Raw genomic sequence first — 72,089 nt, forward strand, 5'->3', positions numbered from 1 at the left:
TGAGTCATGCTTGGGTAGCTCATATGGTTGAGCACTTACCTGCAGAAGACAAAGGTCCCGAGTTGGAGTCTCGGTCTGGCACACAATCTACCAGGAAGTTTGATTGACGATATATTAGCCTACTGTCGTGTGGTCCTCTCAGTCCAACAGTCGAACACTGAATGATTTTTTCCGCCATTTCGTTCTGGGAAGGGTGAGGAGGGAAGGGACGACAAGTGGGGTATCCTCTGGTGGTGGTATTCTTAATCGTTTAAATACATAAATAAACAGGGTGAAACTGCTTAAATAAATACTGTATTGATCCTAATAGTCCAGCAGCTCAACACAGAATGAGCGAGTTTGCTACCATGATGATGGGGGTAGTGGGGGAGGCACATAGCGAGGGGTAGGGGGAAGGGATATCCTTGAAGAGAGATGGGTGAAGGGACTCACATGCTGGCTGGAGCAAACCCTTGACGTCATCGGGAGGAGGTTGACGTAATTAATTCATCAATTTAATTAATTTGCATAATTAATTTGATATTACTTTGATAATAAAAGGGCACCAGAAATGGCTTTGTCCTACTACTTCGCAGTTTCTACGTTGTGTGAATTACCTGGAGTACCCCCACGTTAGGTACAAACTATGCATACAGCTATTTAAAAGACATTAAAAAAATTTGCCTGTATAAATGTTTCTTTGACAGAAGCAGAGGAGTAAGTCGTTTGTCACCCATACAAAGGATATGAGATGAACGTTAACAAAAGAAAAAAGAGGATAGTTAAATATAGTCGAATTAAATCAGATGATGCTGAGGGAATAAGATTAGGAAATGAGGCATATTAAATAGTAAACGAGTTTTTCTATTTTTGCTATTTGGGAAGCAAAATAATTGATGATGGTCGAAGTAGGGAGGAAATAAAATGTAGATAAGCGGCGGCAAGAAAAGCATTTCCGATGAAGAGAAATTTGTTAGCATCGAATGTAATGTATGCGTCATTAAGTCCTTTTTGAAAGAATTTTGTATGGAGTGTTGCCAGGTACAGAAGTGAAACATGGACGATAAAAATATCAGATAAGAAGAGAATAAATGCTTTTGAAAAGTCGTGCTACAAAAGAATGCTGAAGATTAGATAGTTATATCACGTAACTAATGAACAGGTACTGAATAGAATTGGGGAGAAGAGAAATTTGTCGTACAACCTGATTAAAGGAAGTTGATCAGTTGGTAGGACACGTTCTGAGGCATCAAGAGATCACCAGTTTAGTACTGAAGGGAAGCGTAGAGAGAGACTAAGATATGAATGCAGTAAGTAGATTCATTAGTTACAGTAGTTACTCGGAGATGAAAAAGCTTGCATAGGATAGAGTAGCATGGAGAGCTGCATAAGACCAGTCTTTCGACTGGAGGCCACAACAATAATATACTGAGCAAGCAGTAAAGGAAACGGACGACCACTTCAGGAAAAAGAATTAAATTTCAGGGAGAAGAAATTAGAACTTTGAGGTTTGCCGATGACACTGCAATTCTGTAAAGACATCAAAGGTCTCAGAAGATGAAACGAATGAATAATTTCCCGAGAACATGTCTCAAGATGAATATCACAAGCGACAGAATACAGTCGAAAAAATTCAGCTGATGCCAAGGTAATTACATTACGAATTGAATCACTAATAGTGCTAGATGGATTTAACTACTTGACAGCAAAAGAACTGACAGTAGCAGAATTACTGAAGAGCCGATATAAGACGGTAATAACAAGGAAACCTCTTCAGATAAAGTTTTCAGAGCTGTATATCTTCCGCAGTAAATTATCATATACACAAATATGATTGACGCCTGAACAGGACCATCAAGGCAATAAATTTACGTTTCGCACTCTGCAAATATTGTTTGAGTGCCCCTCTTGTTACTCGACAAACGTCTAAGCGATAGTCAGGTTCGATCAATACCTTGTGCAGGAAAATCGTGTCCGTAGATATCTCAGCAGCACTGATGAATTCTCTGAGGTGTTCAGGGTTCTCGGCAATGCCGGTAAGTAAACATGATGGTTTATGCACTCTCAAAGGAAAAAGTCACAAGGCGTTAGGTAAGGCGACTTGGGGTGCCAAGGGAACAGAGCCACAACATCTTTGCCACTACGCCCAATCTAGGTTTAAATAGCGACGATGATCGATGCTCCAATAGGAGGAATCCCGTCTTGTTGTGAGATGAAATTCTCGGAATCAGCACTCTCTTGTGGAAACAACCACAACCGCAACATATCAAACTAAGAGATATCCGTTACCGACTTCCCACAGAAGAAACGTGGCCCATACAGCTTCGTCTGCGAGACGGCACAGAAGGCACCAACCTTCGACGAATCTCGTTGAGGCACACCAGCCGTTGTGGCCGAGCGGTTCTAGGCGCTGCAGTCCGGAACCACGCTACTGCTACGGACGCAGGTTCGAATCCTACCTCGGGCATGGATGTGTGTGATGTCCTTAGGTTAGTTAGGTTTAAGTAGTTCTAAGTCTAGCGGACTGATGATCTCAGATATTAAGTCTCATAGTGCTTAGGGCCATTTGAACCATTCGTTGAGGCGCCACAATTTAATGAGTATGTTCAGAACTCCACACCCTCACATTCTGGCGAGTACCCTTTCCAGGTAAACAGAAGGTTCTTCGTCGCTGAATATCAACTTGAAGACGAAATGTTCATCCTCAAAAGCTCCAGACATTATGATGCAAAATTGAAGGTACCGGCCATAATCTTAGGGTTTTAAATATTGCACAAGTTCGAGACGATACGGTTTGAAATGTAATCATCGTCGCAGGATCTTCCACACGGTTTGCTGCAGTATTCTAGGTACTTGGGTTGTCAGGTCACTGAGTTCTTTGGACTGCGCACGAATCATCCCTCACCCTCTCCATGGTTGCATATGGAACGCTTGGTCGACCGGTATAGTTCGGATTACAAATACAATCAGTGTCCCTACATTGTCGATACCCACACAAAGTGCTCTGTTCATATCCATAATTCCTTTCGAATGCATGCTGCATTGTTGTACCATAAAATCTAGCACATTACTGCACACAAAAGCTCTTCCCTTACGTTGTCGCCATTTTGTTGAGGCACTTCACTCGTAACGCCTACAGGTATGCACAAAGCAAACTCAGTGAATTTACGATTGTATTCGTGTATCAGTCATATTTGCACACGTAATACTTTGCAGAATTTTGAACACGAATGAATAATTTGTCGTGGCCATATATTTGCCTGGATGTAGCCTTTTACACCAGTTAAAACATGGACCTTAGTTTCTTTCGAAATTTGGTGCTACGGGTTAAAAGTGAAGATTAGGTGGGTAGCTTTAATAACTTATGAAGAGATAGTGAATCGCGCTGCGGAGAAAATAAATTTATGGCGCAACTTTGATGAAGTAAGGGAAGTGGTTGATGTGACTCATCCAGAGATATCAAGGAGTCGTCAGTTTGGAATGGGACGGAAGTGTCTGAGTGTGTGTGTGTGTGTGTGTGTGTGTGTGTGTGTGTGTGTGTGTGTGTGTGTCTGTGCGCGCGCGTGTCTGCTGGGGAGTCGGGGGGGGGGGGGGGGGAATGGAGAGGGAGAGAAGACTTTTGACTACAGCAAACAGGTTCAAGAGCATGAAGGTTGCTGTAGTTATGCAGATATGAAGAGGCTTGCATAGTGCTAACTTTTGTGGATGGCTGCAACAAACCCGTCTTCGGGCTAAAGAACAGGACAACAACAAAATGGTGAGAAATATATCAACCTGACCCAACATCCTTCGTCTATTAAGATCAACGAAATGATCTAAAAGGGACATCTCGCTAGTACGAAGACTGTGGAGCATGTATGGGCATAGAGAGATGCTTCGCAAGAAGTGTAGAATAAGGCCTTTTGCCGGCGAATGGTGTACTTTCGGCTGTAAATCCGAGACATAGGTTTCATTTTTGCACACTTTATTTCGAAGAGTGATTCAGCGATCTTCTTCAGGTGTTGCGAGCTGTGTTATGCGCACTATCTGGCTCGACTCCAACCACACTGAGACTTCCGAAACCACGACCTAGGTTCGCTGCCAGGAAACCTGGAGCGCTGCAGGTTTATTAGTGTATTATCTCGGTCCCGTATTCGGTGATATAAAGTCTTCCTTATACATCCATGAGTCAAAACATTATGACCATATGTTTAATAGGATATTGGTCCACTATGCAAACACAGAACAGCAGTGATTCTGGTTGGTATGGATTCTACAAGTCCTTCACAGGGTCAAGAAGTATGTTACACCAGATGTCTACCCACAGGTCAAGCAATTCCTGGAAATTAATGGTGGTTTACGGGCAAACAGATAGCGTCCGATACGTGTTACGGTGTGTATAGATCAGGCAGATTTGTTGTCCAAGACATAAATACGAGTTCAGCATAATGCCCCTGAAACCACTGTTGCCCTTCTGACCTTACAAAATGACGCTGGAAGATGTCATCGCCTCAGGGGGAGACCAAGCATAAAGCGATGCTGGTGGTACCCAAAAATGTTCACGTAGTTCATTGTTGTCATGTCGCCACCGATTACCACCACAGAGCCCATGGTAGCCCAACTCAGTGCACCACATAGCATAATTCTGCTGTCACTGGCCTGCATCTGTGGCGCGACGCATGTTTCGTGCAACATTCGCCTGTTTGATGGCGAGTAAGGAACAACAATCGACCTGGTGCAACAAGAAATTGAGATTCATTCGACAGGTAACACGTTTCTATTGATCCCCACCAGCACTGTACTCCGTCGCCGGATCTACCAGAGATCACTGCCTACCCTGAATTACACAGTGAGGGATCGTCCGACCTCTGCGTTTTGTGATGAGATGTAGTCGTGCATACCACACGGCCTACTCGTTATCCTTCAGCCACATTTCATACGTACTTATGACAGTAGAACGCCAATTCGCCGTTTCAGAGATTCTCTTTTCCAGGCGCAGCACTACAACATTGTATCCTTTGTCAAAACCGCCTTTATCAGTGACTCTCCGCATTTGCAGCCCATGTCTTCACTATAATGACTGTCCATTCGTTTCTCTTCCGCTTACATTCGTTCCTTACTGCGTCACGTACCCGCAACACCGCCATGAGGCATTCAACCTTGCACTGGGCAGTGGTCGAAATGTTTTGGATCATCAGATTATATTAGCTTTGTTACCTGAAATATGTGAAACTGTATGTTTGTATGTAAATGTTGTAAACGTGTTATTTGTGTTGTTCAGCGCTATACCAAGAGAGATTAATATCTGTGTTAAATGAAAGGAAAGAACAGTTGAAAAACAGTAAGTAGAGGGAGGGAGACAGAGAGAGAGAAAGGGAGAGAGAGAGAGAGAGAGAGAGAGAGAGAGAGAGAGAGAGAGAGAGATAGACGGAGTAACGAGATAACGAGATTTTTCTGGACACTGAATTATGAAAATGAGGATTTAAACGATTGAAGGACTAGCAGTAAAAAAGCTGTATAAGGTGGAGTATTGAAGATGCTATTCAAGTGATTAATGTTGACATGCTGCAAGCGATGTCTCGGCATACAGGAGCAGATTTGCGAGCTGTAAATGAAGGACAAAGTGGCTTTTTGCTTAATTACCATGAGGAGTTACGAGGCAATACTTTTTATTAGGGCATAGCACATCTGATTGCCTTATGTCTTTTTTGTTTAATAAAGGATGGCGCCCCGACATTTATATATTGGACGTTGCGGTCAAAAATGACTGAAACCGATGATAGTAAATTGAAAATATTACTCCCACCTTAACATTCCTTCATGTATTGCTAGGAGTTTTTTTATGTGTACTTTTCAGAAAACACGTTTGATTTAAGTCATAAGTCACATCTACATCTATATCTACATCGATTCTCTCCAAAACACCAGACGGTGCGAGACGGCGTGACCCCGTACCACTTCTTGTCATTTACTTTCCTGTTCCACTCGCAAATGAACCCTAATTTGTTGTGTCTTATCTTCATAATCCCTACGCGAAATGTATCTTGGCGGCAGTAGAATCCTTTGGCAGTCCGCTTCAAATACCGGCTCTCTAAATTTTCTCGATAGTGTTTCTCGGAAAGAACGTTGTCTACCCTCCGGAATTCCCGTTTGAGATCCCGAAGCATCTCCGTAACAATTAAGTGTTGTTCGAACCTATCTATAACAAATGTAACAGCCCACCTCTCAATTGCTTCGATGTCTTCCTTCAATCCGACCTGGTACGTATCCCAAACTCTCGAGTAGTGCTCAAGAATAGCTCGCACCAGCGTCCTATATGTGGTCTCCTTTAAAGGTGAACCACTCTCTTCTAAAATTCTCCCAGTAACCGAAGTCCACCATTTGCCTTTCCTGTCACAGTTCTCACATGATCTTTCCACCTCATACCACCTTGCAACGTTATGCCCAGACGTTTAAACGACTTGACTGTGTCAAGCAGGGCACTAGTAATACTTTATTCGAACATCACAGGTTTGATCTTCCTACTCATCCGCATTAACTTACATTTTTCCACATTTAGTGCTAGATTCCATTCATCACACCAACTGGAAGTCAGAGGATGTCAAATGAAACACCTATCAGCCGTCAAATTTCCAACCTTATTTTATTTGGCAACCAGTTTCAGCGTTTTACTACGTAACTTTCAGGCCCATGACCGATGTGTAAGAAGAATCTACCTCGGTTGTGATCAAAAGAGGGACCAGTAATATTGGTATTAGTAGACTTTTACTGACCCGATCTACCTCAACCAATCACTGCAGTGAAGTACACATTCTGTTCTCCGGAAAAACAGCACACGATGCCTGGAGGTCCTGCAGCCAAGCGCTGGCGCATTTCACAAGATGAGGGACGCTTCTTAGTGAAAACTAGCTCCATGTCGTCCATAAAACGATTCAGTGGCCGCCGTTTCGGCTGAGCGCAGCGGCATCTAAGAAACGCGACATCTGGAAGTACGCTGTTCTTGTAATAAACGCATTAGCCGGGCGCCACCCAAACGCTCCTTTACTTGGACCCGCACACAAAATAAGGTGACCAGACTCCCACACCACGTCCACTTGCTAATAAAGCAGTTAGGCCGGCGCCAGGAAGCCCAGCGCCGCCAGTTTCTAAAGAGGTGTCGTTTCGTTTTCAGCCACAGCGTTCCCACCCTCTTGCTTGGCCGCTAGCGGAACAAGGTAGGCCCGCCAGAATGGCAGCCCATAAACCACTGCCCTGTTAGGCCCACAGCCTGTTTTGGTGACTCCAAAGGAGTCCGTAAACTGGCTTGCTCTCGGGGAAAGTTCTGAAGCTGCCCCTAATGCAATGGTCACCTCCAACATCACAATATCTGTCTCTATAGCCGAGTTTAATTCTACTACTGCTACTCAAGTCATGCAAGTACCTTGACATCAGTCAGTGGTTTAGCCAACCCTAATGGTCCATCAAATTAACATCAATCAGAGAAAATTTTGATAGACCAAAGGCGAATGAAATTGTATGACAATCACTAAAACAAAATGAAAGGAGAGGCGTTTGACAGGTATTAACACAGCAGTGGCCTGTCTGGAAGGCACCGCCATCTTTCACATGTTGTGTCTGACACAGATAGCCTTGCAAAGAAAGTGAGACATTTACAATCCATGTTGAAAGACAACGGATTTTCTCCACGTCAGACTAACATAGCTACAAGGAAGAAGAAATGTGATCATTCAGAAGATCAAGTGTAGAAGGAGCAGTCCTGCCATATGTTGGCCCTATATCGTCGAAATTAGGCAGAATCCTATTAAAACATTATGTTAAGTAATATTCCGGCCACCTACAAAGACCTTTCTCGGTTCGATAAAGGATGACATGAGTTTACAGAAGGCTGGAATCCGCAAAATACCTTACCAATTTGTCAAAGCCTACATAAGTCAGGCCACTTTCAGAGTACGTGAATGGCATATGAAACATAATTGTCACAGTCGCCCTCCGCAGCAGAGTATTCAACCATAGGCAAACACTGTACCTCCACAAGATATTCTATGCTACTGCTGGGTATGTGATTTATTTAATGTATTCAGAAAGAAAATATTTTACCCTCAACGACATCTCTAGTGATGGTTAATTTTAGTTGGTGAGACCAGAATTTTAAGCCCGTTGGCCTGCGATATGAGAGAACGAGCATGAACTACGGCCATCACGAATGCGTCTGTGCGTCGCAGATAGAGCAATATTCAAAGAGTACGCTACACTCTACAGATGGTGCTCGTACAGCGGTAACCTGTATGCATGCGCCTACGAAACTGTTTAGCGACTTGCTCCTGGAGCCTACAAAGTGAAACATTCACCTAATGATGTCTGAATGTTTGTGAACTGAAATATTTCGAAATCTGGCTTCAAGCCCGAAATCTCACGGAAAAATAAAATAATTTATTTCGAAACAACCTGGCAGGCAAAAGTAACAACACAGTTATTTGGGTTGTACTGGACCAGAGGTGTTTTTTGAAAAGTTACACTGATAATTCATAACATTGGAACCAATATTTAACCATCTAACGGCAAGCAAATTTACAACTTTAGTCAAAAGAAACTCTCATATTTAGTAAAGTGTATACAATATGTGATCAAAAGTATCCAGACACGTGGCTGAAAATGACTTACAAGTTCTTGGCGTCTTTCATCGGTAATACTGGAATACAATACGGTGTTGGCCCACCCTTAGCGCTGGTGACAACTTCCACTCTCGTAGGCATACATTCACTCAGGTGCTGGAAGGTTTCTTGGGAAATGGCAGCCCAATCTTCAGGGAGTGCTGTAATGAGGAGAGGTATCGGTGTCGATCGGTGAGGCCTGGCTCGAAGTCAGCGTTCCAAAACAACCCAGAGGTGTTCTGTAGGATTCAAGTCAATGTGCAGGCCAGTCCATTACAGGGATGTTATTGTCATGTAACCACTACACCAGAGACCGTGCAATATGAACAGGTGCTCGATTGTGTTGAAAGATGCAGTCGCCATCCCCGAATTGCTCTTCAACAGTGGGAAGCTAGAAGGTGCTTAAAATATCAATATAGGCCCGTGCTGTGATAGTGCCTCGCGAAACAACAACGGGTGCAAGCCCCCTCCATGAAAAAGACTACCGCACAACAACACCACGCCCAAGAATTTTACTGTTGGTACTACACATGCTGGCAGGTAACGTTCACCGGACATTCGCCATACCCACACGCTGCCATCGGATCGCCACATAGTGTACCGTGATTCGTCACTCCACACAACGTTTTTCCACTGTTCAAGCGTCTAATCTTTACGCTCCTTACAACAAGCGAGGAGTCGATTGACATTTACCGGCGTGATGTGTGAATTATGAGCAGCTGCTCTACCATGAAATCCAAGTTTTCTCACCTGCCACCTAACTGTCATAGTACTTGTAGTGGATTTTGATGCAGTCTGGAATTCCTGTGTGGTGGTCTGTCGGCGTTATCTATCAGTAAACAGACGAGGTCGGCCTGTACGCTTTTGTTCTGTACGTGTCCCTTCACGTTTCCACTTCACTATTACACCGGAAACATTGGACCTAAGGATGTTTAGGAGTGTGGAAATCTCGCGTACAGACGTATGACACAAGTGAAACCCAATCACCTGACCACGTTCAAAGTCCGTGAGTTCCACGGAAAGCTCCCATTCTGCTCTCTCATAATGAGGTCGCTGATAGGGAGTACCTGGCGGTAGGTGGCACCACAATGCACCTAATATGAAAAACGTTTGTTTTTGGGGGTGCCCGGATACTTTTCATTACATAATGTAGGTGTCCACTGTGGTGTATAAACTTGAGTCTCATATGAGGGTTTTGGATACAGTTTTGGCTCCGAAGTAGAGGGAGAACATCAGTAAGGGAAAAAAAAGTAAAAAAGAAATACCGATATAGTTATAAGGGCAGTATGCGTGCGTTTTCTATACTCGCAGTGGCGCAGGGATCCATCTGTACTTCTTAATTCCCCTATAAAATGTCGGACAATTTGTCAATAATGGCCAGTTTTGTATTTTATTTGGCATTGTGCGGATTTCTTTTCACTTGTCTCTCAAACACAAAATGTATCTGAGAGAAATTTTGGTTGACGATCAGTTCGACAAGATAGCGGGCGTTGTCTGTGTTGATGTATCTCCACGCATGTTTAGTGAGAAAGAGGTTTCTTTAACAGTGTGTCTCACTGTACCTCGAGTTTCCGTAGTTGTGGAAACTATGGTCAAGGGTAAAACAACAGAGCAGTAGCAATTATCGAAGTAGTAAAGGTGTCGCATCTTTCCCAATCACATATTGCGATGGAAGAGGTTAAGAAGAAAATGAATATTCTACGCACACCATACAAGCGGGACCGCATTAAAATGAATATATCGAAGCTCTCTGCTTCTTCTATGGACGATGTGACACTACGTTCCCACGCTGTGATGTTTTAATGAAAATTGTTTAGATTTTCTTTGGTACTGTATATCTTATCCCCCAGATCCAACCATTCACTGGATCAGCGTCTTGTTATCTGTCTTCTTTATACATAGTGCAAAAGTCAATGCAAGAAACGCTTTGTCTGCATTGGTAGCCATTCCCAATAGTGTCACTGTACTTCACTAGAACGACAGCTGATCAACAATGAGGTTAAATTTGACGAACTTTACAGGTAGGTCCGTGCGTTTGTTGACAAAACCATGTGTAGGAAAAAGCGTATTTGACAAACAAGTTTGATTGTTACCAGGGGCCTTAATTAAGTTTCAAATGTTCGAGGAACTCGTCAAGTAGTTCCGAAGAATGGAAAGTCGTGTTTGTTGATGGCCAGTAATCTGAACAAATGTGGAACGCAGTTTTTGTGTGGTGTCATTATAACTAATGTAGCTAAAAGCTTGCATACGCATCACTCATCTGAAAGGGCGCACGTCACGGTGACAGGCAGGGTATTCCCGGAGGCGGCCGTGACCGCCGCGGAGGCGCCCCTGATACGGCAGAGGCGGATCTGCCCTCAGGGCGGTGAGGGTGGAGGGGGGGTGGGGGGGAGGGCTGACCCAGAAAGCTGCGGCCGCGGCCGCTCACCCGCGCCGCCACGGCACTCCTCCGGAGACAGCACAACGGCGCCGCGCACCGCTGACGTCTTCCACGGATGTGACTGAGCAGCTGCGCCACCCCGCCTCCTGTCACCGGTACTGTGCGCGCCGCCGCTCGGGAGTACAGTTACGACGTCAAAGAGCGCCGCATCTCCTTCCAGTTTGGAGCGACCGCCACAACTCGCCTGCTGTGTGGCCGTTAGCTACGACTTACTCCACCATACAGAAGTAAGGTAATGACGGCTTTTTAGGAATATACGCGAAGAGCTTGCTAATTTTCAGAGTGAATTTTTCAGTCTGCAGAGGAATGTGAGCTAATATGAAACTTACTGGCAAGATCAAACTTATGTTGTCGTACTGCCAATATACTTGTGTTTTGGATAAATTGCAGCATCGGTGGTGAACATTGAAATATTTAATGTTACAGATCGATTCCGGTCACTGTGCGACCATCTTCAGTACTAAAATTACAATAGATTTCTAGCACTGAAGATGGACGCACAGTGACCGAAATCGATCTGTAAAATAAACGATTTTAAACTTTACGACCGATGCTGCCATTTATCCAATATATTTGTCAAAGTTATGTGGCGGACCAGGACTCCAACATGGGACATTTGCTTTTCGCGTGTGAGTGCTCTATGAACTGAGCTACCGAAGAACATCGCACAGCGGTGCTTCGACCAGTACCTTACCTCCTACTCTCTATATTTCTCAGAGGTTCTCTTGCGAAACTTTCAACATTAGCACACCTGGAGGGAAGGATATTGTGAAGACAAGTTGCTAGTCCCGTTAATTTCGCGGGAGAACTTCTGTGACCTTCGGAAGGTAGGAAAGAGGTAGTGCCGGAAGTTAAGCTGTGAGGACGGATCATGGATCGAGGGTAGCTCAGTTGGTAGAGCACTTAACCAAGAAAGATAAAGGCCACGGGTTCTAATCCGGGTCCAGCACATGCTTTTAATCTGCCAGGACATATCACCTTGCTAATTGTCGACATGTGCTATTCCTCTTATCGGTATTGCTGGTATTTTCAGCGAGGCGAAAGGATAAAAGAACAGATTCGTTCTCTTTTATCTCTGTTTGAAGCGACGGAAACCTGTCTGCTACTTTTGGTTGATTTTTCATTAGTATTGCAGTATATTTTCAGACATAGTGAAAACAGGTTTGTATATTATTGCTCGATATGACTTTAACAGACTTTTTCTCGTCATTGTCGTTGTTGCTGTGGACTTTAGTCTGAAGACTGGTTTTACTTAGCTCTCTTCGCAAGTATTTACTGTGCTAGCCTCTTTATCTCTACATAACTACTGAAACCTACATAAATTTGAATCTTCTTACTGTATTCATACCTTGCTCTCCCTCCCCAATATACATTTCCCTCTCTATCTCCCTTTATCAAATCGATGATTCCTTGATGTCTCAAGATGTGTCCTGACATCAGATCCCTACTTTTAATCAAGTTGTGGCACAAATTTCTTTTTTCCTAGATCTTCTCATTAGTTATTCGAGCTAAGTACCTAATTTGTAACATTCTTCTGCAGGACCACATTTCATAACCTTTGTTCTTTTCGTGTCTGAACTGCTTATCGTCCAAATTTCATTTCAGTAAACGACCACAATCAACTTGAGAAAAGACTTCCTAACTCTTAAATCTGTAGTGGATATTACCAAATTTCTCTTTTTCGGAAGTGCTTTTCTTGCTATTGCCACTCGGTGTATTACAGCCCCTCTACTTCGGCCGTCATCAGTTACTTTGTTGCTCAAATAGCAAAACTCATCAACTACTCGTTTGTACCTCATTCCCAAATCCAACACCTTCGGCATAGTCTAATTTAGTTCTACTACATTCAATTTCTAATGTTTTATTTTTGTTGATGTACATCTTTATCCTCTTTTCAGGACACAATCCGTTCCGTTCAGCTATTCTTCTAAGCCCTTTACGCTCCGTCACAGAATTACAAAAAAATGGTTCAACTGGCTCTGAGCACTATGGGACTTAACTTCTGAGCTCATCAGTCCCCCCCCCCCCCTCCCTCCCCTATAACAGAATTACAATGACATCGGCAAACATCAGAGTTTTCATTTCTTCTCTCTGAACCTCAGCTCCCTCTCCACATTTCTCCCTAGTTTCCTTACTACATGCCCAGCATGAAGATTAAATAACATCGGACATATGCCATAGCTCTGTCTCATTGTCTTCCGAAACATGGCTTCGTTTTCATGTCCGTCGACGCTTATAAGGGCAGCTTGGTTACTGTTCAAGTTCCAAATAATCAGTTTTTCCCTTTATTATAACTTTTTCACCCTTAATTTTACCCTGCTAGCTTCAGAAGTTCATAGAATGTAATCGAGCACTGTCAAGAGCTTTCGCTATATTTACTATGGCTATAAACGTAGATGTGCCTTTTTAACCTCTCTCCTAAGGTAAGTCGTTACTTCAGTACTTCTTCATCGTTACTGTCGTCTAATTAGCTTGAAACGCAACGAAGAGACATATACTTCGCGCCATCAACATATTACACACTTTATGTGTGAGACGGTTGCTTTCCTGCACTCTGTGGTTTTGATGTAGTTAGTCTGTAGTGTTGCTCTACGTACACGTTGTTATGGATCGACACTTGAGGATGGTTTCTTGTTTGATCGAAACTGGTCGTGCAGTTATTGTGCACATCATGACTATTCACAAATGTAATAAACACTGTAATAAATCACAATGCTATCGTTGATTTCAGACCTGGGCTCTTCTTCAGGTAGAGATATACATGTCTTGTGTACCTTACGTATTTTTTTCTCATGAAGAGAAACTGTGCATCTCCTAAAACAATACCACAGCTATTCGTCTTATCACCTTGCGGCCTGTTCAGTGTGCGAAGTAATAATGAATGCATTCGTTTCCTTTTATGTTTCTTTTAAACTTTGGAAACCAATGTCTTGTTCTCCCTGGAGTTTTTAGTACCACTCCACGGTATTTTAAGGCACTATGTACCATATTTTGTAATTACTGCGTGATTCTTAAAAAATAGAAATAAATTCTGCAGTACGTCACAATTCAGTCTAATGAATGGTTCATTTCAGATCTGAGCTGAACTTCAAACGGCGCACACATTTCTTTGCAAATTACGTACTTTACGTGGAGAGAAATCATGAGTTTCCTAAAACAATACAGAAATCCTTAATTTTTGTATGTTTCAAGGAATCCTTTGAGATCTCTGACAGTATTACGAAACTTTTTCAGTTTCAGTCACGTACATTATCTAATATTTATTGTCATGACGCGTTTCGGCATCATGCTATCTTCGTCAGGTACCTGTTACAACTGACGTTTAAGTAACAGTAATTGTTGCAGCCGATGCATAAATAACAATAAGGCGCCTTATAATAGCGAAATGCTGCCGAAACGCACGCTGTCAGGAAATATTGGAAAATAAACTTTACTAAGGCTGCGAAAATATTGTTTTATAGGTACAAAAAGCATTCCAAACTCCACAATGACTTGCGGACAGTCTCAGAAGGTAATTCTAAAAAAGAAATGTATGTCGCTGTCTGAAAATCGGTGCTGCGAAACTAAATACCAGTAAATTCAGGGTGGCAATTATTGAACTACATGAAATAAAATTGTCATAATTTACGAATGGTTTGAGTTAGGACGTTCAAACTGCACGGTTGGCCGCGGGAATTAGTAAGCACATTCACATTAGCGACGAAGCCCACTTTCATTCGGATGGGTTCGCCGAAAAGACAAATTGGCGCGTTTGGGGGCTGACAATCCGCATTTCGCGATCGAGAAGTCTCTTCACCCTCAACCGTGACTGTGTGGTGTGCAATGCCCAGTCACGGAATAATCGATGCGATATTTCTTGTTGGCACGGTGCCTACTGACCGGTACGTGAAGGTCTTGAGAGATGATTTCATCCCCATTATCCAAAGTGACCCTGATTCGGACAATATGTGGTTCATGCGAGACGGAGCTCAACCCCATCGAAGCAGGAGAGTATTTGCTGTATGGGAGGAGCCCTTTGGTGATCACATTCTGGCTCTGAGGTACCCAGAGGCCGTTGGCATGGGTCTCGATTGGCCGCCATATTCTCCGGGTCTGAATAATGCGAATTCTTTTTGTGGAGCTGTATTAAAGACGAAGTGTACACCAATAACCCCAAAGCCACTGATGAGATGAAAACACTCAAGTCATCGAAGGCATCGATGTTCCCACACTCCAGCGGGTCTCGTAGAATCTCGCTATTCGTCTGCGCCACATCATCGCCAATAATGGCAGGCATATCGAATATGTCATAACCTAAATCTGAATATCAGTAGTGATGTTTCCTTGTCGAATAAAGTATGTGCACGCCGTAGTTTGTAACTAATTTATATTTTTTCATGTAGTTCAATAATTGTCACCCTGTAAGTAGTTTATTTAACAAAATTCCTGTTGATTGCCGTTTAATTGTTGTCATTATAATTGCAAAGAGCTGTGGAGTTCTCCAGTCATCATGGATGTAAAGCTTAAAAGAATACATTCCTTTTTCATCTCACGAACATCCACCACTTCCAACATACTGTTTTCCAGATGTTCAAATGTGTGTGAATTCCTAAGGGACCAAACTTCTGAGGTCATCAGTCGCTAGACTTGCACACTACTTACACTAACTTAAACTAACTTATACTAAGAACAGCACAGACACCCATGCCCAAGGGAAGTCTCCGACGGACGGGGCTGCGCAGTCATTGCATTGCGCCTCAAACCGAGCGGCCAGTCCACGCGGCTACTTTTTTCCATTCGTATTTCTGTGGTGTTACCGAATTACTGAACGAAACATTTCAACCTTGAGTATAAATAAGTAGAGGACCAGTCGACTTCAAAACGCCACAGATAGTGCCCTCAATAATTACGTCCTCAGCTACGTCTGATTTCCAATGCCACAGTTCCGTGTGTACCGATATTAGCGTATCTAAGCCCACTTACAGCTGAATGCATGTTTGTGGTTGAAAAAATAAAACGAACATGATGGAGCAGCTCGTATTGTGTCACTCGAAAGTTTGGCTCTAGGTATTCAGCTGACGGCAGTTTATCTTTGTGCACCCTATACTTTGTAAATCATTGAATATACTCATGACATAGTCTCATCCTTTCTAGATATATATCCAGTAATCAGATGTAGCTTTTCCTAGTTGTTCTAATACAATACCTTTTGGTGGACATTTAGTACCACTCTAGAAGAATATTTCAAGCTGGCGCATTGGGCGACACAGTAAGTGGTTCAAACAGTGGACTAGTTTTCTGATTAAATGAATTTCAGGTACCCTTCCAGCCACAGTGATTTTGATTTTCCGTCGTTTCCCTAAATACCCTCAAGAGAATATCGGAATATACTGTTTCTTTTCTCCATTTTCTTTCATTTCCTGAAGGAATAATTCGCAGGGAAAATTTGAACGAGTCGTACTTCATGTCCGCTATACAGTTACTCATTGGGTCCAAGTAACTTTTTGGTGATAAACGTAAATTAATATCAAACGAACAGTAGAGACACTCTAAACATGCTCTATATTCGTTAAAGTGTCCGAATGAGTCTTAAATATCATGTTTAGGTGTGAGGTGAATGACATCCTATTCGCCAACACATCGAAAATGGTAAACTCTCACCAGAGATGCCGGATGTCCAGTCGTTTCTGACTTGCGATTACCGGAGAGAGATGTGGCTCATATTTATGTGAATTAATCGTAATGAGTATATAAGGATGATTTTCCTATTCTGGGGCCGGCCGAAGTGGCCGTGCGGTTAAAGGCGCTGCAGTCTGGAACCGCAAGACCGCTCCGGTCCCAGGTTCGAATCCTGCCTCGGGCATGGATGTTTGTGATGTCCTTAGGTTAGTTAGGTTTAACTAGTTCTAAGTTCTAGGGGACTAATGACCTCAGCAGTTGAGTCCCATAGTGCTCAGAGCCATTTTTTCCTATTCTGGGTATATCCCTCTCTCCTATGTATACGAATGAGCCGAAGCATTATAAACACCACCCATCACGAGATTAATGTTACCTTGTGACGTCGTCGGCACGTGACATGGTAAGAAAAGTATATAAGTGAAACAGACACAAAAGAGGGATCGTTAGAGAGACAATATGGGCCGCAAATGGGGAAAACGACTGGCATAAGCGATTTTGACAAAGAGGTCCGTTGCATGGGAGCAAGCATCTAGATGATTGACCGTATGCATGCTACTCGTTAGAAACCGTGGAAAGTACTTGAATAATAATAACAAAACCAGCGGCTGTATTTGAACCTTCGTTTTTTATTCTTTTCAATACAAGTTACCAGATGTTGTCATCTTCAGGTCCCAAGCATAATGTACCATCCACAACCGTTTTCATATGCAGTGAACGGAATCGTATGCAGTGGGCCACAATTAACTGGATTGTGTACCTTCCGTGGCAACAATAAGCCCGCCATGGTCAGACAACACTTAGAGTTGTTATTTTTCCACAGAATGTACACAATTCAGTTAATTTTGGGCTGCTGCATACGACTCCGTTCACTGCATATGAAAACGGTTGTGGATGGCACATTATGCTTGGGACCTGAAGATGGCAACATTTGATATCGAAACTGGTAACATGTATTGAAAAGCATAAAAAACGAAGATTAAAATACAACCGCTGGTTTTGTTATCATTATTCAAGTAATTCGTATCCGGCTGCAGTCCCACTTACCTTGATGGATTACCAGGAGCTATATGGAAAGTGGTTGAAGAACGCTGAAACCGCGAATAAGAGGCAAAGTGTCGGACATCCACGAACAGTCACAGAACGTGGAACTCCCCCTAGCTGCATGTTCCTCGCTATGTAAAGTAAGATAGGCAGCGTTCTAGAGCAGAGTGGTAGAATATGGACGTAGAGCACAAAGCTAGTTGAGGCACGAGTGTTTCGGAGCACACCGTTGAGGGCATATGCTGAACGTGTGGTTCCACATTAGACGACACCTATTTGTTCGCATGTTAATTACGTTTGGGTGAGCACCGAATTATCGAGATCGTTCAGTGAATGATTAGAAACGTGAGGTGTGAATGGATGAATCCAATCTTGTTGCGCCAGGTAGATGGTGCGGAAACACCGTTATCTAGGCGAACGGATGTTTGAAACATGCAAGCCGGCGTGGGCAGTATTATGCTATTGTGTACTTTCATGTGGACTGCCACGGGATCGCTACTGGAAATCAAAATGCTATGACAGGTGCGGACTACGTGAACATTATTGTGGATCTTCTGCATACCTTCATGCCTGGTGCCTTCTCTGGCGTCACAAGGCCAGAATCGTACGACAGTTGTTTGAGCAGGGTGACAGTGACCTCGCTTTGATATCTTGGCAAGAAATTCGCTGATTTGAACTCGACGGAAACCATTTGGAAAACGACTGATCGCTAGCTCCATGTCCACGGACTACCAACCTATGGTTCATTTTATGACACAAAGAACAATCTGCAAAAAAAAAAAAAAATTACGAATCCCTTTGGCAACAGAACTCTTAAGCCGCTAGAAAAGAGAAGTTCAAACTTAACTGAATCCACCCTGACAAGCGAAAACATTTTTTTCCTTTTTTTTTAAAAAAAAGGAAGGAAAGAAAGAGAAGCCTTAACTGCAGATAAATGAAGAGTATTCAGTGGTTTCTAAATCCGGATTTTATGTATCGAATTATTAAAATAACTTTTGATATAACATAAATTCAGTCAGTGGAATGCCATCTGTCCATGCATTCGTCGAATATGCTGGCAACTAAATAGAAGGTGATAAAATCATGAATTCAGCAGCTACTTTCGAACGTCGAACAGATACGAACTTATATAGTGAAGGGATAACTGAGGACGAAACCGAATCTGCTCTGGCCACTCGGAAGAAGAAAGGCGCTGGATGTGACGAAATATATGCTAGATTCTGCAGAGAATATGAGAAAGAATTGACCGCACTTCTGGGAAGTTATCGCAAGCTGCTGGTGCAAGGAAGTGCACCCCCAGTGACTGGACAATGTCGCAGGAGAGATGCGCAGAACTGTATCCTTATGTGACTGATACGTATACATTGTAGAACTATGGAACCAATTTTGGTGTCACAAATGATGTCTCTTGAGCGGACCGAAGAACTTCTCTGTAAGAAACAATAGCGTTTCAGGAAGCACTAGTGGTCCAAAATCCAACTTTCTCTGAACGTTCGTGATATCCGGAAGCTTGCAGATTACGAGGCTCAGGTACACTAGGTGATCAAAAGTATCCGGACACCTGGCTGAAAATGACTTACAAGTCCGTGGCGCCCTCCATCGGTAATGCTGGAATCCAATATGCTGTTGGCCCATCCTTAGCCTTGATGACACATTCCACTCTCGTAGGCATACGTTCAGTCAGGTGCTGGAATGTTTCTTGGGGAATGGCAACCCGTTCTTAAAAGAGTATTGCACTGAGGAGAGGTATCGATATCCGTCGGTGAGGCCTGGCACGAATTCGGTGTTCCAAAACAACCCACTGGATTCGAATGAGGACTCTGTGCAGGTCATTCCATTACAGGGATGTTATTGTCGTGTAACCACTCCGCCACAGGCCGTGTTATGAACAGATGCTCCATCGTGTTGAAAGGTGCAATCGCCATCCCCGAATTGCTCTTCAACAGTGGGAAGGAATAAGGTGCTTAAGTCATCAATGTAGGCCTGTGCTGTGATAGTGCCACGCAAAACAACAAAGGGTGCAAGCCCCTTCCATGATAAACACGATCACACCATAGCACTACAGCCTCCGAATTTAGCTTATGGCACTACACACGCTATCAGATGACGTTCACCGGGTATTCGCCATACCCACGCCTTGCCATCGGATCGCTACATAGTGTACCGTGATTCGTCACTCCACATAATGTTTTTCCGCTGTTCAGTCGTTCAGTGCTAACGCTCCTTACATCAAGCGAGGGGTCGTTTGTCATTTACTGGCGTAATGTGTGGCTTATGAGAAGCTGCTCGACCATGAAATCCAAGTTTTCTCACTTCCCTCCTAACTATCATAGTACTTGCAGTGGACTCTGATGCAGTCTGGAATTCCTGTGTGATGGTTTGGATAGAAGTCTGCTTATTACACATTACGACCCTCTTAAACTGTCGGCGGTCTCTGTCAGTCAACAGACGAATTGAACCTGTACGTTTTTGTGCTGTACGTGTCTCTTCTCGTATTCACTTCACTCTCACATTGTAAACAGTGGACCTAGGGAAGTTTAGGAGTTCGGCAATCTCGCGTACAGACGTAAGACACAAGTGACACCCAATCACCTGACCACGTTCGAAGTCTGTGAGTTTCGTGGAGCGCTCCATTCTGCTCTCTCACGATGTCTAATGACTACTGAGATCGCTGATATGAAGTACCTGGCAGTAGATGGCAGCACAATGCACCTAATATGAAAAACGTATGTTTTTGGGGGTGTCCGGATACTTTCGATCTCATAGTGTATATGCCATGTCTCCTCATTTACAGGTAGCCTTTGACAAATGGCTGTACCTATCTCTTTCCTAGCACCCATGTCGTCTTACAGGATCCGTCATTTCATGATATGACAACTCTTTTTTAGCTTCATGGCCAGATACGACTTCCGTCGCCACAGCCGTGAATTGTCCTAACGGAAAGAAGCCGATTGCGTGAACTTGCATATTAACTATATATGCTCTATTCTGTGTTATCGTATGGTATCTGTTTGTATATCGTGTTCTGCTGGACATCAAAACTGTGATAATAGGTATGCGGGTGCATGGTTTGTTTGTAGGTGGTTTGGTGCTATACAAAATTGCTTCCTTCAGCTGCAGTTACAGTTCTAACCCGATTGGGCATCGAGTCATGCTTATAGTGGATGACAGGTTAAAGTTTATCAATATCTGAGATTGCAGGCCTCATGAGCACCAAAAGGAATCTGTCAATCTCCGGTTACACGATCAGTCAAACAAATATAAAGGGTGTAAATTCAGATAAATAGTTAGGGATTACAATTACGATTAATTTTAGTTGGAACGAACACGAGGATAATGTCGGGAAAACAGCAAACCAAAAACTACTATTTATTGGCAGAACACTAAGAAATGCAATACGTCACCTAAAGAGACTGTGCACACTTCGCTTGTGCCTCCTCTTCTGGAGTATTGCTGTGCGATGTGGGAGCTACATTATATAGGATCGACGGAGACCATCGAAGAAGTTCAAAGAAGGGCAGCTCATTTTGTACTATCGTGAAATGGGGGAGAGAGCTCTACGAATATGATACGCGAATTGAAGTGATAATCCTCAAAACAAAGGCGGTTTTCGTCGCGGCAGGCTCTTCTCATGAACTTTATGTCGCCAAGGTTTTCTTCAGAGTGTGAAAATATTTTGTTACGCCCACCTATATAGGAAGGAATGATCTCCATAATAAAATAAGAGAGATCAGAGCTCGCGCGGGAAGATTTAAGTTTTCGTTTCTCCCGGGCGTTGTTCGAGAGTGGAACGATAGAGAAATAGCTCAAGGTGGTACAATGAACCTTCTGCGAGACACTAAATTGTGAATTGTGGAGTAATCGTGTGGATGTACACATAGATATAGATAGGGAATTAACCGTAACAAGTCAAGAACGCTGCTGTCCAAATTATCAGCTATGGGAACCAGAGATGTTTTCGTTACGTACCCAACGGCACCCAACATCAATGGCATCTTGCCAAGCGCTTGGCCCACTTGACGGAGACAAATGCCATCTCGCAACGCTCATTCTGCTCGGCCGCTTCCACAAGTCCATGGGAATGCTGTATGCACAGCCACAACTCGTCTGGAAAGACGGCTTGGCGCCTCTCTGCTGTCCACTGCTGTCGTTGGGCGTATCATCGTCGGCGTTCCTCCCTCTGCGCTGCCTTAAGAGAAGCCGAGAGTCCGTGTAGCTCCAGACATAGTCTCAATGTCCTTGTGGATACTTTTTTGCTGTAAACAAGCCCCCATATCCCCAAAGTAAGTGATATGGCTGTACGGCCAGCATGGCCGATCAAGATGTATGTCTACCTCTCGTGCGCTAGTCGCGTGCGTCCGTTGAGGTTCTGCATGCTGTCCAGTACGGCCTTCTTGGTCCCATCGATTCTATACTCGAATGATCCCGAAAATTGCAAGCAACAATATCGAGGAGCGATAAACCGATATCTCGTATGTCTTGATCCTGCCGCAGTCGAATTCTGACATGTGTGGTAGACGTTCCTAAAACGACCTTCTCACACACATTCAAATATCATATATAAACGAAAAATCCGCTGTATGCGTTAATCCAGTCTACTTCGTGTGCTTGGGCTGAAATACTGAAATAATCAACATTTGCATATCTAAGCATATGGTACGGTTCAAGTTAATTTGGTTGCAATTTTTTTTTCTTTGAGTCATCAGGCTTCTGACTGGTTTGATGCGACCCGCCACGAATTCCTCTCCTATGCCAGCCCTGAAAGTAGTACTTGCAATCTACGTCCTCGTTTTTCTGCAGGATATATTCCAGTCTCTGTCCTCGTATACAGTTTTTACGCTCTACAGCTCCCTCTAGTACGATGGAAGCTATTCCCTGAAGTCTTAACAGATACCCTATCATATTGTCTCTCCTTCTTGTCAGTTTCCCTTATATTCCGTTCCTCACCTATTCTGCGGATACCTCGTCATTCCCTACCTTACCAGTACACTTAAGTTTCAATATTCTAATGTAGCACCAACTCTCAAATACTTCGATTCTCTCCTGCTCCGGTTTTCCCACAGTCCGTGTATCACTAACATGCAGTGATGTACTCCAAACGTACATTCTCAGGAATTTCTTCCTCAAATTGAGGTCTATGTTTGATACTAGTAGACTTCTTTTGGCCAGGAAAGCTTTTTTCGTCTGTGCTAGTCTGCTTTTAAGTCCTCTTTATTCCGTCTACCATAGATTATTTTGCTGCCTAGATAGCAGAATTCCTTAACTTCATTTGCTTCGCGATCACCAATCCTGATGTTAAGTCTCTCACTGGTCTCATCTCTACTACTTCCCATTACTATCGTCATTCTTCGATTTACTCCCAGTCCATATACTGTACTCATCAGGCTGTTAATTACATTCAGCGTGTCCAGTAAGTCTTCTTCGTTTTCACTACTGAGTATGGCAATCTCACCAGTGAGTCTTATCACTGATATCCTTTCACCTTGAGTTTTAGATCCTTTCACCTTGTGTTCTAGTTCTATTTTTGACACTTTCTTCTATTTCCGCCATTGCTGCTTCTGTGTATAGGCTGAACAGTGAGGCGAAAGAGCACATCCCTGTCTTACACCCTCTTTAATACGAGCACTTCGTTCTTGGTCTTTCACTACTATTTGTCTTTATTGCCCATTGGTCAGAGTAGGTTAGTGCTAAGGAAGGAAGATAAGAAAATTGGAGTTTAATGTCTCGTTGACATCGAGTAACGTCTTGAGGATGAGGAAGGGACCATCTGGGCATTTGCCTGGAGCGATTTAAGGAAACCGTGATAAACCTAGATCTGGTTGGCCGGACTCGGATTTGAACCATCGTCCTCCCGAATACGAGTACATTGTGCTACTCACTGTACAAACTCGCTCTGCGGGCTAGCGCGTACAGTATACTATTTAGTGGTGATAGAAATTTGTGAAGGTTTTTCCGTTCTGACACGAACGAAGTCTGACATTGTACCATTTTACAAACATAATCTGTTTTCCGTAATTAATGTCCACCGATAGCCCCCGGCCCTCAGGAGCGGATACATGAAGTGCTGTGTTAGTGTGGTTGCAAAATATTAATCTCCTATCTGTCCGTCTGATCCTTCAAATGTCCCCTTGGTCGATTTTTGAGTGAGGCAATTCTAACAATATTTTATCGATCTCCGAGACCGGATTCATTCCGCATATGAGGCGTGCTGCACACCACTATTCGAAACAGTTAACAGCAACTGAAGGAAGCGTAATAAAACCTAAACATTACCTTTGTAATTACCTGAATGAAGACGATTAGGTAACGAAGCAGTTACCACGGAATAATGGCCAATTTTCTACTCCTCGAGTGTAGCCTGTCCCTACAGGTTGCAAGGAACTGCACTTTCCAACACTGATTCCGTGAGCGGCTGCACGCAAACAGTTTCTCTAAACATTTTTCTTCCCATTCCGTTGTTATGCTACTACACAGTTTCGGACGATAACGGACGCTCTACTTCGCACACTGCAGTGACGACTGCTCAAAGCGGATGTTTATGACGAACACAATAAAAATATCTCCTGTCAGACTTTCTCTGACAATTCTCGACGCACGCCGGTACAATAGTAACAGCAGGACTGTGTGAGCCGTAAACTGTAGTTTTCCATTCTCGAAGATCTTTGGCTGAAAAGCAGTATGTCAGCAGAATCATGCGGCTCATTCATTCATTTCTTTAGGTTTTCATTCCATCCGTGTGCTATTTGAAGCGGAGACTAGTATTGTTTCCATAGCGAAGCCTGATACCAGGACGTCTGTAGTTACCTTTCGAAAAGAGATGCTTGCTTGAATACCGTATTGCCGAAGACTAAGCAGTAGAAAAGGTACCTTCATACAAAATATCACATGTCGGAAAATATTGAAAGCTGGTTGAGCCAAGTCGCCATCTCAGTAGTGATTGTGGCCTACCTAAGTCAGGCAAGGGTGGGGACCAACCCCTTCATCTCTGAGTAGCATTTGCACTCAAAGTAATGAATTATTCGTTGTATATATTTTAATCTCTGTCTTCCTCTGCCTTTTTCGCTCTCTACAACTGTCTGTATAGTACCAAGGAAGTTGTTCCCTGACGTCTTAATGCATGTGCGATCACCCTGTTTGTTTTACTTGTCAGTTTACTATGTATGGTCATTTGCTCACTGATTCTGTTGAGACCCTACTCATTTCTTATCTTATCAGTCCACCTAATTTTCAACTCTCGCCTGTAGAATCACATCTCAAATGCTTCGATTTCCACAGTCCATGATTCACTACCACACGATATTCAGCTGCAAACGCACAATCTCAGAAAGTTGTACCTCAAATTAAGGTCGATGTTAAATACTAGTAAACGTCTTTTGCCCAGGAGCATTCTTTTTTTCCTGCGCTAGTGCTTTGTATGCGCTCCTTGCTCCGTCCGTCATGCGTTATTTTTCTTGAAAAGTAGCAGAACTCATTCCCTTCATCTATTTCATAGTCACAATTTTTCATATTAAGAGTGTCGCTAATCTCATTTCTGCTACTGCTCATTAATTTTGTCTTTTTTCGGTTAACTGTCAGTCCATATTACGTTTCCATTAGCCTGTTTTGTTTATTCAATAACTTCTTCAATTCTTCTTAACTTTCACCAAGAACAGAAACGTGGTCAGTGAATCTGATCATTGATGCCATTTCACCCTGAATTCTAATCCCACTTCTGAAACTTGCTTTATTTCCGTCATTGCTTCTTCAGTGTATAGATTGAACAGTAGGGGTGAATGATTGCATCACTGTCTTACCCCTTTCTAAATCCTAGCAATTCGTTCTTGGTCTTCCACTTTTTAAAATTTTATTTCTAATTTTTTACCGTATAGAGTTATTTAAATGACCATTGTCCCGACACTCAACTGTGTTGAATCAAAAAGCTCCCAAATACTTCTGCACCACTGTGTCCGATGTATCGAGTGTGAGAAAACCACAGATTCAAAAACTGAAGCATTACAGTGCAGGCCCAGCGATACGTTAGGTCCCCGGGAAGCGTAGACAACAACGTGCTAGAAGTAAGTTCAAGACCAGACACTGGCTCTACCTTGCGACAGTAAAATGCTTTTCATGTTAACGGTGCACCAGAACTCTCTGACTGAACGCACTAGTCTCTCTGTTGGAGATATTTTCTTTGTTTCAATGAAGACCGAGTCAATTCAGATTTCTCCTTTAACGTATCGTTATGCAGTAGGGCCTACATCTCATAGGCAAGGGGAACAACAGATAGTTCCAGCCCTTTGATTGTGTTTTGTAGTTCCTATTCTTTGCTGGTCACATTTTTTTTTCTCAAGTTACTGAATACGTCCACACCGACTCACCATGAGTTCTGGCAGTATATTTCTCCCATACTCGTTGCAACACACATGGAACCAGAACTATTTCATCCACATCTCATTTATAATCCTTTCAATTCTTTCAAAGATTATGGAGCTGATTGCCACACTCATTAATGCAGCTTTACACACGTAGAACAAAATTTACATAAAGATGAGCGGGTGATGTTCATTATTAGTGGATTCTGCTACCGACGAGATATTTCTGCTGTAAAGCAACAAGATAGATCCTAATATCGTCCGTTAGGGCGAATAGAAGACGGCTTGTTCTGTCCGTATTCTTTTTCAGTTTCCAATTGCTTGCAGTGAGAATGTTTTTCTGTACTACAAATTTGTAAATTCGTTCAAATGGATCAAATGGCTCTCAGCACTATGGGGCTTAACTGCTGAGGTCATCAGTCCCATAGGACTTAGAACTACTTAAATCTAACTAACCTAAGGACATCACACACATCCATGCCCGAGGCAGGATTTTAACCTGCGACCGTAGCGGTCGCGCGGCTCCAGACTGTAGCGCCTAGAACCACTCGGTCATTCCGGCCGGCTGTAAATTCGTTTCCACATGATCTTACCAACACATTTTGAGCGTTGATAACAATGATTTGGGTTAGTAATTCTTTACCATGTCATCTTCCATTGTATGAATAGTCCAAACTTCGCTTTTGAGGCAAGGTTCATTACAGAAGTGACTTAATATATAAGTGCTGTACAAATATATCGAAACACTACAAACAGAGCACTTCACCAGAAATGGTGCCATTTACTTGAATGTCTGCATGAGCGTATGTTGATGACGATACCAGCCATTCGAAATTAACTCGAAATAAATTAGCTGAATACGAATAACTTCGCCTCAGTGATGTTAGGTAGAAACTTACCGTGAGATGGATCTGATCAGCAACAGTGGTCACATAATCCTTCGCAATAATGCGACCTTGCAGAGTAATCATATGGCTCCTGGAATTCCATGATATGGTTACCCAAATCATCACCGAACACCCGCCATGTTTCAGTACTGGGACGTAAACTCCTCCAGAAGTTGGAAACGGTGTAAAACAAGACTCATCCGAGCAAACTGCATTCTTCCGCTGCGCCAAAGTCCACGTTTTATAGCTTCGGCACGTTTTCATGTTACGGGCGTTTGCATCACTGACGAGCGGTTTTGTAGTTCCAGCTCGCCGGACAGTTCCCTGCTTCTGTAGCTCCCTTCGTGTTGTTTAGGTGCTGACTCGGTTCGCGAGTGACATCGCTTTCTGCAGTGACTTTTGCAGCTGTCATCCTCGTATTTTTTGTCACAGTCCTTTTCAATGACGGTCTGTCACGACCACTAAAAGCACACTCGTCCGCGCTGTGATTTAGCGGACGATGTTTTTCCGCATTTATTGTGTAAGTGCCCCCTGAAACACCAAACAGTTCGGCTTCCTTGTTAACGGAAGCACCCACCACATGAGCGTCAACAATTTGCGCACGTTTGAATTCACTTACCTCCGACATAATACACTTAATACTATGCAGAACACAGTTCTGACGACTGACAGATGCAACGTATTGAGACCGTTATACAAGTGCTGTTAGTAGTGGAATACAACAGCTCAACTTGTAGGCTTGGTTATAACCTGCATTTGTGTTCAAGTATGCAGTTATCGTAGAGTTTCCATTTCTGTGTCCAATTCCTGTAAGTTCACGTGAAGCAACATGTCATTAATTTACTGAAGATTTCATAGTATACACTCGAACTTGACAACCGACGATATTAAAATCTTGCTGTGGGAATGTGGAATGTAGAAGAAATTGATCGATCCTGCTTTATAAAGTGTGAATCATTTAAGGAACTGTTCAATTCTAAATTATAATCTACTTAAAGAAAGCGGATATTAAACGTCTTTGTAACCTTGGTGCCATATGTAGCCTGCTAAAGAAAATAAGTTAGGTCGCAGGTTCCAATCCTGCCTCGGGCATGGATGTGTGTGGTGTCCTTGGGTTAGTTAGGTTTAATTAGTTCTAAGTCTAGGGGACTGATGACTCAGATGTTAAGTCCCATACTGCTTATTAGAGCCATTTGAACCATTTGACATACAAGTAATTTTGTGTGAAAATGTGACGTGGTAATTATTACTCATATTATTCAGAGTGATTCCTTGATGATGTTACAAACTTTCAGGGATGATGAGGAAAGGGAAATGCATCAATCTGAGGTAAGGGACCCTAGGACAGAAACGACCGAATTGAAAGGTATAAGCGAAAATGTATTCAAGTTCGGGCTCAGTATCGCGCAGTACTCAAACTAAGGTCGCCAACTTCCGAACCCTGAACATGGTGTACAGAATACCTGCCGAATACTCCCCAGTACCCTCAGAAAAATTCCCTTGTTGACGAACTAGCAATGGCTCACGTAACTTGGAGTGAGATGGACCAAAAGCACCAAGTCTACTGTACGGTAATGACGAATTCTATTTGTCTTTGCAAGTTTCATAAGCTACCCACTGGCAACAGTTGTTTAAAATGGCGTCTCGTTTTGAAAGATGCAATCGCCATTCCCGAATTGTTCTTCAACAGTGGGAAGCAAGAAGGTGCTTAAAACCAATGTAGGCCTATGCAGTGATAGTCCCACACAAAACAATAAGGGGTAGCCTGCTCCATAGCCGGCCGAAGTGGCCGTGCGGTTAAAGGCGCTGCAGTCTGGAACCGCAGGACCGCTACGGTCGCAGGTTCGAATCCTGCCTCGGGCATGGATGTTTGTGATGTCCTTAGGTTAGTTAGGTTTAACTAGTTCTAAGTTCTAGGGGACTAATGACCTCAGCAGTTGAGTCCCATAGTGCTCAGAGCCATTTTTGAGCCAGCCTGCTCCATGAAAAATACGACCACCCCATAACACCACCGCCTCCGAATTTTACTGTTGACACTACACACGTTGGCAGATGACGTTCACCGGGCAGTTGCCATATGCATACCCTGCCATCGGATAGCCACATTGTGTACCGTGATTCGTCACTCTACACAACGTTTTTCCACTGTTCAATCGACCAATGTTTAGGCTCCTTACACCAAGCGAGGGGTCGTTTGGTATTTACCGGCTTGATGTGTGGCTTATGATCAGCCGCTCGACTATGATATCCAAGTAGTATCAGTTCCCGCTTAACTGTGATAGTACTTGCAGTGGATCCTGATGCAGTTTAGAATTCTTGTGTGATGGGCCTGATAGGTGTCTGCCTATTACACTTTACTACTGTCTTCAACTCTCGGCGGTCTGTGTCAGTCAACAGACGGGGTCGGCCTGTACGCTTTTGTGCTGTGCATGTCCCTTCATATTTACACTTCACTATCGCATTGGAATCAGAGGGCGTACGGATGTTTAGGGGTGTGGAAATCTCGCGTACAGATGTATGACACAAGTGACACCCAAACACCTGACCACGTTCCAAGTCCATGAGTTCCGCGGGGCACCTCATTCTACTCTCTCACGAAGTCGAATGACTACTGCGGTCCCTGATATGGAGTACCTGGCAGTAGGGAGCAGCACAATGCACCTTATATGAAATACGTATATTTTTGGGGGTGTCCTGATACTTTTGATCACATAGTGTGTGTCACATATTTTGATACTTGGCCGGCCGCGGTGACCGAGCGGTTCTAGGCGCTTCAGTCCGGAACCGTGCGACTGCTACGGTCGCAGGTTCGAATCCTGCCTCGGGCATGGATGTTTGTGATGTCCTTAGGTTAGTTAGGTTTAACTAGTTCTAAGTTCTAGGGGACTAATGACCTCAGCAGTTGAGTCCCATAGTGCTCAGAGCCATTTGAACCATTTGAACCATTCGAATCCTGCCTCGGGCATGGATGTGTGTGATGTCCTTAGGTTAGTTAGGTTTAAATAGTTTTAAGTTCTAGGGGACTGATGACCTCAGATGTTAAGTCCCATAGTGTTTAGAGCTATTTGAAACATTTGATATTCGCAAAGTCAGTCACTGAAACCTATGTGGCACTTACACTTGATCTGGAATCATGAAATCTGGCAAGAAGAAAGGTTTCGTAGCACATCTAAAGGAAAAGAATCAGAATATTGTTTATTTGCAATTTCTCGAACGAAAAAAATGTTTCTTTTGTTGTTTGTTGTCCGACTTGAAAACTTGAAAGTGAAACATTCTCGACAGTGTTACAATCCCAAGGACCGATATCGTGCCAGTATCGCTGTTGATAACATGCAAAAATCGTCGAGATCCTCCATTTCTGGATAGACGAACTGTCTGTTTACATAATTGAGTTTGTACGGAATCCTCAGTGTGTCAGTCTTAATCGCACCTGGCTAATTATTCTTTTTTTCATCATTTTCCTCTGTTTACGCCGGCCAGTAGTTATAGATTTTACCATTTTGTAGTACTGGTGGAAGAGGCATTTGGTCTTAGAGGCATTTTACTGTAAAACTGGAGCAGTCCCCTCGCAGATTTCGCGCAGGATGAATCCTCCGAACGGCACAAAGAACCGTTGTGTACCTCTTGAGTGGACACGAACACAGCCGTTAAGAGAGAGAGGGAGGGAGAGAGAGAGAGAGAGAGAGAGAGAGAGAGAGCACTGGGGCACAAAAGAAGCCAGTCACGTGTTGCGGAGCGCGGTCAGTGAGTCGCTCTGTCACGGCCAATGCCGCGGCGGCGGCCTCGCTACTCTAGTCGCACACTTCCGCGAACCTTTCGCGCCTCTCCAGACGGCGAGCATTCTGCTGCGGGCGCGCCGACCTCGAAACCGGTTGACGACCTCCACGCTGACCTCCCTGCCTGCTGTGCTGCTACCGGCACGGCACCTGTCTGTGCTCGACGTGTGCTGCAACTGTTTACAACCCGCAATTCGCACACCATGTTCGCCTTTGTGAAGAATCGTCTCCTACCCTTAGGGTATCGCGCCACAGTCGGTAAAAATGGAACCCTTCCACAATCACTTTGTTGTCCGTCTGTCTGTCTGTCTTTCCAACTGTTAACGAGATGACCTACCAGTTTGAAAATTAACTCACACACTAAGGCCTATGGGACCTTGCCGGTGAAAAAAATCGAAGTTTCTATGTCAGTGCATTCATAACGTAGGCTATTTATGTCACGTATTTTGATATTCGCAAACTCACTCAACAAAACTATACAGTATTTCCTGTTGATCTACAATCATGAAATTTGGCAAGTAATGAGGTTTACAGTACAAGCAACAGAAAAAATTCGAAAATTGTTAATTTGTCGTTACATCAAACGAAAATAATATTTTTTGTCTTTTGTTATTCGACGTCACATTTGACATTAAAACATTCTCGAAAATCTTGGAATCTTTGGAACCGACATCTTGCTAGTATCAATGTCGATAAGAGCAAAAATAGCCGACGTTCTAGATTTCCGGAATGGATGGACTGTCTGCATACAAAATTGTCTCCTTTTGTTATTCATTTCTACGATAGCAAATTTTAACCCATATGAGTTGTGTATAGGCTGCATAAGGAACGACAGAACACCACTGCAGGGTAATAATTTAATTGTTCAAGCTGCTAGTGTCTATGGTGACTGGTTGGTGAGGTCACTTTAAGGTTACGTCAGCAATAACGATGTTGCTAATTGCTCTAAAGCAAAGAGACGCAGCGCTCGTACAAGTCTCCTGCCAATTTTGGCCTCACCTATCCATCGTAAAGTTTTCCATGAGAATGAAAAATTTTCTACCAGTGACGGTGCAAATTACAGTAATGGAAGGTCTGTTCGGAAGGCAACAGTAAGCAGAGAAGTGCAGCGCCAAGAAAAAAGTTCGTTTGAGAGTCGGAAGACAGTTAATATACACATGGATTGTTTACTCACCAAGAAGCAAGACGACGTTATGTTAAACTTATTTTCAAGGCGAGAATGGCGTCCGGAGACACGGGTGCAACTTCGGTTTAAATGCAAAGTGCGATCAGTTTCAATTGCGTACTAAGGAAGAGAATGCGGAAAGGACCACTGGAGGGTCACATTTGAGATTTGTCAGGAGGACACCACTTTGTGACAATAGCTCAACAATGTTTCCTGTGGAAAACGTTGAAAAGTGGGAACTTTAGGGGGAAAACCTGCCTTACTTAACATTTCTAACATCAACTTTTCCTACTGAGCCAGACAGTTTTCTTTACATACGAACTACATACGAATTTACACAGAATTTGTAGAGTACATTAAATTTCATATGTGTTGTTGTGGTCTTCAGTCCTGAATCTGGTTTGATGCAGCTCTCCTTGCTACCCTATCATGTGCAAGTTTCTTCATCTCCCAGTACCTATTGCAACCTACATCCTTCTGAATCTGCTTAGTGAATTCATCTCTTGGTCTCCCTCTACGATTTTTACCCTCCACGCTGCCCTCCAATGCTAAATGCCCCTCGACTATTATAACTGCCATCTGGTTTCTGTACAAATTGTAAATAGCCTTTCGCTCCCTGTATTTTACCCCTGCCACCCTTAGAATTTGAAAGAGAGTATTCCTGTCAACATTGTCAAAAGCTTTCTCTAAGTCTACAAATGCTAGAAACGTAGGTTTGCCTTTCCTTAATCTTTCTCCTAAGATAAGTCGTAAGGTCAGTATTGCCTCACGTGTTCCAATATTTCTAAGGAATCCAAATTGATCTACCCCGGGGTCGGCTTCTACCAGTTTTTCCATTTGTCTTACAGACGAATTCGCGTTAGTATTTTGCAGCTGTGACTTATTAAACTGATTGTTCGGCAATTTTCACATCTGTCAACACCTGCTTTCTTTGGCATTGGAATTATTATATTCTTCTTGAAGTCTGAGGGTACTTCGCCTCTCTCATACATCTTGCTCACCAGATGGTAGAGTTTTGTCAGGACTGGCTCTCCCAAGGCCGTCAGTAGTTCTACTGGAATGTTGTCTACTCCCGGGGCCTTGTTTCGGCTCAGGTCTTTCAGTGCTCTGTCAAACTCTTCACGCTGTATCGTATATCCCATTTCATCTTCATCTACATTCTCTTCCATTTCTATAATATTGTCCTCAAGTAGATCTGCTTTCCCTTCTTTGGTTAGGACTGGGTTTCCATCTGAGCTCTTGATATTCATACAAGTGGTTCTCTTTTCTCCAAACGTCTCTTTAATTTTCCTGTAGGCAGTATCTATCTTGCCCCTAGTAAGATAAGCCTCTACATCCTTACATTTGTCCTCTAGCCATCCCTGCTTAGCCATTATGCTCTTCCTGTCGATCTCATTTTTGAGACGTTTGTATTCCTTTTTGCCTGATTCATTTACTGCGTTTTTATGTTTCCTCCTTTCATCAATTAAATTCAGTATTTCTTCTGTTACCCAAGGATTTCTACTAGCCCTCGTCTTTTTACCTACTTGATCCTCTGCTGCCTTCACTACTTCATCCCTCAGAGCTACCCATTCTTCTTCTACTGCACTTCTTTCCCCCACTGCTGTCAATTGTTCACTTATGCTCCTCCTTAAACTCTGCACGACCTCTGGTTTAGTCAGTTTATCCAGGTCCCATCTCCTTAAATTCCCACCTTTAACCAATAGATTGTGGTCAGAGTCCGCATCTGCCCCTGGAAATGTCTTAAAATTTAAAACCTCGTTCCTAAATCTCTGTCTTACCATTACATAATCTATCTGATACCTTTTAGTATCTCCGTGATTCTTCCATGTATACAACCTTCTTTTATGATTCTTGAACCAAGTGTTAGCTATGATTAAGTTATGCTCTGTGCAAAATTCTACCAGACGGCTTCCCCTTTCATTTCTTACCCCCAATGCATATTCACATACTATGTTTCCTTCTCTCCCTTTTCGTACACTGAATTCCAGTCACCCATGACTATTAAATTTTCTTCTCCCTTCACTATCTGAATAATTTCTTTTATCTCATCATACATTTCACCAATTTCTTCATCATCTGGAGAACTAGTTGGCATTAAACTTGTACTACTGTAGTAGGCGTGGGCTTCGTGTCTATCTTGGCCACAATAATGCGTTCACTATGCCGTTTGTAATAGCTTACCCGCCCTTCCATTTTTTTATTCATTATTAAACCTACTCCTGCATTACCCCTATTTGATTTTGTATTTATAACCCTGTATTCACCTGACCAAAAGTCTTGTTCTTCCTGCCACCGAACTTCACTAATTCCCACTATATCTAACTTTAACCTATCCATTTCCCTTTTTAAATTTTCTAACCTACCTGCTCGATTAAGGGATCTGACATTTCGCGCTCCGATCCGTAGAACGCCAGTTTTCTTTCTCCTGATAACAACGTCCTCTTGAGTAGTCCCCGCCCGGAGATCCAAATAGGGGACTATTTTACCTCCGGAATATTTTACCCAAGAGGACGCCATCATCATTTAACCATACAGTAAAGCTGCATGCCCTCGGGAAAAATTACGCCTGTAGTTTCTCCCTGCTTTCAGCCGTTCGCAGTACCAGCACAGCAAGGCCGTTTTGGTTATTGTTACAAGGCCAGATCAGTCAGTCATCCAGACTGTTGCCCTGCAACTACTGAAAAGGCTGCTGCCGCTCTTCAGGAACTACACGTTTGTCTGGCCTCTCAAGAGATACCCCTCCGTTGTGGTTGCACCTACGGTACGCCCATCTTTTATCGCTGAGGCACGCAAGCCTCCCCACCAGCGGCAAGGTCCATGGTTCATGGGGGGAAATTTCATATACACTTACGTATGAAATAAAAATATATTTCATATACACTTAAAACATATAAAATAAAAATATATTTAGACAGTTATCACTACTTAAGTCACGTATGATTAAAAAACGTATAGAGAAAATATTCGTATCAAATTTACCAATGTTGTGAGGCACACCACATGGGGAAGTGCAATATGTCCATACACACACGTTTATTGTAGTTACACTAAGTGATCAAAAGTATGCGGTCATCTGGCTGAAAATGACTTAAAGTTCGCGGCTCCCTCCATCGGTAATTCTGGGATTCAGTACAGTGTTGGCCCACCCTCTTCCACTCTCGCAGGCGTACATTCAATCAGGTGCTGGAATGTTTCTTGGGATATGGCAGCCCATTCCTCACGGATTGCTGCACTGAGAACACGTATCGTTGTCGGTCGGTGAGGCGTGGTGCGGAGTCGGCGTTCCAAAACATCCCAAAGGTGTTCCACAGGATTCACGTCATATGAGCAGTCGCTCGACCTCCCGCCTAACTGTCATAGTACTTGCAGTGGATCCTGATGCAGTTTGGAATTCCTGTGTGATGGTCCGGATAGATGTCTGCCTATTACACAGTGACTGGAAATGGTTAATAACTTGGAGACCATTTGCGGCCATTCTGGGAACTAATGTTACAAAACGACGGAATTGTTGTGGATGTCAGTGCGTCATTTCACGGACCCACGAATGTTCGCGATTTGTTTAAAGAACATTCTTGGCAGTTCGAGCGAATGGTATGGCCACGAGATGACCCGACATGAATCCCATAGAACATTTATGAGACAATCGAGAGGTCAATTCGCCGGCCGCGGCGGCCAAGCGGTTAAAGGCGCTACAGTCTGGAACCGCGCGGGCGCTACGGTCGCAGGTTCGAATCCTGCCTCGGGCATGGATGTGTGTGATGTCCTTAGGTTAGTTAGGTTTAAGTAGTTCTAAGTTCTAGTGGACTGATGACCTTAGAAGTTAAGTCCCATAGTGCTCAGAGCCATTTTTTTTAGAGGTCAATTCGTGCACAAAATCCTGCTTCGGCAACACTTTCGCAATTATAGACGGGTGTAGAGGCAGCATAGATCATTATTTCTGCAGAGGACTTCCAAAGATTTTCTGAGTCCGCACCGTATCGAGTAGCTGCACAACGCCGGTCAAAATGAGGTCTGACACTGTTTTCGGAGGTATCTCATGACTTCTGTCACCTCGGTTTATGGTTGAGAGATATTTGATTCTTCTTGTATTCGTTTCTTTGTTGCTTTTGAGGAGAGTACAAAGCTTGCTGATTTAAGAAGAAGTCTTCAGATATTAAGGAACAAGCGGGACCAGGTGTTCATCCTATGGTCTGGTTTGACGACAGGAGGTCAGCCACAATGAGTCTAGGGGAGGGAAGTGGGTTCCTAGAGCACCACAGTTCGCGGAAGCGGTTGTAATTATCCCCTGCTCCACCATTTGGCGACCAGTACACTTTTCTCCTTTGAAGGCTAGAAGCCGCTAAGCCACTGTATACCCCTAGGAGATACCTGTGCGTGATGAACTCACCTCCCTGTATACAGATTTAAGCACAGTCTGCCACGGCGCTGCTTGTGTTTCGTGAGAAAATTCGTTGCCTTTCCCTTCATATCTTGTTATTCTGTCAACTGAGTCCTTCCTGCCACTGTCATTAAGCGTGAAGGCCTCTACCAATGAGTGTAGCATGGTTAGCAGCCGATACCAACCTCTTGCATGTTGAGATACGTTCTGTAAGCCAAGTATCGGAAATTTCTGCAGGGTTCAATGTAGTGACGAAGATAAAAAGCAAAATTCTCGCTGGTCGCTGCAGTAATTGTTGGATGTCCTCCCCTCCATGTGGAGTTTGTGAAGACGTCGTCGTCGGCCGGAGTGCCCGAGCGGTTCTAGGCGCTATAGTCTGAAACCGCACGGCCGCTACGGTCGCAGGTTCGAATCCTGCGTTGGGCATGGATATGTGTGATGTCCTTAGGTTAGTTAGGTTTGAGTAGTTCCAGGGGACTGATGACCTCAGAAGTTGTCCCATAGTGTTTTTTTTTTAAGAGAAGTTTGGACACTTCTCGTGGGGTAGCCGTTTCTGGCACTGGCCGTCCTGCTGCAGAGAGAGAGGGACTTCTGGCCCTGGCGCCAATTGGGACTTAGATTTGCCACGATTTGAATAAGTGGCGCATGTCACATTAGTGCTGCCCTTTCTCTGAGCAGCTGACAATTTGCGGGATTTCCCGTGCAACTTGTGTTACCTGATTAATTATTTTGTTTCATGGACCATGGTATTTTGCATTTGCGAAGGGCACAGATTAGAACTTTTGCGTTTCCCAAGCAGTCTTCCATGTAGATTAGGTACCTCCCTACAGTGTTAGCGGGACATTCATAATTAAATATGGTGTTAGCGGGACATTCATAATTAAATGGGCTTCTAAAGAGGTTTGTGCTTCAGTGTTTTAGGTGGCTGTATGCTCATTGTATTGGAGCAGTCTCTGGGTCAACGTTACGAAACTTTACGTTCATTTCATTGGAGAGTTATTCTCAGTCATATTAGCGTAGTATGAATCGAGATCTCAGAGTAAGTAAATAACTTATAAAATTCAGACTATAACTGATCCTGTCCCTTTAAAAACCAATGTAACCTCTGCATTCCTAACTTTTTCTCACTTTCACGGTGCTACGTTGTTAAGCAGCGGCCAACTCCTTTGTTTAAATATTAGATACGAGCGTAATTTGACAAGTGATTATGACTTATGATGTATGAGCATTGCACTAAGGTGGTTATACGAGGGTAAAACCAAAAGTACGGTCTCGTATTTTTTTATAAGTACATAGACCTGTTTATTTCTACAATTGCTCACATCAGCTTGAACATTTAGCTATTTTTCGACATAATCGCAATTTCTGTCGATACATTTTTGTGGACGCTGTGACAGTTTTTGTATGCCCATGTCATACCAGCTCGCCGCCATGTTGTTCAGAAATTTATGAACCTCGTCTTTCACCTCGTCGTCGGAGCTGAATCGATTTCCGGCCAAATGTTCTTTTAACCTAGGCAACAGGTGGTAGTCACTGGGCGCCAAGTCAGGACTACAGGGTGGGTGGGTAATTATGTTCCACTGAAAATGTTGCAGGAGAGCAACGGTTTGCCGAGCGATGTGTGGGCAAGCATTGTCATGGAGAATGTGTACGCCCTTGCACAACATACTTCTCTCCGGTTCTGAATTGCCCGTTTGAGTTTTTTCAGAGTCTCACAGTACAGCGTTAATTGTGGTCCCAGTGGGCATAAAGTCGATCAATAATACCCCTTTTCGATCCCAAAAAACAGTTGTTATGACTTTACCGGCAGACTGTTTGTATGAATTCCCGCAACTTTGGCGAAGAAGGATGCCGCCACTGGTGCGATTGTTGCTTGGTCTCAGGTGTAAAGTGGTATGCCCAGGTTTCGTCGCCCGTGACAACTGAGTCCAGAAAGTTGTCCTGTTCGGCTGCAAGCCGGTGAGGGAACACGCGGGAAGCATCAACTCGTTGCTGCATGTGGTCCTCAGTCAGCATGCGTGGCACCCATCTTGCGCACACCTTCCGGTAGTTCAATGTTTCCGCTAAAATTACGTGAGCGGTGCTTCGGGAAACCACGGGAACCAACGAACAGAAATCATCCAGGATGATCCTCCGATCTTCACGCGTGCTTTGCTCAACACTGTCTCCTCAGAAATTGGTCTCCCGCTGCTTTGTTCGTCGTGAATTTCGGTCCGACCAGCTGCAAACACTCTACACCACTTACGAACATTTTTGATATCCATGCACGACTCACCATACACTTCCGTCAATTGGCTATCGTTTTCAATCGGCGCAATGCCCTTTGCGTTCAAAAACCGAATAACTGCGCGCAGTTCGCATTTGGCGGTAACATCCAAAGGGAGCTCCATTCTCAACGGCTGCCAACCCAAGACTGAGCGCCTCAGCGCGGCGTGCGCATGTTTACTCACAGCACTCTTCATAACAGTGTGACCAACTGCCACACCAACAGAGTTCTGTACTTATAAAAAAATAGGAGACCTTACTTTTGGTATTACCCTCGTACATCTGCTAAAGCCACGTCGTAGAGAGAATAAAGCAAGACAGGAGTGCAGTTTCAGTTTATATCGACGCCAGTCCGGGAGAATCATAGCTTGTTCAGTTCAATGTTTTTCCTTTGTATCAAGAAACATAATTGCAGGACGTGATTGGAGCGTCACCCCTAAGCGGTACTACCAAAGGAGCCGGTGAACCTACAGGCTAATTCTTTCTCTGTTGGCAGATGAGAGGCTACGGAGCTGCTGGGGTGTTGGCACCTTTGCTGGTGTTGACGGTGATGCTGTCAGCCGTGCAGGGCCAGGTGCCAGCGCTGGGGGCCTGTCCAGACATGCAGACGGTGCCCGGCTTCGACATGGCCAGGGTGAGTAGGATCTTATAATCTTCTCTCATCTCACAGTAGCGCCGACAGTGGTATCTCGTGAAACAACTTGTTTCCTTTTGGAGAAACTTACCAACACACTTTTTTAATTCGTGTCAGAAGCGTCAGATTACAAATTGAAAGGAAAGAAGGAAGTACATGTGGTCCGCGAGACTGCACTGAGTGGGGCAGTTAAGGCAAGAACACATGTGTTGTGCGTCTTGACCACACCACATCTGCGGAGGTTAGACACCTACATGTATACTCCGCAAGCCCCTTAACACCGCAAGGCGGTGGACACATTGTACTAGTATGAAATTTTCACTCTACAGCGGAGTGTGCGCTGATATGAAACTTCCTGGCAGATTAAAACTGTGTGCCGGGCCGAGACTCTCCGCTGTAGAGTGAAAATTTCATTCTAGAAACATCCCCTAGGCTGTGGCTGAGCCATGTCTCCGCAGTATCCCTTCTTCCAGGAGTGCTAGTTCTGCAAGGTTCGCAGGAGAGCTTCTGTGAAATTTGGAAGGTAGGAGACGAGGTACTGGCGGAAATAAGGCTGTGAGGATGGGACGTGAGTCGTGCTTGGGTAGCTCAGTTGGTAGAGCATTGGCCCGCGAAAGGCAAAGGTCCCGAGTTCGTGTCTCGGCCCGGCACACAGTTTTAATCTGCCAGGAAGTTTCACATTGTACTAGTGTTGTCAGTTTTCTAGTCTATTCCTGTTCAATAATGGGTGAGAAAATATTATTTATACGACTCAGTTTGAACTCTGATCCCTCCTCTCTTATTTCCATGACCCCTACGTGAGAAAGACAGTTATGGCAGCGCGATGATTGCATCTACGGACTGGGTGTTCCCCTTTTGTGAGATCTGATTTGGATCTTCTGGTCCCTGCCTGCCGTCTTTTAAGGTATTTCATGACTCTTTTGTTGGTTCCATCCAGCGATGATCTTTTTCAGTCAAGTTCATCTTCATTTTAGGCTGAGTTTAGTGTTCACAGTCCTCAGCCGCTCAGAGAAAGCTACTCCTTGATTTCAGCTTTTTGGCAGCCTCTCAAATGCCTGATAGGGGCTGCTGTACATATGTGCAGGACTTCATTCTCTCTACGTAGGCAGTTGCCTCCAGTCGAATTGTCGGTGGGATAGTTTAATCAGTTGGTACATTTTATTTGCGTGAGAGAGTTTCAAGCAGTGGGTGACGAGTCTTTAGATCCGATGCAGTGTGTCGTAAACTCGTTTAGACTGGGCGGATTTGTACCCGACGAGGCAGGCGCATTCGCCAGCGGAATGGGAAACTTTCTGTGCTGTTGTTATTACCAATTTCGGCTTAGCATCCCCGTTTGAACCTATAACTTTTCTAAGGTATTGGTTTAATGTCAAGAAACTCAGACATTCTTCTCCATGTAACGTGGAGTTCTCAGGTTGCTTGTCTTTTGTGGAGATAAAAAGCGCAAATCTGAGTTTTTGTGGAATTACGCTTAAGTTGGTAATTTATTAATTAAGAAATATAGGTGAAATTTTTTGCGTCCGTTCAGAATAAGCTACAATTTTCGTAGACCATACCAGCACGAACTGACTGAAACTGAGATCTTCCCGTGCGTTGTCACACTTCAGTAGTCGCCTCTGTGAATGTGTACTTACTTTTCTAGACTCTCTCTGTATATGCGTGTATAAGCTACGTCTTCATTTTTTTTTTTTTTTTTTTTTTGTCAAATGTTTGGGCGGAACGACAACAAGTCTCCATGAAAACTATACGATGGATTTTTGTCCGAATTCAGAATTTTCACAATCAAACGAAGAGTGGAAAATGGACAAATAGGGTATGAAATTGACCAGCGTGAGGTCGTTTTGCAAAAAGATTTAATTGCTTGAAATTAACCAGTCCATAGCGTTCAGTTCGTAAGAAAGCAGCTGCGAGCAGTTTGTCCCGAGTGTCCGAGAGTGTATTTGTCGAATTCTCCGTTATGATTTAAAACAGATCGTTCAACAACTGAAGCAGAAATATTATCAGTTGCGATTAGAATTCTGACAGCAAATTATGACATACAGAAACGAGTACAATGGATTTCTGGACAAGCTGTGGATGTCAGATAAGGCCATTTTCATTTCACAGATTACGTGAATAACGGAACTACCGTTACTGAGCGGACAGCACCTCTAACGACGTTTATGAACGGCCTTTTATACGACAGCAAGGTGACAGTATCGTGTGCAGTTTCGTCACACGGAGTCACCGGACCGTACTTTTCCGCATATGAAGAGCGATTCCCAGCGATTGTCACTTCGGATCGGTATGTCGAGATGTTACAATCTTTTGTCATGCCTGCATTGAACAGTATTCCACCGATGTGGCCGAGCGGTTCTAGGCGCTTCAGTCTGGAACCGCGCGACCGCTACGGCCGCAGGTTCGAATCCTGCCTCGGGCATGGATGTGTGTGATGTCCTTAGGTTATTTAGGTTTAAGTAGTTCTAAGTTCTAGGGGACTGATGACCTCAGATGTTAAGTCCCATAGTGCTCAGAGCCACAACTGTATGAAACCTGGTTTGAATAGGGTGGTGCGACATCCCACACTATAAAGTAATCAATCACAGCTGTGCGAGTATTGGTCGGTAACCGTGGCACCTCAACATTCGGTGTCGTTCACTAGCCTCCCTGACCACCAGATTTGTAAGTTTGTGATTTGTTCTTGAGGGGCTACCTTAAGAGTCAGATATACACGAGACGGTCGCGAAGACAGGATAAATTAAAGGAGAGAATTCATGACGACATTCATGGTATACTAGCAGATATACTGCAACACTCAATGAGAAATCCCAAGAGCAGATTGGAAGAATGCATACGTACAGAAGGATGCTTGCTGTATGCAAGACATATCTTCTAATCATTGGTGATTTTGATTACTGTCTCTTAAAAGACAAATTTTAGTGGCTCAATTGCTGTCAACATGTTTTTGCTGCATTTTTAACGTTTTTATTGGCTGTTTCAAAAGTTCCCTTTTTTGTGTCGCCCTGCACACGCACAGGGGAAAAAATAGGAAAACGCTGTGCATACTAGGGGAACAAAGAGCTGCGTGTATCTGTAAAATTCACGCCGCGTCGTACTAACAGTGTTTTTTTTATTTTGAGTTTATCAATCTGCCACTGTTTAAACAGTTAGCTGTTTTATTCTCCACTTCTGCCGCAACCTTAAACCACGGCCTCAGTTCCTTTGTGTTTGAACAGTATATTTGAACCTGGATAAATTATTTAATACCAACTAAAAACGCCGTCTCAAAGCATTTTTCAAGGTAAGGATGATATGTAGAAAAATGAACGACTGCAGTGTTTTACAACTGTCAGACATACTTTAACTGGCTCTGCAGAGAGTAGTATTTTTTCTAGATTTCGTATAAGCAACTTAAGAGAAGTTTGTAAGTTTACATTCACTTGCTGTCGTTAACCTCAAGATTACTCCTCATCACTAACATTCGATTCTCTTCTATACCACATACACCGATGAGCCGTAGCATTGTGAAAACTGCCCACGGCGAGTTTAGCCAGTTAGTGCTGAGAGAACGTGACGCGGTGAGGAGAGTATATAAACGGAACAGAGATGAGTGAGGTGTAATCCTAGCGATGATACCGACCACAAGAGAGGAAATACACTGGCATAAGCAAATTTCACAAAAGGCAGATTGTTGTGGCCAGTGCCTTGAAAGGAGCATCTCGGAAACAGCGAAGATGGCCGGCTGTGCGCGTGTTACTGTCGTCAGCGTCTGTGTAAAATGGTTGAAGGGTGATGAAATCACGAGGAGGCGGTAAGGTATTGGACGTCCACTCTTCATCGCAGAACGCGGAGGTCGGAGGCTTGCCCGCTCTGTAACAGAGGGGAGACATCGACCTGACGGCAGAGTACAATGATGGTTGAGGCACAATTGTTTCCGAGCACACTGTCAGCACTCATTGTCGAACACGGGTCTTCGCAGCTAGACGACCCCTACATGTTCGCACATAGTCTCGAGGGGTCTGTCAATTAGGATAAATGGGCAGGGGATCATCGAGACTGGACTGTGAACAACATTTCGTCTGACTGGCTGCCTCTTGTTTTGTATTGCACCAGATCGAATGTCAAGCTCGGATACACCGTGATCCAGGAGAACTTCTTTCGAAGCATGTACAGCGTCACGGACACAGCTGGCGTGGGCAATATTATGGTATCTCGGGTATTCACCTGTACTGCCATGTGACCTGTGGTAGTAATGTACGAGACTGTGACAGATGTGGACTACGTGGACATTTTTACGGGCCACTTGCATCCCCTCATGCCTGATGTCATCCCCAGTGACGACGGCATTCCAGCGGAATTACTCTTCGTGTCACAAGGCCAGAATCATGATAGAGTGGTTTGAGGGGCCTGATAGAGATGAGTCATTGATGTATTGACCATCAAATTCGCCTAACCTGAACCCGATGGCAAATATCGTGGACGATGTCAGACGTTGGCTCCACGCTCACAAGCTATTGGCCCGTGATTTAATTGAACAGCGCGACGCGTGCAAACTTGTCTACTGCCACTTACCTTCGGAAACCTATCAAGTATTATTCAAGTCCTTGCCACGCTCAATCGATCTGTACTGCGCTTGAAAAGTGAGTCAAGACGCTATTAAGAAAATTGTCGTAATATTTAGGTTGAAGAGTGGTGTACCACTGCATCATAACATTAAAAATATTAAGAATTACGTAAATGAAAATGTAAGAAAAACATAAGAAAAATGTAAATGTTCGTTTGTTCAAAATCGTCTACCTCCGTAAGTTCCTGACCGATTGCTTTAAAATTTTGACACAACGCTAAATTCTAATATAGGCGTGCTTTTAGGTGCCTGTTTCTTTAATATATGCTATATAATATATATTAAATGTATATGTGGGTGTAAATTTTTGAAATTTTTTTGTAACAACGTTTCCCTAATGTTAAATTTACAAAAAAAATTTTATTTCACATACGTTAAAAATAGGTGTTTTAAAATATATGCGTATTCCAATGCAACGTTTGTGACAATTTTAAAGCATTCGGTTAAAAAATTTTGGAGATTTGCGATTAGGAACATTTACAGTTTCTATATGAGTGTATTTGTTTCTTCAAAATCTCAATTTTTCAAAAGTTCTTCACGTACTGCTTTGAAATTTTTATACAACTTTGCATTCGATTTCTCACCTGATTTTTTTTGTATCTACTGGAACAGTTACAAAAATGTAAATGTTGGTTTGTGCAAATCGTTCGTCTCCGAAAGCTCTTGACCAATTGCTTTGTAATTTTGACACAGCATTGAATTCTAATACTGGCGTGTTTTAGGCACCTAATTGTTTAATGTATGCATATTTTTAATACATGTAATATATAAATATACATAAGTAATATGTAAATGGAAAACATTGTTACGAGAAATATAAAAAGGTATCTTCCAATTTTCTTCGAATTTTAACGAGTTATAAGTATACGCTCATATAACAGCTAAATGCTGTACAGCTACTCACATTAGCATGTACTGCTGAAAAGAATGCTTCAGGAACAGAATATCATTATATGAATTATTAGATTCTATTCTTTGAAATTTTTCTTCAGCGAGTGGGAGGGGGAGATGGACAGAGACAGGAGAGAGACGAAGATTTAGACGTATATCCAATAGCCATACACGTTAGAAACGTAGTTAGCAAACAGGAAAGTTGTATTCATGATTATCTGTCTGTGGTTAGAATACTAAACTGAATTTGTAAAGTCAGTAAATAACTCACAAAGTCAGAGAGAAGAGCAAGAAGAGGTGGAGAGATGGCGGCGGGAGTACGTCGACAGAGATAGGGTGGGACGTGATGAACTGTGTGAGGGGGAGAGAGGGGGAACTGGAGGAGACGGACAGAGAGAGAGATAGAGAGAGAGAGCGGAGGGGATGAGAAGATGGACGGGGAGATGGATGGGCAGAGATAGGGGAAGAAGGAGGAGGTATACAAAGAAAGAGGGAGGGGAAGAAGGACAGAGGGGAGAGAAAGAGACTACGACGAATATCCAGTTGCCATACATGTTAGAAATGCATGCTTTCTCTTTTCTTTCTTTTTCATTTAAGTAGACTGAGCCACAGCCGAAGGCAGCTGGGTACAGCTAGTCGACAATTATAATTATTTCCATATTGTAAATATTTAAAACTCCTGAACGAACAAAAAGTGTTTTGCATATAACTTCGTATTTTCTCTTTTGCACCTAGAAAGGACTCTATGACACTTGTTTCCATTGTGTTTTATATCAATTATTAGAACCCACATATAACAGTCAAAAAGGTACAAGTAGTCACATAAGCAAGTACTACTGAAAATAAAAGAATGTATCAGAAAAAGAATATCGGTGTATGAGTTATTACGTTCTATTTTTTGATATTGCTCTGTAAAGTTTACTCAACTGAGCTTCCCCCCTTTTCTGACATGTGGTCCTCATATAACAAATTATTGCTTTGTAGCGTGTTCTTCGAACGTTACGAACAGGAGAACTGCGTCGTTTAAACCCCTGCTCTGTGTCCACAGTACATGGGCCGGTGGTACGAGGCGGAGCGCTACTTCGCGCTGTTCGAGTTTGGCGGCAAGTGCGTCAGCGCCAACTACACCGACTCCGGCGAGGGCCGCGTCGCCATCGTCAACAGGCAGACCAGCTCCATGTCAGTACCTGGCCAGCCCAACCTAAGCTAAGCTAACCCAGTGTAGCTCACCCGGTTAGCCGTGCGGTCTAACGCATTATTTTCCAGGCCGGAAGGCGTGCCTGACTCCGGCACGAATCCGTACGGCGGATTAGTGTCGAGATCTGGTGTGCCGGCCAGTCTGTGGATGGTTTTTAAGTTGGTTTTCCATCTGCCTCGCCGAATGCGGGCTGGTTCCCCTAATTCCGCCTCAGTTATACTATTCGGTGATTACTGCGCAAACACTGTCTCCACATACGCGTACACCATAATTACTCTACCATGCAAATATTTGGGGTTACACTAGTCTGGTGTGAGACGTTCCCGGGGGGGGGGGGGGTGAAGGAAGGGGGGGTGATGTCATGATGTCAACTAAGGGCCGAACCGAACAGTAGCCCTGGGTTCGGTGTGGGGCGGCGGTGTGGTGAGTGGACTGCTGTAGCCTGTTGTGGGGTTGTGAACCACTGAGGGCTACGGCGGGGACGAAGCCTCTCCGTCGTTTCTAGGCCCCAATTCAACACAATACAATACAGCCCAGTATACTGCTCTGCTGCGGCCTTAATCTTTACAAAGATATTGACACACATCAAAAAAAGTTTTGCATCACCCCAGTTCCCAGAACCCTGTCATCTTCACAACAACAGCACCAGTACGTGCATTTCTCTGTCAAAGGTATCAGAACGGTTTTGGCTTATAACTTTCGACTCATTCGTTACCGGTACAGGGGCCTTAGACTGATACCCTCTTCTCTATCATCTCAGAATGTAACATCATTATGGTTCAAAAATGGCTCTGAGCACTATGAGACTTGATATCTGAGGTCATCAGTCCCCTAGAACTTAGAACTACTTAAACCTAACTAACCTAAGGACATCACACAACACCCAGCCATCACGAGGCAGAGAAAATCCCTGACCCCGCCGGGAATCGAACCCGGGAACCCGGGCGCGGGAAGCGAGAACGCTACCGCACGACCACGAGATGCGGGCTCATCCTTATGGAATCACCCTGTATATACACGCTTCACAACCCCCGGCGTTTATAGCTTTGACGCTGTGTAGCGTCTTTGGATGACGGTTATCGACATAAAATTTTTTTCAACTAAGTCCACTACACAGCCGGCCGAAGTGGCCGTGCGGTTAAAGGCGCTGCAGTCTGGAACCGCAAGACCGCTACGGTCGCAGGTTCGAATCCTGCCTCGGGCATGGGTGTTTGTGATGTCCTTAGGTTAGTTAGGTTTAACTAGTTCTAAGTTCTAGGGGACTAATGTCCTCAGCAGTTGAGTCCCGTAGTGCTCAGAGCCATTTGAACCATTTCCACTACACAACCTCTAGAAGATTGTAACATGAATTGTGACACATCCCATATACATATGGTTTTATTCGACTGTATTTAATAGTGAACATATGATACGAAACAAGTTACCATTTAGCTCTCAAACCTGACGCTCCGTCGCGTCAGGTTCCCAGCGGTGAACGGGCATCTGCGTGGCCGCTCGTTGACAAAACCGCTGACACGTACAAGTTTGGTCAGCAAAATTTCAGCAGTTTCAACTGAATTAGATACCTCTAAAGCCGATTTCTGTCGTAAGTCCTTTCATCTAGACTAGAAACCGAAAAAGTTTTACTTCTTGAGCAGTTGAAATAGGAGATAGCTATATTATTTTGCGAGCTAGTACGATATGGTACTATAGCCGGGTTCAATAAGCTCAAAAATTTTCTTTTTCTCTTCATCTGGCATTTTTATAAAATTCATGTTTCCATGTAGTTAGAATATATTATTTTTGAGATTTAAGCAACGATATTTGCATTAACATGACTTTCAACTTCCTGCTCTACTTTTTCTTTTTTTTTTTAAACAAAGAAAAGTGTAGCTGTTCATAATCTGCCGTCTCTACTCTCTTTTGAACGATAAAAAATTCCCAAATGTAATTGCAGTATTCTTAATTGGTCCATTTTTAGCAATAACTGCTTACTTACTGCAGCTACTTAAAGTATGAAGCACAGAACGAGAACAAAATATATTTCGCACTTGACATATTTCTTGTCGTTCATTGTCCCATCTTCTCGTTCTTGGCTCAGTACTCGTAGGTTAATGACTTCTTCACACAAAATCAGCAAAGACGTGACCGGGTTTGGTTTATACCTACCTCATTTCAGTAACACCATAAAGCAGGAACGTATTTCCTCTTCCGAAAATTAATTTATTTTACATTTTCCTGTTTCCACAGTTTGACACGCATCTTAGCTAAAACTGCTAACTTCTAACTGTTAATCTCACAGTAAGCGCCGCTTTAAAACTACCGTGCGCCAAAATGTAACGCACTCTAAGAGAACAAGAACAGCAACATCACAATTTCAGTACAAAGATATGTTCACGTCTTGGATGTAATCGATATCCTTGACGAAAGAATTACAAATAATTAATCCTTGATGAAAGCGTAAATAACTACAGTATTCTGTTCATTTTACCTTTTAGAACAGTAAAGGAAAACAGTAATGATGATCAGAATACTAAACCCATGTACTCGACTACACAAATGGACAAAACTATGAAGTATTTGAGAAATACAAAAATAATTATGTTTCTCACAAAACGGTCGATCTTATGATAGCATTATGCTTCATCACTGTACATTTACATCAAAATGATAGAAACTACACAATTCGCAATTTCGATCTATTTGGATAGTGTTCTGAATTATAGTGTATCGGGTTCTCCTATTATTGACGAAAAAGGATGTCTATTGAACAGCTCCATTGCAATAGCGATATGAATAAATCACGTTGAAATTGTTAGCGATTTAAATTGTGTTCAATATTTTAATCTCTTATGCCTTCATTTCGTTAAATCATAAATTATATAGGAGAATTTTATGCAGTTCAACAATAAACATTAAAAGCTTCTGTTCAGAAAACTGCTCTGCAATGCTTATCCTTACGGGCCAGTTGCTATAAAATATCCCTTGCTGTGAGACTTCGCAGAGTTTCAAGGTATGGGTATGTCGATTATAAACACGGCTCTGGTCTAGAGGCAGCCGTCACAGCGCCCCGCTCTCTGCGATAATTGAAAATTACTCTGTCTTCCGAAAATATGACGTAAACAATGTCAAAGTCACTTATGATATATATCTCTGTAGTGTCTTTAGGCATGTCAAATTATATTCTTAATTTTCATTAGCCCCGAAGTAATGTTAACAGTTCTGATACGGGTGAAAGTTTCCCGTCTGGGAACAGCTTCAAACTTATCAAATCATATTAAGAATATTACTGAACGCCTGATATGATATATATCTCTGATATGATATATATCTCTGTAGTGTCTTTAGGCATGTCAAATTATATTCTTAATTTTCATTAGCCCCGAAGTAATGTTAACAGTTCTGATACGGGTGAAAGTTTCCCGTCTGGGAACAGCTTCAAACTTATCAAATCATATTAAGAATATTACTGAACGCCTGAAACATATGTTGTAACTCAATACCAAAATATCGTACGTGGCTCGGAAACGGACCTTTCTAGAATTGCGTATCGCATTGTGTTTGCTATATATGAGCTAAGGATTTTGTTATTTTGTCAATATTTTATTCATGAGAAGTATCTCCTACAAAAATCATGTAAAAAGTTCTGAAATTCACATGTGGTATGCATCTCTGTAGTGTTTATACCCTACAAGCATGTAGAAATATATTATTAATTTGAAATAGCGCCAGAGTTAAACGACTCTTAGAATCGGCAGAATTTTCGCGTCCGGAAAAGTTTCCGAATTGAGGATTAGCAGGCACAACGATTTTCTTCAATGGAGGCGGAAACGCAACGGCAGCTGATAATACAAAAGTGGGTTGCCACTGGTATTTTGCTGGCGGAGGCAGCCCAGTCCTCTAGCTGTCAAATGCAGACTACTATAAATAAGACTGTAAAACGAGAGATAAGATGCTGGTGGTAGTGGTGGTGATGGGAGTGGTGATGATGATGATGATGATGATGATGATGATGACTGTGATCCATTGTGATGACAATGATGATAATGATGACTGTGATCCACTAATGCTAGAAGTGAGGGTGGCGGTGACAGTTCTACCACCTGTTTTCTACGGTTACTTTTATCCCTACGGTAGCTTTGGCAAGCAGTTCACTTGGATTTACAATACACAGGAATCGCTCTTATCAGAATGTGGTTCAATTACATCCAGAATAGGTTTCGGTAACAGATCACTATGTAGTTTCGATTACAAGTCTCTTCACCAGTGTGCTACTACATTGCTGCCCATCCTATGTCATTATGATAAAAGCATCTCGTCGGCCTTTAGCAATGCAAAGAAACCAAATGCAATACACAGACTCTTGAGTTTGCAGCATTCTGTTCGATATCGTGTACAACACTGTTTCTCCAGTGCATCGTTCACCATTAGTCATCAGTCGTTCGTTATTTGTCCATTGTTAAAATATTCATCAATTTCGTAAGCTAGAGTACCCTTCATATTACTTATCAGTTGAAGAATATGCACATACATCATTCAGGTTCAACACAGGAACTAATGAAAGGGGACAAGGCTCTGTACATTCCTGGTGCCTAGAGAAGTACGTCAATGGTAAAACTGGGATTTCGATTCGTCCTTCCTCCCTCCCCCTCCTCCCTGTTGCCCCCCTCCCCCTCCTCTCCAGCCCCCTCTCCGAAATCCTCACCCCGTTCTTTATCATGGTTTTATACCACTGGACTCTTTCAGTAACGAAGCTGTATTTGAGGAGCTCTTCGCCTCCATCCTAACAAGATGTTTACTTGTATAATCGGGAAACTGATCTTTCTTTGTACAAACAAGGAAGGAAGATCAATGGTGAACCTTAGGCCGACAGTGAAATCACCGGAGATGAAGTACAATGCTTGGACGCCCCTGGTGTAAAGCAATGTGACTTACGACACGTGCATTACTGTGGGCATGTGGACCCAGTCTGTTATAATAGTTCACAATTACAAGACGTCAGATAATGACCCTTTATGCAGAATGTATCACTGCAACTGCGCCTGCTGCGTCAGCAACACCACCTACCTTTCCTGCTGAAAGGTCACGCAAAAAACACGGAATACAGTACAGTACCTGATACTAGTTTTCAAATTGCTAATGCTTATGGCAAGTGGTATGTTCCGCACTGAATGACTGTAGGTAAACGCCATGAAATCGCCTAAATAGATGACTGACTGGTAAGGAAATGTAAATCCATATAACTGACTCTAAAAAAATGATAAAATCATAATTGTACGTGTAATATTAACGCTGTGAAAATACGTGGCACACGGAGCTCCAACACTTAAGAAAATTCAAACAAGATAAATTCGATAAAAGTCGCAAAACATTGGCAAAAGTTCGCTGGTAGGTAATACAGTGAAACTGACTGTCCTACTAATCAGATGTATTAATACCAAGCAGATTCTGTACCGACCCTCGAAACATACTGTCGTCACAAAGACACAAAGACCGGTCTCACGAGTGAGGCACACATTCAGACCATGAAAATTTCAATACATTCGCAATGTTAATCAAGAAAATAATTACGCATGAACCAACCGTTACCTGTGAATGATTAACAAAGTCGTATAGCAAGTATGCTCTCCCTGCACAAAGAAATCCTACACCTTTCTACTACACCGTTCAATAGCTAGCAGCACGCAGCACCAGGCTCCAAAAAATCTCTTCTCCAAGCATTCCAGGACAGAAAGGCGCTTAGTCACACTCGCGACCCAGCAGTCCCAGTGAGATCGGCTCATCCAGAACTCGAAGATCAGTTCCTGAATACCTTACAAGCTGACCCAAAGACAACTACGTTGTGTGCTATCGGTATAGTGCAAATGCAAAAGACAACTTTCAAGTTGCTATGAAAAATGCATTTATTTGTCTTCTCGTTGTTTATTTGTTTCCTAATGACTGAGTTAATTATTTTTTTAAGGAGCAGCAAGGTCTCTGCGAATATTTAAAGTAATCTTAAGTTTTATAAACACAATGCTCAAAATTTAATTTTTTTCCTAGATTTATTACACTAGACCAAGTGTAAAGTTTTCAGAGAGTCCAAGCATGAAAAACGCATCGTGTTTAGAAGCAAGGGGAGGACATTCAAAACATTAAACAGAGTTTCTTACTTGTGAACTTCATAAAACGTTCATTCATTAATAGTTCGAAAAAGAAAGATGTTCTTGCATGTGTATGTACGGTTCATATTTTGGAATGAGAAATTTGCCTCCGTAGTACGTAAATGTATTCATGGTAACACTGCATTTAGTAAGCCAGGAAGACTTTCTTTCCTCAAGACCAGTTCAAAACCTTACCACATTGTGCCATGCACGCAAAATGACCTTGTTAGAAAAGAGACACAAAATTGGTTTCACTGTCCTATGCTAGCACACAGCGCAGGTACACGGAGTAACGTAGCTAGCCCACTTGCTGGACTTGATAGTAAACAAATAGAAACACAAGGAAAATGTCATTCTGTCGACCGTCTTCAATTCAAGCTTTGTCTGAATATAGTGTACATCAACAAAGAAAAGATAGAAACGTCTGTGGGAAAAGATAGAAACGTCTGTGGAGAATACAAGTTAGCATTTGTGTGAATGGTGCACTATGGTGCGTTTTTGAGTAGTTCTTGAGGAGAGCAAGTGGATCATCGAATAAAAGAGCTGTGCTGTTAAAAAAGCCGTACTAGTATTAATATATTCACAAAGAATAAAGGTACAAAAGAAGCTGTTATGCTAGTTAATGTCCCCCTGGTACCTAAATAACGTTTGTCTGGTATATTTTTGTCATTCTTCCGGAGGAAAAGTTATTTGGGATGGTCAAGATAAATGAGACAATGTGTATGTTACCATGTAATCACATAAGTACGTTATCATTTAAATCGGAAGAAACTAGTGACACGTATATTGTGTAAATGTCTCTTGCAGTCCTTGCTTAACGGGTAAAGTGAAAATACAGTTTCACACCTGTACGTTCAGCTAGCTGTAATTTTATCAAGTAGTACAATTCTGTATATGCTCTAAACCCTTGTGACGTTATAACTGATGCAGTACATTCAATAAAATCGCCAACGCAAATACTCAGGTATCACTGTAAATTTCTAAATGGAACAAATTTTCAGAACTGGTATACGATCAACGATTGAGGGTGAGGTTCGGATCCTGGGCCGCACGGATGACTCCAAGCTCAACGTCCGATTTCCATCCCTGCCAGGTACGTGGGACGTTGTATATGCGTTATTATCCTATGTGAAATAATCTGATTCTATTATTTATTACTGATTTGAAGATATTCTTTAAAATTGCCGTCGATCTAACACGCATAATGTAAATTTTTATCTGTCGTAACACCTTTTTTGTTATCAAGGATTTTGCTGCCCCGAGTTATAACGCTATTAGAATTAATTTTATTTTAAAATTATTCAGTTGATCGGAGCTTAATTTTTGTTTAATAGATGTTATTATTGGAAGTGCTTTTTGTTCCATAGTGCTGAATTTGTAAGCGCCTTTCATTGCATGGTGGTTTCCGGTCACTCAATTGCATCTTCTACACTACGGTTGTCTAAAAACTTTTGCATCTTTATATGTCACAGCTTTGTTGAACTAATGCACAACAGGGGTGACATTATGCTAATTCCGAATTACTTCTTTCTCTGTTTTAAACCGACCACTATATTTAACACGTAGGCATTTTAGTTGTGTCGCAATTTATCGCACAGTACACACACTTAACAAACTATGTGCGTTCCCACGTATGGGAACATGCTAGACTTTGCTTAACTGAAAGCTCTATGCTTCAGTTAGCTGTCTTCCCCGAACTATTACATCTCTGAAAGAAAAACTGATAATGATTTCTTACTTCATTTTTGCGACACAACGTAGTTTATTACTAGAATGAAGTTGGAAGTTGATCGTTCACTTTCAATATTATTTCCATAGAAATAAGTAACAGCTCCAAATAAGGAAAAAAAAGTCATAGTTAAATTATTATCTGATATTTTTCTCTGTGCATGTGCCCTGGTTGGATTATTTAATATTAAATCGTCTCACGTCACTATTAGTTTATTGCTTCCGTTACGACTGTAGGTGCGATTCGATTGCCGGCCATTGCACAATAATATCCGTGACCAGTCCAGTGGGACTCCTTTAATGTAACTGAACGCCGTCATTTCCAGTGGCTCGTCTGTGGTCGCGTGACAGCAGAGACACCGTAGTGACAGCACCTTGACTACACTGCGAGTGCCCGCATGCAGGTGTTGTGTGTGTGTGTGTGTGTGTGTGTGTGTGTGTGTGTGTGTGTGTGTGTGTGTGAGCCGGCCGCTGTGGCCGAGCGGTTCTAGGCGCTTCTGTCCGGAACCGCGCTGCTGCTGCGGTCGCTAGTGGTAGCATGCATCTTGTAGATGCCTTCTGGAGCACTGTTCAGTTTGTTTTTACCTTCAGTGTAGTACTTAAGATAAAGTTTTCTTCATTACAATGATGGAATCTTGTGTATCAAAAGATGTGTGAATGCAACTTCCACAGTAGTAAGAATATTAAATAATTTGCGTACATATTTTTGAAACGTTAAGAGGTATGATCGTGCTCAGAGAGTTTGAGGCAATAGAATGTTAACAGCTAATTAACTACAAGAGTTTAATCATTAATTAACTTTTTGTACTGTTGATGTTATTCGGTACTTGTTCTAGATTAAGCAAAAGTCATAAAAGGTAAACACTTATTTTCTGTAAAAGCCGGACATTGTGGACATAAACAGATGTCATTTATAACAAAACATTTTACAAGCGTTGTTAAGAAATCGTCAGAAAACTAATACTTCCTGCCAAACTATTTTTCCAGGGAGTACCTGATGATCACAACGAATCGCGTTCTCTAAATATCTTGAATGAATGATCTGATATCGGAAGCAATCCCGACAAGCCAAGATGTAATTTTTTCTTTCTTCTTCTATGGAAGCGGCAAACTAAAAGGTTCACATACAACAAAAACGGACTATCATCAAAGACCTGTAATTCTATGAACTGTAAAAAGGAAAGAAGGAAGATTAGGGTTTAACAATCCGTCGACATCAAAATCAATAGAGATGCAGCACAAATTCGGAATGTTTTAAGGATGAGGAAGGAAATCGGCCTTGCCCTTTTAAGGTGCCATCCCGGCATTTACCTGGAGCAATTTAGAAAAAAATGACGGAAAGCCTAAATCAGGATGAGCAGATGCTGAGTTAAAATTCCGTCCTTCCGAACGTGAATACAGAGAGCTTAACCACTACGCCATCTCGCTCGGTTCTTGTAAAAATAACAGCACAATGTTTCACCTGGTCATATGTAAAAATAATAAGCATTGCATTAATATTAGGAATTTCGGAGTAATTAGGCTAACTGCACTTTAGAAACTCGGCTATCTGCTCTGTGTCACATGACACCAATTGTGTCGCTCATGCGCCGCCGAGTGTGTAGAGACACGTGTTGCCTTTGTTGCAGTCACGTTTACGGCGCCGTACTGGATCCTCGACACAGACTACGACAGCTTCGCCGTCGTGTGGTCGTGCACCAACTTCGGGCTCTTCAGCATACGTAAGTATATGTCATAGTCAACATGATACTGAGACGACCCCCAAGGGCTTCTACTATGTTATTAGTTCTAAACTTCGCCCGTCCCTCACGCTTTATTTCTGTCATCGAACCAAAAATTAAATATAAATTTTTCTCCTTCTTCTGTTAAGTGATTTCTAGAAATTTCACTGTTATGCTACACGAGACACTGCCCAGTGGACGCTGCTCTGAACTTCTGAAGTCTTTTTCACTAATATTATAAAATAATTTTCTGTTATTGGCAGCCTTCTAAGATTGAGGTGTAAGTGATATGTCAAGCGAATGGGAAGCCCGCGGAAAAAAAGACACCAGTCTTTCCCAAAATAAGTCTTGAACATTCGTTATAATAAGTGGACAAAATTCCTCCAATTGGAATAGAGTCTACGGCTTTCTTTGTAGGAAGGCTACAATTATTCACTTTATGACTTTCGTGTTGAAAGAAAAGGTAGTTCGGGCTGTATGGCGAAGCGTTTATCAAGTACGTATATTTTCTCGACTAACACTTCACTACTCCACAGATAAATTTCCCTACAGGTACAATATTCCCGATTAGAATTTCACTTGTTAAGTGTTAGAAAGTTACGTCCACACTATAATGACATTACATTGACATCATAATTTTACTCTTATCATCTACATATCTTAGAATGTGTCCTATCAACCGATACCATCTTGTCTCCCCAATTCTATTCAGCACCTCTTCGTCAGTTCCGTTATGTATCCATCTAATCTTCAGCATAGTTCTACAGCACCACATTTCAAAAGACCTAAGCCGAAACAAGGCCCCGGGAGTAGACAACATTCCATTAGAACTACTGACGGCCTTGGGAGAGCCAGCCTTGACAAAACTCTACCAACTGGTGAGCAAGATGTATGAGACAGGCGAAATACCCTCAGACTTCAAGAAGAATATAATAATTCCAATCCCAAAGAAAGCAGGTGTTGACAGATGTGAAAATTACCGAACTATCAGTTTAATAAGCCACGGCTGCAAAATACTAACACGAATTCTTTACAGACGAATGGAAAAACTGGTAGAAGCCGACCTCGGCAGTTCTAAGAGTCGAGGGGCATGAAAGGGAGGCAGTGGTTGGGAAGGGAGTGAGACAGGTTTGTAGCCTGTCCCCGATGTTATTCAATCTGTATATTGAGCAAGCAGTAAAGGAAACAAAAGAAAAAAATCGGAGTAGGAATTAAAATCCATGGAGAAGAAATAAAAACTTTGAGGTTTGCCGATGACATTGTAATTCTGTCAGAGACAGCAAAGGACCTGGAAGAGCAGCTAAACGGAATGGACAGTGTCTTGAAAGGAGAATAAAACATGAACATCAACAAAAGCAAAATAAGGAAAATGGAATGTACTCGAATTAAATCGGGTGATGCTGATGGTAGTAGATTAGGAAATGAGACGCTTAAAGTAGTAAATGAGTTTTGCTATTTGGGGAGCGAAGTAACTGATGATGGTCGAAGTAGACTGGCAATGGCAAGGGCAGCGTTTCTGAAGAAGAGAAATTTTTTAACATCGAGTACAGATTTAAGTGTCAGGAAGTCTTTTCTGAAAGTATTTGTATGGAGTGTAGCCGTGTGTGGAAGTGAAACGCGGACGATAAATAGCTTAGACAAGAAGAGATAGAATCTTTCGAAATGTGGTGCTACAGAAGAATGCTGAAGATTAGATAGGTACATCACATAACTAATGAGGAGGTATTGGCTAGAATTGGGGAGAAGATAAATTTGTGGCACATCTTGACTAGAAGAAGGGATCGGTTGGTAGGACATATTCTGAGGCATCAAGGGATTACCAATTTAGTATTGGAGGGCAGCATGGAGGGTAAAAATCGTAGATGGAGACCGAGAGATGAATACACTAAACATATTCAGAAGGATGTAGGTTGCAGCAGGTACTGGGAGATGAAGAAGCTTGCACAGGATAGAGTAGCATGGAGAGCTGCATCAAACCAGTCTCTGGACTGAAGACCACACAAACAAGAACTCCTCTGTTCGTGTCAAATGGTTTCTCATCCATGTCTCATTTCAATACATGGCTACACTCCAGAGAAAAATCTTCAACGAATACTTCCAAACAATTAAGTACCATTAGATGTTGACAAATTTCTCTTCTTTATAAATGCTTTTCTTGACATTGCCGGTCTACATTTTATGTCCAGTCTCTACTTCGGCCATCGCCAGTTACTTTGTTACCCAAATAGCAAAACTCATCTACTATTTTAAATATATTATTCCCTAATCTAATTACGTCAGTATCACCTTATTTAATTCTACTTCGTTGCATTATCCTTATTCTGCTTTTGTTGATGTTCATCTTATATCCTCCTTTCAAGACACTGTCCATTCCGTTCAAATGCTCTTCCAAGTCCTTTGCTGTCTGTGACAGAATTAAAATGTCATCGGTATACCTCAAAATTTTTATTTCTTCTACCAGCACTTTAATTCCCACTTTTCTTCGGTTTCCTTTACTGCCTTCTCCGTGTACAGATTGAATAACATGGGAGAATGGCTTCGGCCCCGTCTCCCTTCCTTCTCAACCAGTGCTTCCCTTCCCTTTTCCTTTACTGCCTCCTCCGTGAACAGATTGAATAACATGGGAGATTGGCTTCGGCCCCGTCTCCCTTCCTTCTCAGCCAGTGCTTCCCTTTTTTTCTGTACAAACTGTAGATAACCTTTCGCTACCTGTATTTTACCCCTGTTCGGATTCCCGGCTTGAATCCAACGGAACGCCCTTGGAGTGAGTTAAATCCTCGACTTCGCTGCAGATACCAGTGTCTGCCATCACTACCTTCTTTGATTTCTGCTTTTGAGGTAGCATGGGCTGCCAATCCTCCAAAGACCGTCAGAGACGCCCTCTTCAGATGTTTCCAGGAAACTTCACGCCCTCATAAAGCGAAAAGTGTACACACCTCATATTAGTGTCAACTAATAGGGGTCAGGCTACCTGGGAGTTAGTCGTTTACCGTTTGTGTAGCTAACGGCAAATCCCCTGTCGGCAGGTAACGCTTGGATCCTGACACGCGACCGCTTCCCGACGCTGGAGGTGATGGAGCGCGCCTACTCTGCCGTGGACCGCCACGGCGTCTCCAGGGCTTTCTTCATCCGGACCGACCAGAGGAACTGTCCCAGCGTCTACTGAGCTCGCGGCCGCTTCACGCCGTGCCAGCGTCCTGGATTCACTGCGTGAACTGTCCAATCTTATGACTCCCTTGAGGAAAATAGCCCATATGTATTCCGAAAGACTATAGGGAACGTCTGTCTACAAAGATACGCGTCGCTACGCTTTGGACTACATCTTTCAATCTGTGATCCTACTGTTTACGTTCGAAGACCATGGTCTACTTGAAGAAATATTATAATTAGGTCTTTTTACTGAAGACCACGGTCTAGTTGGAGAAATGTTATAATCAGTTTTTTTCTTGGTTTATTTAAAGAGAATGGCGGTGCAATACATTTCGTACCGCAGCGCCTCACCTTTCCGACTGTCAAGTCCACAAAAGTTTCAAATGACTGTAAACCGAATCTATAACGTATTTCGTGCACAAGTACATCGTCCAAAGGGTTTAAATTTTTTTAGTGATAGTGAATGTTTTGGAAGCATATGCATCACTTCTGAAGAGGATCTACGTTTCTTAATTTCTTCCAATAATGTATGATTTTAAATATATTGTTCCACTAGAAAAGCATTTCCCACCATTCGTGGTAGCTGTTTACATGCTACAGCGGCTTTCTAAATGTGAGAAGTATCACGTCATCATAGCAGACAGATTAAACTTTCGTTAGCGTTGCTGCAACAGATCTATTTCAAATACACGTGCATAGTTATTTTTATTGTAAATATATTTATTGTAGTATTTATTGTAGGTGTTGTTGTTTTGAATGAAATGTATGAAATAAAATTATCTTTTTTATAAGAATTGATGCAATGCCATGTCAGGAATCGTTTGAACCCAATTTAACTATCTTCAAGCCAAATATTTATTTATTTAACCAGATCAGATTAGGACTATTATGTCCTCTCTTATAGCAGACCAGGGTTTCAATAGACATACAGTACATTTTTACATCACATGCACCTAAGAAATAACAATTTCAATATGGCAAAGAGTCTTAAAATGTTTTGAGTGTCTATAGGGTCAATGTGAGTTGATAATACTGACTACAAACTGATAAAGGTACTACTGGCAGTTCTTGTACTCCTGGTGCTGCTGCCGCTAATATTAGTAGTAGTAGTAGTTGTTGTTGTTGTAGTAATAATAATAATAATAATGACAGAAATATAAAGAAGTTGTAGGTAAAAAAGTATATATTTTCTGATATAGCGAGTTTTGAAGAAAGAAAATTTAAGGAGACCACCAGTTAAGAATAATGGGAAACGAGGAAGATTAAGTTGGCAACAAGGATGTACAAGGTAACGAGTGTTTATAGTGACAATGGCAATCATTATTGTTTCTTTAGTAAATATGTCATTAACTGTCTTCTGAAGATGGACATGTTGTTTGTTTCTCTAAGTTATTCTCGAGTCGGTTTCCTGCTACTTAGAAGGACTTTGAGAAAGTGGCTGAACGGTGGAATAGGGCAAAAAGGATTTTGCTCGCATGGGAACTGGTGTTTCTGCCAAACTGTTCAGACAAGAGCATTAAACCTGAGGAGAGAACCGAGGAACAGTGTACGTTGGTAAGAAAGATGGTATGGAGATCTCGGTGCTTGTCTACACCCAATCAGGATGCAGTGAATATAATGGTGAAATGTGATCAGAAAATCAAACATCACAGACATAACGAACATAGGTTCCAGGTGCCGTGAGCTTTCCTGAGAAAGACCTTGCGGCAGTAAAACAGAAGAAAAAGCAGTTTTTGATCAGTGTGTGCTATCTGTGTTGTCTTACAGCTGTGAGACCTGGACACTTCATGAATATACAAGACGAACATTTAGAATTGCTTAGTGAGTCATGGGAAGACCTAAGTTGGGATTTACACGGAAGTATATAAAATAGGACATAAGACATGAGATAAATTACTGATGTCAAAGACATCTTGGAGAGATCAGACACTACAAAACGGCAATGGGCCTGCCATGTCACCAGAAGAATAATGATCGATGGACAAAAGCGTTATAGAAGTAGAATCCAAGAGACAGAGAGAGACCACGAGAAACACCGCCAGATCTATGGGATAAAGGTCTGCAGAAGATCGGAAATTTAACAACTTGAACTTTGCTCAAGACTGTTCCTCATTAAAAAAGAAATTGCATACCTACTTGAACTCTGTGGTTGGAGAGTCATCATTTAGTAACAGAAATGGTTATGATGTCTTGAGAGTGGACACTCTTACATTTTGTCCAATTTTCCTAAATTAATGTTGATATACACTGTTTCATTGCGTTAGGAACCGATGAAATATCTGGTTTGTTGAGGTAAATCTTTGGAAACAAGACATAGAAGATTCTGAATTGAGAAAAGGATATGATCATAAAATGGGGAAAGATGCAGAAATTTCAATACTGTGTCAGATGGAAAACTAGTCACTTAAATACCGTGGTTAGCAATGAAATTAAATGCTAATCGGATTGGATTAGATTAATACTTGTTCCATACGTCATGATACGACACATCGTAATGACATGAAACTGATCAGTTAACAAGAAGTTTCTTTACACATCATAATTCAACTCTATTTTAAAAGCTTGTGTGATTACTATTTCATATCTAAAAATTCGTCTATTGAGTCGAAGGAGTTGTCATTCAGAAATTTTTAATTTTTTCTGAAATGCTGGTTGGCCAACTGTAACAGTTTTGATGCAAGTGACCAAAGACTTTTGGGGGAGCATAATTTATAATTTACCCCATCCATGCCTTTTGAGTGCCATAGGTAGATTTAACACAGAATAGTGAAAATCAGCATATCTCCTAGTGTTGTAGCTATGCACACTGCTATTACTTTTTGAACTGGGATGGGGTATATATACACTCCTGGAAATGGAAAAAAGAACACATTGACACCGGTGTGTCAGACCCACCATACTTGCTCCGGACACTGCGAGAGGGCTGTACAAGCAATGATCACACGCACGGCACAGCGGACACACCAGGAACCGCGGTGTTGGCCGTCGAATGGCGCTAGCTGCGCAGCATTTGTGCACCGCCGCCGTCAGTGTCAGCCAGTTTGCCGTGGCATACGGAGCTCCATCGCAGTCTTTAACACTGGTAGCATGCCGCGACAGCGTGGACGTGGACCGTATGTGCAGTTGACGGACTTTGAGCGAGGGCGTATAGTGGGCATGCGGGAGGCCGGGTGGACGTACCGCCGAATTGCTCAACACGTGGGGCGTGAGGTCTCCACAGTACATCGATGTTGTCGCCAGTGGTCGGCGGAAGGTGCACGTGCCCGTCGACCTGGGACCGAAACGCAGCGACGCACGGATGCACGCCAAGACCGTAGGATCCTACACAGTGCCGTAGGGGACCGCACCGCCACTTCCCAGCAAATTAGGGACACTGTTGCTCCTGGGGTATCGGCGAGGACCATTCGCAACCGTCTCCATGAAGCTGGGCTACGGTCCCGCACACCGTTAGGCCGTCTCCCGCTCACGCCCCAACGTCGTGCAGCCCGCCTCCAGTGGTGTCGCGACAGGCGTGAATGGAGGGACGAATGGAGACGTGTCGTCTTCAGCGATGAGAGTCGCTTCTGCCTTGGTGCCAATGATGGTCGTATGCGTGTTTGGCGCCGTGCAGGTGAGCGCCACAATCAGGACTGCATACGACCGAGGCACACAGGGCCAACACCCGGCATCATGGTGTGGGGAGCGATCTCCTACACTGGCCGTACACCACTGGTGATCGTCGAGGGGACACTGAATAGTGCACGGTACATCCAAACCGTCATCGAACCCATCGTTCTACCATTCCTAGACCGGCAAGGGAACTTGCTGTTCCAACAGGACAATGCACGTCCGCATGTATCCCGTGCCACCCAACGTGCTCTAGAAGGTGTAAGTCAACTACCCTGGCCAGCAAGATCTCCGGATCTGTCCCCCATTGAGCATGTTTGGAACTGGATGAAGCGTCGTCTCACGCGGTCTGCACGTCCAGCACGAACGCTGGTCCAACTGAGGCGCCAGGTGGAAATGGCATGGCAAGCCGTTCCACAGGACTACATCCAGCATCTCTACGATCGTCTCCATGGGAGAATAGCAGCCTGCATTGCTGCGAAAGGTGGATATACACTGTACTAGTGCCGACATTGTGCATGCTCTGTTGCCTGTGTCTATGTGCCTGTGGTTCTGTCAGTGTGATCATGTGATGTATCTGACCCCAGGAATGTGTCAATAAAGTTTCCCCTTCCTGGGACAATGAATTCACGGTGTTCTTATTTCAATTTCCAGGAGTGTGTATATATATATATATATATATATATATATATATATATATATATATATATATATATATATATATATATATATTGTAAAGCTACTACGAATATCCCTAGTTTCTTTAATAAATGCCTGCAAGATGACCTTGGGTGGGCTCCAGCTAGTATTATGATCACACACTTATGAATACTTTTGGCTTAATGAGAGATTACCCAAAAATTTGTTGCCAAACAAAAGCACTAAATGAAAACAGTCATACTAAGCTAATTTACTGAAGTGTTTATCATCAAAATTTGCAATAACCATAATAGCATAAGCAGTTTAACTCAAACATTTCAGTAGATGATTAGTGGGTTTCTTCTAATTCAATTTCTCATCAACCTATACATCCAAAAAATTGCAATGTCCAAATAAGCTACACACTTTTATTAATGGTGTTATGCCATTTATCACATAGAACAGTATATATTGCGTTTCATTAAAATTTAATGAGAATTCATTTGCAGAGAACAACTTAATAATTACCTGAATAACATTATTTACACTTTTCTTGGCTAATTCTTGTTTGTTTGGTGTGATTACTATACACATATCATCAGAAAGAGAATACCTTTTTCATCCTCGTAAATACAGAGTGACAAGTCATTAATATATATTAAGAACAATAAAGGGCCCAATATTGAACCCTGTGGGCCCCCATTCTTGATACCTCCCCAGTTTGTGGAAGCTGATGATTTTTCTTAGTTATGTGAACCCTTTGTTTCAGCCTTCTGCACTCTTCCAGTTAAATATGAATTAAACCATTTGTGCACATTCCCACTCATTTCACAGTACCAGTACTTAAGCTTATCTAGAAGAATTCTATGATTTACATGGTCAGAAGCATTTGAGAGATCACACAAAATATCAAAGGGTGATTTTCGTTATTCAGAGCATTTCATATTTGGTCAGTGAAAGCATATATAGCATTTTCTGTTGGAAAGCATTTCTGAAAACCAAATTGAAATTTTTTATTATCTTTGCCATACGTTTCTGGATGTCGTTAACATATGGCTCTGTATGACAACATCGTTTATTTCTGAGAGATACATGTGGGACCTGAAGACAGCATAGTGGAATGCCAAAATTAGTCGTTAAAACAAACTAAAATAACATCTCAATTACATGTGTGTTGGCGAATTTCATTGATAATTACTTGACCACCTTATGACCCCTGTCCATGATGGACCAACAGAGACCAAATTGAAATTTCGTTAGTGTTTTATTTTTACAAGTACATGAAGCTGTTCTTGAATGAATCACATTTTCAAGAATTTTGGATAAAGTTATTTCACTCTATCGGGAAAAATGCTATGCTTCAGTGATTGTTACACATGTGGCTGAGAATCCTACTTATCTGCTGGGAACACTCTTTAAGTACTCACTTGAAAATGTCATTAATTCCATGTGAGCTTTTACTTTTGAGTGAGTTAACTATTTTTCTAATTTCAGAAGGAGAGGTGAGTGGAATTTCGATTTTATCAGAATTCATTGGTATTTCATTATTATAGATATAGCTTTGCCTTTTCTAATAAACATCAGGATTCTATTTTCTACACAATATTTAAAAAAGTGCTTGTTAAAAATATTTTCATCTTCTGAATTTTTGTTAACAAACCTTTCGTTCAAACTGATGGTAATACAGTCGTTGTGTGCTCTTGGTTACCTTCTTTCCCTTTCAACAATATTGCAAATTGTTTTAATTTTACTATCAGAGATACTAATCTCAGAAATAATACACATACTTCTAGATTTTTCCTTAATATCTTATCATAGTTATTTCAATATTTTACCGTTTCTGCATCATTAATCTTTCTTGGTATTAAATATATTTTCCTTCTCTGATTACAAGATATTTTTATCCCTTTAGCAAACCACGTTTCTTACAATTATATGTAACTGTTTTCTTGGGCAAACGGTTTTCAAATATATTCACAAACACATCATTAATTAAGTTATATTTTAAATCAGGTTCCTGGTACACCTCATCCCACTTTAACTGCTACAAGCTTTCCCTAATATTTGCATATATTAATCGTTAATTGAACACGCCACTTTGGAGGACTGTTTTGCTTTACTGTATAGAGCTATGTCATATACTGTAACTAGCCATGTATCATCTTAACAGGATAAATGTTTATTTGCTTAAATTTATCTTGGTCTACGAAAATATTATTGATCAGTGTTCTGCATTCCTGCATTGTTTGACTAGGAAAAGCAATTACTGATGTTAAATTCATAGAAATGAGTAATACTTCAAGGTCATTCTTACTATCAGAGGTTTTCAGAATCTCTACCGTGAAGTCCCCACATACACTAATTTTCTTGCCTCTGTCTGATAGGAAGCACAACAAAGAATCCAAGCTTTTGAGAAATAGCTGAAAATGGGCCATTGGGGACCTGTACACAGTTACAATCATAAAATACCGTTATTTAGTTTAAAGCTTACAGGCACATACTTCTGTATGTAGCACTAAACAGAACTATTTTAGTTTCCAAATTTTTCAACCAGTGATTAACTTTAACAGATATGGCAACGTTTTCTCCCCTATTGTTTCTGCTTACTTTGCTGAAAGCTTATAATCTTTTATATTCACCTTTTTCATATCTGTAACTACATGGCGTTAAGACAGATATAGTTCATCTGTTCAAGCTGCAGTTTATTAATCTTTCAAACAAACAAGAAGCTCATTAACTTTGTTTTTAAACCTCCTGATATTCTAATGCAAAGTACTAACATTATGTTTCACTTTACTTTTATAAGAACCTTGCACCATTTTAGCATCTTTAGTATCTGACTGTCTGATATTCTCATTAAGCTTATTTCCTCCAGTGTTGTGTCACTGGACGCTGATCTTAGTCTGAAAAAGATATATTCCTATGAGTTTCAGTGCTTCCCCTTAATTTACCATTCCATTTCCTACTGAGATGCAGGCCATACCAAGTGAAACCCCAGCTACCAATTTCATCAAAAGAAACGAAACCCACGTCTGACCCAGTAGTCACCCAAAGCAGGTAGTTTAACTCCATGTTGATCCTCTTTATAAGGGCTGTCCAATTGTAGCCGATCATACTGAATGAAAGAAGGCACCAACTCCACATCTGTATGGTTCCTCACAGAAGCTACTTTTTTATTTGTACCAGGTAACTCTCAATATATAGCCCTGACTTTTATCAATACTGTTTTCTGCTCCACCCTCTACCACAAGATAATCCTGCCCTTGCACAAGAATCCTACATTCTCTAGGTTAAAACATCCACTGGACTTGAGAATTTTGGAATCTGATACCTGTCCACTAATTTTTTCTTACAAGATCTGACCCACTCCTCTCGCATGGCTACTTCCTAGAAACAAAACTTTCTTTTGCTTTTGAAACAGCTGGTTTCCTGATGAAAGTCTCTTGGGTATTAACTACACCTACGACTATTTAAATTTGTTCCTTCCTTATCTGAGATAGCAAGGCATATCTATTTTTGATGCCGGTCATTACACTATCAGATAATGTTGTTTTTCTGTGACCCCAGTTCTCTGCTATCACATCCCACTTGCCCTTAGAATCCTCCCTCATTAATCTCATCAGTTCCTCCCTGCCATTACCCCACGCAGCATTAAGGACTACAATCGTCCCTTCCTGTTCAACTGTTTTCCTGCCACTTGACCATATTTTGCAATACCATGTAAGAGTATCATTTACTTTCACAGCCCCATTTCCACTGCTTTTCCCACAATGAAACCGTTACAACTTTCCTCCAGCAACTCAAACTCTTCGCACTGACGGTTGTTAACAAATGTATTTACGAAATGTATCTAAATATTAACTACAGATAATAGGAGACAATAAAGTCATATAGGACAGTAATATATTGTATGTACTACTAATATAGCAACGTAATGCACTTGAAATTTCGTTAAAAACGTTAACCTTGTACACCCGAAGAAAAGGCCCAAAATCGCGTAAGCGCCCTACAGACTTCATTCGTTTTTAAAAACTATTAAAAGATAGAACTCTAAACTTTAATTCCCCGAGTAGATGGGTCTCTACTACATCTAAGTACAACCAAAACAAACTAAATTCTGCACTTAATACTTACGTAAACGTCTTAGGTTTGTGCAAACCTGTCTGTAATATGGGAAAACCGACGCTTAAGAAACGTTATCTTTTCTCGAAAAATGCATTTGAAAAAGTGAAATATGCAATACGTAAGTTAGAATAGTCGCTAATTGAATTCTTTTCGGCGTAATGTTAACTTAATTAACAACTTTTACAAAACTGGTCATTTCTCTTTACGAGCTTAATATACTAGCGTCTGCCTTCCAGGTCACAGCTCCCAAGGCCGTATAGTGTAACAGGCCACAGTTGAAGTACTGAGTGGTGCTGTGAACTCGACTGCGTAACAACAATCACCTCAGTCAGTCTTTCACCAATATACCGGCAATTATCACGTAAAACGTTGTTCTTTCGACTTAGTTTCGCATTTCAGCAGACAAAGGAGGTTTGCTTTGTATCTCTCTGGTGTCGTCATTTGAACTGTTTTTTGTTTCATATTTACAAAGAAAGGAAGAAAATTCTGTACAGTCAGATAATTTCAAAATAATCCATGAAATTAAGAAATATCTTAGACAGTGCAAAACATTTTTGCAGCTCATCGCTGCTGTCAATGAACTTGTATGCAAAAGAAATAATGAAGTAAGAAAATAAAAAATGTAAAACACGTGAAAAGATAAGGGGTACATACCAACGCTCAGATTCGCATTTGACTTAGGTCTTCTGGTAGAAAGCAAAGTAGAGTCCGACGAATAATATCCATCATATCTTGTAATGAGCACGAGTTAAAAATAAACTAAGCTAAGTCGAAAGTGTTGAGGAATGGTAGCATAGGAAACAGCAGCTTCGTTAACATCGTAACTGTCGAAGATACGTACGTGAAGAAATAAAAGAACCCTCTTGAACAGGAAACAAGTTTTCAAGGGATGTCCAAAGCAAGGTAAATATCAAAATTAGATTGGTGCTGGCGAATAAATCCTACTTCAAGAAAATCTCCTCAGTGGTTTAACATTTTGAAGTGTGTTACACGAAGCAGAAATTACATAGAAGTGAAACGCAGACATAAGAAATCTGGGGTGGAAGAGTCTACGAGTATTTGAAACGTAGTACTACAGAAGGATTTTAAAAAAATTGAGCACAAAATTCGAGGTGAAACGGTATTAGTAACACTAGGCAAGGAATGTGTATGGAATCTCCTTCCGACAATAAAAGATGGGTCCATGGGAAGCTTTCTTCGCCATCCAGGAATTCGTATCTGTGAAAAATAGAAGACAAACTATGGAGGTAGATAAATAATAAGTATGTGAAACCGATGTTTGAGGATGTTGGGTGAACTCAGCATTTTGAAATAACACGTCTAATACGCCTCCAGCAAAAAGGGGACGGACTCAGAAAGTGCCGAGAACCTCATTTGTGCGGCCCATAGGTCCGCCTTCGGCAGACGCAAGCATGGTGTTCGTGGCTAACACATGACATGGGAACGGTGATCAGCCGTGTACCCGGTGTGGTAGGTGGACACAGAAATTCTACTCTTCCCAAAACCCAACAAATCTCGCACTGTAACTTCTCCCCACAGTCCCATTAGACTGACCTCAAGTCCAGTGTGAGCTCTCTCCTAACTTATGTCGATAGTCAGCTCTTGCACCTAGCTCACCTCCTATTCCAACAAAACATCAAACGCCGTCCCTCCTTCACCTTCTCCCTAGACATCGAAAAGTCTACTACAGTGTATGAAGACATGTTCTCCTCGTACGTACTTCAAATCAGTTACATTCACCTAACTGCGTCCTTTGTGACTAACCATCCTTCTTGTGTAACAAAAAAATGGTTCAAATGGCTCTGAGCACTATGGGACTCAACTGCTGTGGTCATAAGTCCCCTAGAACTTAGAACTACTTAAACCTAACTAACCTAAGGACATCACACACATCCATGCCCGAGGCAGGATTCGAACCTGCGACCGTAGCGGTCGAGCGGTTCCAGACTGAAGCGCCTTTAACCGCGCGGCCACTCCGGCCGGCACTCTTGTGTAACAATCAACAACCACTCATCATGCTGCCATTCAACTGCAGGCTGTAACGTCGCAGTCTGGCTAACTAGCGGTAGAGCTGTATATATTAACGTTATATAAAAAATCCATTTGGGATGCGCTGAAATCCCACCGAGTGCGTATTATTTGTCTCGATCAGGTCAAGCAATTACGTGCCCTCGGTGTATTTAAACACAGCTACACATAGGGATATATCAGTTCCTATTCCGGTATTAATCATAGCTTCAGTACGTACACAACACCAATATCTGCACTAAAGTTTTTCAGTTTACTTGAGCCTAATAGTTCGTAACAGAGCGGTAATTTGTTAATGCGGCAAAGAGTACTTATGCACGCCGCGTTCCTTGGACAATTAATGTCGTCGCACAGATAATTATTTACTGAGTACACAATATTGAATGGATTGAAAGAAGTTATTAACGCAGTAATAACACTGAATGCTGGTTTACTGCATTATTTTCACATCCTAACATTGCCGTAAGAAGTAGCTTTTCCTATGTAGGTGGAATTAATGACGTATACTTTATTGCAAGATATTATGCAAGTTCCAGAGACCATTAACTGATTTTAACGAAAGTTAATTCTTTTCTCACAATTCGGTTTCAAAGTTTAGTCTCTATATCGGTCCATCATTAATAGTTTCTATCTTTGGACAATGTCCAGTCTTTTATTGAAAATATTCAATTTAAGACACTTTCGAATCTTTCACTATCTGGATTCTGCATGATATCCTATTTGAAGTTACTGATTTACTTCTTACAAGCTCAGTGCGTCGTAGTAGATCGCAAATCTTTAGCGTTCAAAAAACAATCTCGTCGCGCCCACTTATGCGAGCACACGCTGAGGTAAGACTTGCTCCGGCAAACTCTCGTAACAACTCATGGCTCTATGAGCACTAGTAAGAACTTGCTTGGGTGAGAGAAGCTTTGCTTTCTTAAAATGGGTGAAAAATTATCTAAAATCTGCCTTAAGCCAAGAAAAGTTAAAATCCTCTTTTGTGAACTGAGTCAGAACTAATGAAGAAGATTTCATACTACAATATAACTGAAGTTTTTGCTAATAGAAAGTCGTACAAAAAGGTATTGTAGGACCTTGATAACTTAATTAATTGAATTTCATCGTCATCGTCAGCTTGGTTATTGCCACATAATTAAATATATTGTTTTTAAACTGTAAGAAAGCGCAAGAAAAGTTATTTAATTACGTTTACTGAGGGTAAATTATTGTGTATTAAGGCATACCTTACTCCGCCTTATTAGCAGTACACGATTGTGTTGTTATTAGCTCATTGGACAGTTCTTTGTCCAAACTTCACCAACTCGTTGGTTTGCAAAATAATCTAGGAACTGACACATCGATCCCCAGTTCACAATAATTATGGAAGAAAGGTGGCGTAATGAGGATGACAGTGCACAAATAGCAAAGTTGCAATTTGAATTAGAAAAGAATTGTAATTCATACGACTGTGAAGTAGAGTGTCAAATTCAAGAGGTCAGTAGGGGCAGCGAAAAAGTAGCCTACTGGCGGCAAATGTGTAAATCCTCCTTTCAATTGAACGATCCTTCTAAATTTAAATCGAGAACTTCACCTCCAGCAGTAACCATAGTTACCTTTCCATCAATTTTGCAATAATTAAGGCAATAATTATGACAAAAACTACCTGAAAATTTTGCATCAAAGATCTTTACTTGCCAATTCATAACCATCAATTCCATCTAAATATAACACTAAATATCTTTCACTGACAGTCGAGGAGAGTCGAGTAAAATCACTAAAGCTTCTAACCGGCCAAATATGGGTATTGAATTCCACGAAATATCACCCAGGCATATAAAATCGTCATCTACCCCAACTTCACCCTTCCTAGTGCAGGATAGACATCTGTTCCATCAAGTTTAATCCCTCCAGATCATGGAACGACACTTATTCTGCCTTGGTTTCCATATCCGACTCCCTTGTCCTACTTGCATCCAGTATCAGTGCATAAAGTTCCCACATCGTCTCGTCACCTAGAACACCCTGGACTCACATCATCATGTTGACGTATACACAACCACCTGTTTTAACCTCTTAAATTGTTTTATATGAAATTTTAAAACTGCGTAATCAAAGAGCAGCGATTTGGTTGTTGCCAGACTGCCCCTAAATAAATACATGCCACATCACAGCATCGACTGCCTTCGATCGCATCGCTTGCGGCTGGTAGCAATTGGTCGGGTAAACCACAGATTTTATACCATGTACACTCTAAGAAAAAAGAAAACTATCACACCCAAAAGTATCCGGATTGTGTGAATTGCATTTCACCTGCTTTGGATGCATCCCACATAACATAGCTGTCTTGCAGGTCCTCTAAGCTCTTCGCAGTACAGTCGTCGACTGTAAAAAATGCATACCACAAGAGATCACTAGAGAACTCCGTTCTTTAATGGAATCAGTCCAGATGTAAATCAACACCACAATATCTCAGTTACTAGGAAACACGTCATTAGAGTTGAGATCGTCCTTATCACTTCTAAACTCAATTTTATTATGGTAAGTGACATTTCAAAATCAGTACCACATTCATTACAATTTAAGTAAACTAACTCCATTACGTAAGTCATTCCAGGGGTCTATAGGCAAAATTAAATATTTTTATTGACAAGTGATATTGAGACAATATCCGTAATTTTAAAGTTATATCACAATTTGAGGTATTTTAGCTCTTTAAAACGTTTTCCTGTCAAACGTCGTTCCTGATGCCAGTCGTTGGTTGTAAACAGGATGTTGAATTAACTAGTTAAAAGTAACACGATTAACAGCGGCAAGCGCTCTCTGGAAACCTCGAAATTAATATCGTGTCACAATTACTCTCTGTACTCATAATTGACAATTGTTTGTGCTCATTTATTAACTCTAAGCGATATGACGACCTTTTTTGTTTTGGATCTGGAGTGAAACCAAGTATATATAGCTATTGGAAAAAACCAAAGCTTTCGTGCCTGACAAAGACCCGATCACATCATCGTCCGTCATTCGTGATTAGGCATAAGCAGTCGTAAAATATCGAAATTTTCACCAATGTAAGTTAGCAAACCTGAACT

At 42.1% G+C, this 72,089-nt stretch overlaps 1 protein-coding gene across 1 annotated transcript; it reads left to right on the plus strand.

Annotated features, from left to right (window-relative positions):
- The first annotated feature begins 11,078 nt into the window (after positions 1-11,078).
- Positions 11,079-59,276, plus strand: LOC124624701 (apolipoprotein D-like). Its single transcript, XM_047149122.1, has 6 exons — positions 11,079-11,281; positions 39,070-39,207; positions 45,750-45,880; positions 53,023-53,114; positions 55,378-55,470; positions 58,497-59,276. Exons 2-6 carry the CDS (start codon positions 39,070-39,072, stop codon positions 58,634-58,636), a joined length of 594 nt encoding a protein of 197 aa, XP_047005078.1. The 5' UTR covers positions 11,079-11,281; the 3' UTR covers positions 58,637-59,276.
- The last annotated feature ends 12,813 nt before the right edge of the window (positions 59,277-72,089 follow it).

The sequence above is a fragment of the Schistocerca americana genome, chromosome 1 (assembly GCF_021461395.2).
Source record: "Schistocerca americana isolate TAMUIC-IGC-003095 chromosome 1, iqSchAmer2.1, whole genome shotgun sequence".
Classification (NCBI taxonomy): Eukaryota; Metazoa; Arthropoda; class Insecta; order Orthoptera; family Acrididae; genus Schistocerca; species Schistocerca americana.

What these genes read in the sequence shown, in the direction of transcription:
- LOC124624701 (XM_047149122.1), top strand. Translation starts at nt 39,070, where the DNA reads ATGAGAGGCTACGGAGCTGCTGGGGTGTTGGCACCTTTGCTGGTGTTG. An exon ending in AACAGGCAGACCAGCTCCAT is followed by an intron (nt 45,881 to 53,022) that starts GTCAGTACCTGG and finishes ACAAATTTTCAG; the next exon opens with AACTGGTATACGATCAACGA. An exon ending in CCGATTTCCATCCCTGCCAG is followed by an intron (nt 53,115 to 55,377) that starts GTACGTGGGACG and finishes CCTTTGTTGCAG; the next exon opens with TCACGTTTACGGCGCCGTAC.